Below are 72089 nucleotides of genomic sequence, written 5' to 3' on the forward strand. Positions count from 1 at the left end.
CTCTGCATTACATGTGGTCTATTGGACACAAACTAAAATCAGTTGATGCTTTTGACAGAAAGGAACTGCAGACATAAGTGTACGGTAGGAGGCTCTCTGAGTGTCGTGGGCTGGAGGGGATGGGTTAGGAGTAGGTGACTTCAGAGTGACCATGGGTAAAGATGTGAACACTTCCCTTCCCGTATGACCCTAAAAGATAGATGGAAGGCTGTTTGAATGTAGTCTAGCTTTGGATGATTTAAGATATACGATATATTAACAGTCACAAAAATATTGAACAATATTTTTGGACAATATTTTCAGAGAGTAGGGAACAGAAAAACATCTCCAGTTTAGTCTTCGTCTCACCCTCAAAGAGTTTCATGGCCATGACTACGAGATATTGTGGCAGTCAATGGCAGAAAGGGTTTGGGACATCTCAATACCATGGGGTTAAAGTCAGCTGTCAGCAGGTATCAGCAAAGTCAGTATTCAAAACAGCACTTTTTTTTAAACTAAAACAAATTAAAAATATGCATGCTTTCTTTCCCTTGAATAACACATTTGTAAAGAATTATTGGGCAGACCCTTTGAGGGAAGGGAACATCAAGCATTGCATTATCTCAGGGATTTGGGGAAAGATTAGTTCAGTCAGGTTGTTGGAGGTGTCAGCAGGGGAAGGAGGCTGACTTTCACTATCTCTGGTTCTTCTTGATGGATATGTCATCATGGACTCGGAGTGATTAATTGGAGTGATTTTCACCTCATATTTCTTTGACTCCTTGCACTTGGGCACAATTTTACTGATTACTCTTGGCTCTGTGACAGCCTAAGATAGTTTAACACATCAAAGGCACATCCATTGGAATGGAACCCTGTTATTTTTTAATAGGAAGGGGCCCTAGTCATTGTTTAGAGCTTTACCTTTACTTTAGACCTAAGACACATACAAGTTACTTGTTACAAGGATAGCAGGAACAGCTAACATTTATGGGCATTGTGATAAGCAAATAACATGGACAATTTCATGTAATCCTCACGACGATCCTGTGAGGTCCCCAAAGGATCATCGTCCTATAGTCCCCACTTTACAGCAAGAAAACTGAGGCACAGACAGGTTTAGAATCCTGACCAGAGTCACACAACTCAAAAGAGCAAAAGTGAAATTTGATCTAAGTAATCTGGCTGCAAAGGCAAAAGCTTAAATCTTACATCAATACTATACTGCCTTTTTATTTTATGCAAAATATTACATGGCAAATTAGTGCAGCTGCAACCCAGGTTGTCTGCCTCCCAGTCTTCTGCTATTAATCATTTGATTGAGCAATGGTAATAGCCTCCAGTTTTAAATATATTCATTCATCTATATTATATACACACACACACACACACACACGTATAATCAGCAGTCATTACTTCATTGTCTTGCCCCTTTCCTGTATCTTTCTTTCTTTTCCCAGCTTTACTGAGATATAAATAACAAATAAAACTGTGTGTATTTAAAGTGTACAACTTGGTGATTTATGTATATATTGAGAGATAAAGTTACCACAATCAGGTTAATTAACACGTCCATCACATCACATTGTTATGTTTTGTATGTGTGTGGGGTGAGAACACTTAAGGTCTACTCTCTTAGCAAATTTCAAATATACAGTACAACATTATTATAGTCACCATGCTGTACATTTTGTATTTTCCTAAAGACCTTTGCCATGAGTTTAATTTACTCACCCTTAAGAATTTTGTACAACTGTTAATGTAAGTAACTGTTTGCAAACTAGGAGCATCGTTTTGTCCTTCCCAACCCCAATTCCCATATGTGAATTCTTTTTCCATTTGTTCCCCTTTCAACAAAAGGCTGTTTCTCTTCTGTATATTCCCTTGTTGATCAATTACTCTCCTTCAGTCCAAACACAAAATCCCACACTCTTCCAAGTACCTCTAGCAATTGATTTTATTTTTTGTCTTACTTGTGAATTTATCATACAGAAAAGTGCATACACATAAGCTCCTTGACAGATTAATTACCATACAATGAAGCCACCCTGGTCAAGAAATCAAACAGTGCCAACACTCAAAATCCCTTTGTGGATGCTCCCTCATTACGCGCTCCCACCTCCCAAAAGGTAACCTCTATCCTCAATGCTGTGTTGATAATTTTTTTTAATATGTAGTTTTACCAGCCATGTACGCATACATTGAGTTTAATTCGACCAGTGTGATCCTCATTGTCTTCCTGTTTTCTTCATCTCCTTTAAGATGTCCTGTGTTCTTCTTCTTGTCACCTTCACATTTCCAGTACAGAAACTCTGTTTAATCTTTGCATCATGCATATTTGTTCCGCAGTTTAATCAAAGTTTTCCCTCTACCATTGCGGTGTACATTCATCTCTTGTGAATTCTCTGCTTGCCTTTTTTTTTTTTTTTCTTTTTTTCCATATTTGCTTATTTATTTATTTTTTATTTTATGGCTGTGTTGGGTCTTCGTTTCTGTGCGAGGGCTTTCTCTAGTTGCGGCAAGCGGGGGCCACGCTTCATCGCGGTGCGCGGGCCTCTCACTATCGTGGCCTCTCTTGTTGCGGAGCACAGGCTCCAGACGCACAGGCTCAGTAATTGTGGCCCACGGGCCCAGGTGCTCCGCGGCGTGCGGGATCCTCCCAGACCAGGGCTTTAACCCGCGTCCCCTGCAACGGCAGGCAGACCCCCAACCACTGCGCCACCAGGGAAGCCCCCTCTGCTTGCCTTTTTATTTTATTTATTGCTTCATTTTGTCATTACATCCCATCATTCCCTAACACCATGAAAAGAAAGCAGAAATTCAGAAATGTGTTAGGGAAGGAGAAGTGGCAGGGTATGGCACTTAACTGTTTCTTACCTTCAGAGATAAGGACTTGAGTGTGGATTCCACACTTGGTGAGCTCAGATCTCCAAAAGGCTGCATGTCAGCTGCTTGCACTCCTCCACAAAGAGCTGAATCAGTCCTTCCACACCACCCCACCCCATGAAAAATCCTAACGGAAAACGGAACACGTAATACATAGAACAAAACCTGGGAACTCTTTGTGCTTATTAGAAAAGGCCTATGATCTTTTCCAGCCAAAAACATTTCAACATTGGTCCATTTAAAGAAAATGACTATGCAGCCATCCCAAATCGTGTTTTGAAGAACATTTTATGACCTGGGGGAAATGCTCAAATTTCAAATTTTTTTACAGTCAGTAAAAGAGCAGGACCCCAGACTATATACAGAGCATAATCCCAATTTGGTGAAATAAATGCAAGGGGAAGAAATGTGGAGGAAAATACTACAAAATATTACCATGTTTATCTCTGGGTGGTGGTGGGATTCTGAATTATTTTTTACTTTGTTCTTTACATTTTTCTGGATGTACAGGCTTTTCTATAAGGAGCATGTTACTTTCAAACCTGAAAAAAAAATGTTATGTTAAAAAAAAAAGGAAAGAAAACTAATGATCTCGTCAGGTAGTTTTCTGCCTATTCTCTGACAAAAAGAAACAAACAAAAACAAATCCGGGGAGAGTTATACAAGCCTCAGTGTTTGTCTGAGTCAGAGCCCTGCTCTACAGTCATCATGGACCATCGCTCCCCCAGCAAGACAAAAGAGTGCCGCCCCGGAGAACAAAGTCCCAGAGTTGTCTGGGGTCTTGACCTGGAGGAGATTTTGTTTTGATTGCAGACATTTAGGCTGGCACTGCTTTGCCCTTTCTGTTCCCATTCCTCAGGTGCCTTGATCTGGGCACTTTGGGGTCGTACTCAGCCCCCGGACTTTTCACCTTACGTACCCCTAAGTGTTTCAGTAGGACCTGGGATCCGCGTTCCCCTGGTGAGTGAGGAGACCGGGAGAAGCAAACTGCTGCCTAATACTGCGGTCCTCGCCACCCCACACCTGCGTTCTCATGCCTGTAGGGGACACGCGGGACACCAGGGCATAGGGTGTGGCCGATTAAGGACATCCACTCTGTGGATTCCTTTCTTCCTGCTCTGAGCTCGCCCCTGCCCCCGGACCCCCAATCGCTGGAGACTGCAAAACGATGGGCAGCGCCAGGAAGCAGCTAGAAATGTTGGGTCTCCGTGAAAGTGGGAGTTTGGGTTGCAAAGTTAATTGCAGTTTTCATCAGGATAAAGATATCCAGATGTGAGAGAGAATTAAGTCCTTGACCGTGCCATGGAACAGATGACTGAGCTAAAAGAAACATTTATTCTATGAAGGAAGAAAATGAATACACCTGTATTATTTTCTGTCTATTCTCATGTTTCTCAAATTAAATTAAACCATCAAACAGGTTATACTCACTAAGGGAACAAATGCAATACTTTACTCAAGAGTGTTTGATGTAAATTTCTTAATGAAGGAAGGATAAAAATACATTTACGTGATATTTATGTATGTTGTAAGCATTGCAAGGGCTTACACAAAACTTCTTATTCCCAAACCTATCATATAAATGTGCTGAATCCATTCGGTACATTTTATCCATAGAACATTTGTGAGAAGTTATGAGAACAAGTTTCAGGTGCGGCTTGTATCTCATTACTTTAAAGTAGTACTTTATAAGATTTTTGACTGAATCGGAGATTCTGGAGTTGGATCTCAAGGTCGAGATCATGTAGTTAATTTTTTATATGAAAAAAAGAAACACCGAGGTCCAGAAATAAATATATATACATACCCATTACATACATATGACTTGAAACCTAAATTGAAGTTAATGGATTTTTCTTCACATTTTAAAATATCCTACAAGTTCAGTGCTCTGTTATATCAATATTAATATTTGTCAATTAACTATTTGGTAGATTTTTAACCATGGCAAAAAAATAATATTAAGCAAGAGAAGTAAAAGGAGCTAAAAGAAAAAAATATCTATCATGAAAGTGGAAACCATGGCTTGGCATATGAAGGAAATAATATGTTTTTATTGCTACTAGTTACACAGCATAATTTTTCGCAGTGTTCTCATCCCAGATGACAGAAATCACCATCACACACTAAATAAAAGCATGGGCTGTGGATTTAGAAAAGACAGAGGGATGAAATTTGGGCCAAGTCTACAGTGAAGAGGTTCAAATATCTTATAAAGGATCAGACCAAACTGGTCTTTCAGAATTTGGGACTGTTTACTTTTGGCAAAGTCCAGTTTCCTGTTCACAAGAGCAATGGCTTCAGATTATTTTTTGAACATCAAACAGGCTTTTTTTTCAGGGCCTCATTTTGATGAGTTCTGATGGGTAATCAGAAATACATGGATTAACTCTGCTTTCAAATAAACATGGGTTTAGCAATTAAAGAGAAGAAAGCTTGGCTCAGCGTGCTCTGAGTCCTGCCAAGCTCTAAACATGGGACTCGGGAGTTCAGGGTATGGGATGAGAACATGTGGTTGAATTAGGCCTCCTCCAGTATTATCTTAATAGCCTACAGGTCACCCTATTTTGCTCAGGTCTATCCTGGAGGATGAGCAAACTCTTGGTGCCAGAATATTGGGGACTGTCCATCAACAGCCAGCAACACTTGTGTGGCAGAGATTCGGGTGACTGATCCCGTGCCACCAATTCTTTGTGTTTAGATGTGTTCCCACAAACCTCATTAGCTTTCCCTTCACATGACAGTACAGCGTGGTGGGCGAGGGCATGGTTTCTGGAACCAGATTCCAGTCCCAGCTCATCCACTTCCTACTTGTGTGGCCTTGAGCATTTTACTTAACCTCTCTGTTTGCTTACCTATTAAATGGGAACGATAATACTGCCTGTTTTATAGGGTTGCTGTAATGATTTTATGAGGTAATAAACAAGTGCCCAGTAGATGTAAGCTGTTATCGGTATCTATTTAAATTCTGAGGATTTGACTAAAATTTTTCAAAAATTTTGTCTCAGGCTATTAAGAACAGACATGGATGGACCTAGAGATGATCATACTAAGTGAAGTAAGCCAGACAGAGAAATACAAATATCATGTGATATCACTTACATGTGGAATCTAAAAAAAAAATGATACAAATGAACTTATGTACAAAACAGAAATAGACCCACAGACATAGAAAAAAAAACTTCTGGTTACCAAAGGGGAAAGTTTGGGGGGAGGGATAAATTAGGAGTTTGGGATTAACATACACACGCTACTATATATAAAATAGATAACCAACAAGGACCTTCTGTATAACACAGTGAACTATATTCAATATTTTGTAATAACCTATAAGGGAAAAGTATCTGAAAAACTATATATATATATCTATATATCTATATATATCTCTATATATATTTATATATATATATTTATATTTATATTTATATAAAGCTGAATCACTTTGTTGTACACCTGAAACTAACACAACATTGTACATCAACTATACTTCAGCTAAAATATAAAATAAAAAGAATAGACAGCACTGTTAACTCTAATGATGTGATACTTCCAGAGAGAGCTGGATTAGAAAAGCGTTAGCACTTTGAAAGGTCACATTTGATAAGAGACAGATATGGGAATGCTGCTATTCTTAGCACGCCTGGGTAGGGATTTACATTCTTCAGGAAGAAATCAAATTAACTAGGTTTTACATTGTCAGCAAAAATATTGATAAAGTAATGAGTTTAATAGGAGGAAGATATGGATTTTTCTTAAAGGCTGGTCTACATTAATAAAGTAGATGCTTGATATGCATTTAGATAAACATTTCCCAAAGTTTGTCCTATGGAACACCAATACTATAAGATGCACCTTGCAAAAAGGGTTCTGTGGTCCAGTACATTTGGGAAATGATGATTTGCACTATGCCACTATTATCCCATCTTAAAAATTCGTAAGGTACCTTAGCTTATGAAAGTCTCTGGTTAGTTCTGCTGTAAAGAAACCTATTTAACTTTAACCCAACATTTCCCAAAGTTATCTGACTGCAGATCCCCGGGGAATTTTCCATGGACCACACTTTGAAACATGCTAATATATATATCACCTAAGGAAACAATCATGGTTTCATTGTGTAAACTCAGGTGTACTAGAAGATTGGATTTCTTCAAAATCTTGCAGATTGCTACCTCAACTGTAGGCTTTAAATTATTTAGTAGAGTGAACCTGCTTTGTTCCACCAGAAATCTGTGACTTAATCTGTCTTTCTTCATCTGAAGTTACAGAGAAACTGAAATTTCTGCAGGTAACTTCCCAATAGCTGCATTTCAGTACTTTTAGATTCACTTAGATAAACATTCTTTCTCCACTGTGTTTCCTTAGCCTTTGAAGTAATTTGGAGCAAGGAGTGGCACATTCAGACTTGTATGGACTGGACAGAGAGCTAGTGGGTGGAGATCCACTGGAATTATGAACCTAAGACCATGAATTGAATAACAAAGTGCCAGACCCTCAGTTACTGGGAAGAAAAGGCTCTCCCTCCATTTACCAACTGAGCAGATGGGATTCATCCCCGGATGAGACACTTTGAGGACCCCAGAGATGAGGGACAGTCGCATCTATCACATGGCAGAGATGCTCAGATTTTTTTTTTCCCCAGGCCCTTACAATCAGTGCCAGAGTCCTTGGGACAGGAAACAGCAATGAAGACCAAGTCAAATTCCAAGCCTCTCAGAATATCGGAATAAAGTGCCCTGTTTTTAGTCCTAATCTGTGGATTAACAGCTGGGTGCGGCATTGGTGGAGCACAGACACAGACCTTCCTCTTCACTCTGTTTAGAGATGGGGCTGTGGGATGGGAGAGGGAAACACCAGGCTATTCGCAGTGGAAGAGCAGCGCTTTACAGGTGCTCATGTCTTCTCCAAGCTGTGGCAGTAACAAGGGCAATGGTGTCTGGGGTCTCTAGGAAGTTCTTGTACTCAATCCACAAGGAGGTTGTATGGGGGATAGTGACCCGGCACCAGGAGCCCTGTGTGGAGGGACAGTACTTGAAATACCCTTGAGACTTTTTATTCTTGCTGCAGCACTGCTGACATTCTGCCTTCTACCCTACCTACATGTGAGTCTGTTTTCCCCACGAACTGCACGTGCCTTAAGATCAGACCTGGATTCTTTGTGTAATGCCTGCTTCTCTGCACACACTGCCCTTCACAGAGCAAGTACTCAAGCAGATACATATGGATTAAGTCCATATCTCAGATCTTTCTTTAGCTTATCCTGGATGAGGCAGCACAGCCACGAAGAGAGTAAGACCGGCACCAATACAACAGTAGACCCTTGCAAAGGAGCAAGAGAAAGGTGTGGCACTGAGTGAAATGTGGCGGGTGGATTCACATGTGGCAGGAACGGGGTGCCAGTCATGCTCGGCAGAAGGTGAGACCAGCTGCAGGAGGAAGAATGTGCAGGGGTCCTAAATCAAAGCCTCATCGTGAAATAATTCACCTTGCTTTTGTTTTGGGGTAATCTCTTTATTCCAGAGATTAATGGGAACAAAGTGAACTTCAAAGTTCCACGTGGGTGTGAAGGCCTGCTCTGCTACATATGAACTATGTTCAAGGCACTGCAGTGGATTCTGGGGCTCAGGCACAGTTCTTGCCCCTGAGGATCTCAGAGTTCAGGAGAGGGAAGCAAGACAAGTAAACAGTGGAGGCACGTAAGAAGGAGAGGGCAGGTCTGCTAGAGTGTACAAGGTAGAACAAGCCCTGTGAAACTCAGCTTTTGCTGAAATTGGAAAATTAGTGGCTAATCTAAATGATTACTAGGTAGAAAGGGCATGGTGGCTAGAGGGGACCTCATGAATGAAGAAAAGGAGGTGAACTACAACCGTGGGTGTTTGGTGGGGATGGCACATAGTTGAGAGGACCCAGAGCATGAGTGGAGGTGTTGGCACAAGGCTGCAAAAGTAAAACAGAGGCAGGTTCCTGGAGGTCCTTGTCTACCTCCCTCAGGGAGGAGTGGAAGCAGCTGACCACCTTTCACCTGGATCTGCAACGATTCATACGTGAATTTTTAAAAGACCACAGAGCTATAAAACATATAGAGGGCTAAGACTGCAAGACTAGAACAAAGAGATAGAAAAATCTGATAACTGCTATAAGAGAGAAGGGGGTCGTAAAAGGATAGCAAGAGGAAAAGCAAGGAGAACCGACATAGAAACATGAAGATGAAAACATCAGAATTTACCTTCCTATTGATGTCTTGACTCCAGAGTCTCTCTGATCAAATGCCATCTCTTCCAGGAGGACACCCTTTCCTTGACCACCCTTTCTAAGACAGTATCCTCTACCTCGGTCCCGTCACCTTCTGTCCCTTATCTTGCTGTATTTTCTTCACAGACCTCATCACTCCCTGGGGTAACATTTGTATCTTGTTTATTGCCCATGAGGGAGGGACTTTGCCTTTGTCTCTGTATTCTCAGCAAAGAGAATTGTGCCTGGTAAGGATAGATACATAATAAATATGTGAAAGAATGAATCGAGGACAATGGGGTCATTCATTGAGATTCCCGCTAGTAGAGGAGTAAGTTTTTAGGAGGAAATGAAAAGCTTAATGCTTGACATACTGAGTTTGAGAGGAATCATCAAATACATATTTGTAGGAACAATGGAAGTGAGACCTCCTTCCATGAGCTATGGAGTGGGGAGAGGGCCATCATAACAATAACAATCACGGCTAATGTTTATTGAGCGCTTGCTATGTGCCAGAATCTATTGTAAGCACATTGCTTATGCTAATTCACTTAATCTTCACAACAGCCCTAGGAAGGAGGTACCATTATTATTCCCACTTTATAGCTGAAAAAATAGAGGCTTAGAATGATTTCTGAAACTCCTCCAAGGTCACACAACTGAGAAGTGATATAATTGGATCTCTTAAGAACACAATTATTTAAGAGTTGGACAGCAGACTAGGAACTGGTGAAGAATACTGGAAGGAGGAGGCCAGAGACATTAGTGGACAAGAGAGTTTAAGAAGGAAAAAGATGACATTATTAAATGCTGCAAGATGACAAAGGAAAAGAGTTCTTTAGTTTGGAAGTTTCATTTACCTTTTTCAGAGCTTTTTCAGTGTTATTTTCATCTGGACAAACCAGGTGTCAGTGGTTTGAAGAGTGACTGGGAGGTGAGTAAGTTGGTCTATCAGATTATTCTTCTGAGGAGCTTGGCTGTAAAGGGCTGGAGAGAGATGGGGAAATAACCAGAAGTAGACACAAAGTATGGAAAGAATTTAAAAAATAGATAATATAGATATTATGGGCTGCGGGGGGGGGGGGGAGAAAACAGAGATGGAAAGAATGAAATTACAGGAGAGAAAACAAAGTGCTGGTTTTGAAAAATGTGCAAAGAGATGGGACAAAGAACACAGGTGTCAGAGAGACGACAATCAGGGGCTTGGAAAGTGTGGTTCAAGACATGGCAGAGGAAGCTGGCCAGGACCATGTAAAAGGACTGCAGGTTTCTGGACTTTCAAATCAATTTAGATGATACATTTCTCATGGACTCCATCTATACGTGTGTATGTTTGTGAGTACATGTGTGTGTTTACACAATAATACTTAGCATTCTGTGAGTGGAAACTAAAAGGTCACTAATGAGATTGAGCCAAAGTGGAAGGCAGAGTGGCAGAAGGATCCTGAGGGTTCTGGCTGAAGTGATGCAATGGGGCCTTTGAGAGTAGAGAAGGAAACAGCCATGGGGAGGGTTACGGTCAATGAAAAAAGAGAGGAGGAGGCTTTGAAGATCTGAGATTGAAGAGCAGTTGCATTGGAATCGAGGGGGTGAGATTGCTGGGGCCCAGGACTGTATTCAGGGGCCACTAGATGGAGCAACCCTAGGTGATGATGGGGCCCGGGAAGGGTTCATAAGGGTGGGTGGCTGGGGTGGAGTGCAGGTGAAGATTGTTGGTTTCAGGACGTGAGAAGCTCTGCGGTTGGGTGATGGAGGTGTCACCCACAAGATGATGGACGCTGTCCAGTGACGGCAGGACTTGGGGTGGAGAAGTGGACAGTGTATTCCAGGAATGGGTCTCAGGGGTGTGTGGGCTTGGGAGGTGTGTAGACGACATAACGGCGGCAAGATGAGTGGAATGGCTGGGTGACACAAGCTGCAAGGCAGAGAGGTCATTCTACGAAGGAAAAAGGTTAACGGCCTGAAGGTGGTAAATGGAGGAATAAGCAAATTCTGGAAGCCATTTCCCCATCCTAGCTATTGCTTCAAACCATCTTAGATACCTCTTGATTCTGCTCGTTTTAGGACGCTCTAAATACACCTAAAAGAACCAGCCTTACGCTGGTGCTCCCCCCCTCCCCCATCTACCTTCCGCCATATTCCACCCCCACCCCCATCTCCCCACCAGGGGTCACTTTCTTTGAGAAGGATAATGAATGCAGGTTTTCCAGTACAAGTGTCTCCAAAGAAGGCTAATATTTTAAGCTATCGTTGACTATGAACTGAGGCCTGATCACCTGTCCACTCAGCTAGGCAAGAACCTGAGAGTTGAGAAAATGAATGAGATTTGCCAGAGAGTCTCCAGCAAAGTTAGGTGCAGAGCACCTTCCTCTGGCCTGTGCCAGTGATCCAATCTGTAAATAGGAACCCTGACCCTGCAGCATGCATGGGCTATGTGAACGCCCGTGGGAAACTCAGGGGCACTGGACAAGCAGGTGACAAGTGGTGCTGCCCTGAGCCTGAGATGGATGCTCAGGGCCCTAATGGCAGGGCTGAGCAGAGACCTGGTTCCCTTATGAATATAATCTTTATGCTGTTTTTTATCCTTTCTCACTCTTTTAACTTTTTAAAAATAGGAACAGAGTTATCTTTGCAGATGAGGCAGCACAGATAAGGAGGGATTGGGAAGGTTTTGTTAAGTCCCTATTTCTGTGTGTCTTGTTTGATGGGAGACAGGGCTCTAGGCTAGTCTTGGTTCTCCACCTACGGCTTTCTCTGAGCAGAGATTCCTGACCCTGTGACTGGGCACTTCGGCAATGCCATATGCAGTGAGCCCAGAGAGGCAGTGTGCCAGCCTGGCAATCCAGTGGGCTCCAGCAAACAAACTATTCTCCTCCATCAGTAAACTGCTGTCTTGTCCTCCATCCCTGCTCCCAGACAGAAATGGGGAGAGTCAAACCCCAGTGCCAGTGTTTGCAAAGGTGCTATGCAGAGCTGCAGCTGGATTGTAATGGAGGAAAGAAACACACAGAGGTACTGAAGCACAAGTGCTCCTGGGAAAGAGTCCACCCAGAGACAGCAGAGAAAACTGCTCTCTAAACGTGCCATCATTATCCCAGGTATTTTAGTGGGTTATCTCAAAACAGGAGTAGGTAAACTGAGAGGTGGCAAAGCAAATACATAACTTCTGAGTGCCTGATTTTATTGGGTGACAAAATATGCTGGGTGGTGAAAAGTGCCTTGGGTGGTTTGAACACTGTAGACACATACCACAGATAGTTTGGTCCTAGTTTTTTCCCAGATGTACAGACTGATTGTTCACAGGGGGGAGAACTATGGATACCCAATAGTCAAGCACTGCCTGCCTTTTCAACTCTTGGAGACCTAGCCATTGGTTTTGACTGGGGTCTCCCTCATCATCTTGATGAACCGTGAAGTAGTTCAGCAGTCAGCCCTTCACATTTTAAAGAGAGCTCTCTCTACAACAGGTGGGTCCACATTTTCACAGGTCTTTCCGTTGCAGACAAAACAGGTCCAATTTCAAGTCTCAAGCCAGGAAAGGCCATTGTTATTGCTCTTACTGCAGGGGAATGGCGAAGGGAAAGGAAAAGCTAGGTAGAGGAGGCGAGCTGGCTGGCTGCAATCTCTTCTTTAAGGCTTCTCCTAGTCCTGCTAAATTTGCTTGATGTTTGTTCATTCTGAAGGTTTCATATTTTGTTCATATATGCATTTAGTCACAACGAAGACATTTTTCTCTTTCATATAATGTGGAACATTAAAAAAAAATAAGAGTCTGGTGATGCACTGGGGAGGTTTGCTTTTCCTAGTGTGTGGTTCTTGGCCCAGAGTGTATAATGGTTGGAAAAAAATCAACACAAGGCTGCTCTGTACAATATTATGTCTCTGGAAGAGAGTGGTTTGGAGGGTTTTATGGAGCACGGATCCTAAAGGTAAAAGTCTTTAACGAGTCGCAACTTAGAGACTGATGAAACCTTACATTCAAACCTTAGATAAATAAACTAAAAAATTTCCAAAGGAGAGCAAGTCACCAAGTGTTCATGTTTGATTTAGATATTGCATTTAAATATTTTCCAAGTTTGATATACTCCCCTTTTTTGGCAAGAAATTAGTAAAACAAACATACATACATGTTGGTAATGAATGTATCTTTTTTTTTTTTTAAACTTTAACTTTTAAATTTATTTAATTATTATATTTTATTTTTGGCTGTCTTGGGTCTTCATTTCTGTGCAAGGGCTTTCTCCAGTTGCAGCGAGCGGGGGCCACTCTTCATCGCGGTGCGCGGGCCTTTCAGTGTCGCCGCCTCTCTTGTTGCGGAACACAGGCTCCAGATGTGCAGGCTCAGTAGTTGTGGCTCACGGGCTTAGTTGCTCCGCGGCATGTGGGATCTTCCCAGACCAGGGCTCGAACCCGTGTCCCCTGCATTGGCAGGCAGATTCTTAACCACTGCACCACCAGGGAAGCCCGCATGTATCTTACTAATGTAATATCTTACTATTAGGATTTTACTATGTCCCTTCTAAAACGACTTGTCACTCTTCAGTTTTCCCCAAGAGAATTGGGGAAAGACCATCAGGTACAGTTTGCTAAAGACTCTTTGAGCAACCCTCTCCATTAAACTTCTCTGCCTTTTATATTTACTGGTCTTCACTGACCCCGTATCTTGGGTTTCTTTCTCCTTACATGACATCACTTATATTCAGAGAATTCCGTAAAGCCCATCACTAGTCTGAGGTAAGGAAGGCTTAGCATGCACATATGATTTTACATATACCCTCATATTTTAAAAAAGGACTGAGGCAGAAGTAACAGATTCCAGGGCTGTTGATGGCCCTCTGTAAGGGATCTTAGTGCAAGGGCGGGGATGTGGTGAAGAGGCTGCAGCACTTGATTCTGCGGCTAAATTGACAGAGTGCATGATTACGCCTGGCTTCCTTAAGTGCTGTCTCTGCAAAGACAGGGATTTATTGTAAGGAACTTAGGAGTCATCCCTGACTCCTCACTTTGTCATCATCCCCTAACATCCATTCATTTCCAAATACTGATTCGTCTAAAATATTCCTTGAGCCCAGGCCCTTTCATCCCCCCACTTTGCCACGCTGAACTGCTTCTAAGCTGGATTGGCTGCCTTTGGTTGCCTGCCCTTTCCAGTCCATTCTCTGCTCTGTCACAATGAAATCTAAGTCTGATCACATACCCTTCCTGAGGAAACACGTCCGTGGACCTCCCATTGCCTACTGAATGAAGAACAGAATCCTTACAGGGCCCACCAGGCCCCAAACGATCTGCACTGCACCCACCTATAGCCTCATCTTTAATTAGAAAAAAAAATAAACCTAATGAGAGAGAGAGAGAGATGTTTGGCTAACAACAAACGTGATATTTGCTTGACGTACAGTGCAGTCAAAGAAACAAATAGATGCAAACACAAGTAGACGTTTTAGCGTAAACCCATGTAGTTCCAGGAACAAGGCTAAATTTTTTTCCCTCCCAATCTGCCTTCTCCCTTCCTTTTACTTTCAGCTCCACCCTACAATCTCAGTTTGGGGTTCTTTCAGGGTCCATGTAAGGTCAGCAAACTGCACCATGAATGGCCAATAGAAATAAAATGTGAACCATATATGCGATCTTACATTTTCTAGGAGGCATATTTTAAAAAGTAAAAAGAAAGAAGTGAAATGAACATATTTCATTTAAATGTAATCATTTCAACATGTAATCAATATAAAAATGATTGAGATATTTTACATTGATTTTTTTTCATTCTAAGTCTTTAAACATCAGTGTGTGTTTTACACTTAGAGCTCATCTCAGCTTGTACCAATCTCATCTCAAATGCTCAATCAATAGTCACATGTCTCATGCCCACGCTATTGGGCAGAGCATGCCTAAGTCATTTATAGAGCATTGCAGGTTGGCCTGACATAAATTCCCATTCTTCACTTCTGTTTTTAAATATTCTGTGTTTTACATTCTGGGTATCTTTATAAGTTAAGACTATACCTCTGAGATTAAGGAATTAGGGTTGTTCCCCTAGAGGGCTCTGGAGCAGTATTCTTCCTTCTCTCCAACAAAATGGCCCCCAGATTCATTGTCCATAAGTCATTTATTTTGACAAGTCAGAGATTCCTAATATAGGGTCTGGAGTAATCACCCTAATCTTAGTTGCCCTCTGAACATCTGCACTCCAAAGTATCCAGGCACTGATGCTCATCCAGTGAGAGACTTAACGATGACTTGTCTACAAAAGGTATTCATGGTTCCTTATAAGAATCCTAAAATATGGAACTAGAAGGGATCATGATTATTATCTAATCCAATGCTGAGTTGTTAGGCAGCTTGATGAGGGAGATACAACCTAATAGTAGTAAGCACCCATCTAGAACTTAGATTCCTGGACTCCTGGACCAGTGTGTATCCTGTCTGTTACTTAGCATGAATATTGATGACTCTGAGACCCAATGAACTGTGTTCCCATCAAGGGCCATACTCCTTGACTTCCTCTGAGCACATGATCAGTGAATGCAAATGTCATCTGGGTTCAATAGCAAGGCTGTGGGCAACACAGTATTAAGCCAACTATGCCCAAAGCAGCATGTCTTTTGGTATAGCTGAGTCAGGTATGTAGCCAGTCGTAAACCAAAATGAGGCCTACAGATTGTTGCTTTTCTTGAGATAAAAATGCTCTTTTCTCACGCACTCTACTACAGTCTCTTTCTCCCACTTAGTTATTAGCGAAGAATGTCTATATACAATGACAGGATTCCTTTTGGTGAGACTAGCTGCTGCTCAACCCATGAACCACCGCCAATATCCTGGTCGGAGAGCGAGAACCACTCAGCTACTTACATTCAATTTTTGCTTTTGTTCCAAGCTGCTTTTCTCTGTTTGAAAAGCACCAGTCCCCTTATTTGTTCCACTTTGTAGTAATGTGTGAAAAGTGCCATCATTACTGGCAATAGCTTCCCGGGAGCTTTTCTTATCCTGGTTCAGCAGTTGCATGTTAACTAATCTGAAAATTATTTCCATGTTAAGTTCTCTTTTATGTTAAAAATAATAAACAATGCAGCCTGCCTAGGAACTATTTACTAATTTTTAAGCAGGCTTAGTGGACACAGGATCTTGAAAAGATGTGAAAAGTGCTCAGTCTATGCCTGACTTATTCTAAATCATGAAGTGTGGAGCGCGCACTTAAAGAACTCAGACCTGAGCTGTGAGTTAGACGTGTATCTCCCATACAACATAATTGTGGGGTCTGAAAGGCACGGGTTGCCTCTGTGGAAATACCTTGGAGAATCAAGCGGGAGGTTTCTGTAGCAGTGCTCTTTCCTGCAGCATGCCAGCGAGGCAAATGGCAAAGGAGGCCTGGGACATTAAACCATGAAAGAGTCATTAGCACTGTCCTCTAGGCCAGATGCTTTTCAAAGATTGCAATGAAGATTTCTCCCAAAGAAGATGGTCTGGTGCTTGACTATTTGGCCACTTGAATAATTGCAAACACATTTCCTTATGAGCATGGTTTCCTTTGGGTTGGCTCACTTGGAATACTAGGATGTCAGGATCCTACCATCGTTGATGGTAAGAGACGGACACGAGGTTTTGTGACTTGAAAAGGGTCACCCAGCTGGGACTAAAACCCAAATCTGTTCCTAATAGTTCCTCAAAACCAGAGGACCTGGTTTGTTGCAGTTTGTTTTATTAACTCATTAAGAGAGCTGCCTCCTGATGGAAATGTCAAAAGAGAATATACCAAATTCTTCTCTCTGGAAAACTATCTAAATACATAGTAGGCATTACTTCTAATATCTACAGTCTCCATTGAATGTAACAGAATACACGCTTAGAATTTATATTAATTCTGGTTTTAAGCCTTCCCATCTTAGAACATAGATAAGCCATGAGAACCAATGGTGAGAAAACAGGTTAGTCCCGGTCCAGCCACTCCAACCCAGGGGTAAACTAGATTTGAATAACAGTGACAGGGTAGAATTTCCTTACTCACTTCCTGTCTAAAAGAATGTGTGGGGACTTCAGCCTCTTTAAATTCCTCCCAGTTAGTTTAAGAAATCCATTGAGCTTATTTCCGTATGTGATCATGTAAACAATGCTGCTGGCCAGTAGGTGGCGTCTTCCATTTTCTCCGTTATACACTTAAGGATGCTGTTCTGGTACCTCCTCATAGTACCCCTTGCTTTCTCCCATCTGTCTGTTATAGTAATGTTGAGCTCTCTGAACCCATCTGATCCTCCTTGATGCATTGTGTCCTGTGGGACTCCTAATCAACTCCAGACGTAGACCAGACAGACTAGTCAGCCTTCTGTGCCCTCTCCTGCTTTGCATCTTGTGTTGGGTTCCCTAAGTCCTGGTTCGGCATCCTGCTGAAGTGAAGAAAAATTCTCTATCCTAACTCGTCATACACTATTCCATGGTCACAAGGCTGGGCTGCCTCATGCTGTCAACGTCATATAGTGAGCTTAGTGAAATTGCATATTTGCTCCTGCTGGTGTCCTCTGTCTTTCAGAGGCTTCATCGTGTGGGACTGTGGCACAAAGCTGAAGTGGAGGAAAGAGCTAGAGGGCAGTATATATCCCAGCTGTGCTCACACCATTGCCCTTGGTCCATACTTGGGTGAATCACATTTTTCTGTCCTTAGGATATGTTATCTCACATGGGGCTCTTCGTTTCCCCAGGCAGTCATTGTCTTTGAGGCCCAATGCACGATGCTCAGACAGATGTGGATTTATACGATGCACGTGGCTCAAGTCCCTAAGTTGAGGGTGTTTCCTTCTAGAACAACAGAAGAATGCATTTAATGTAAACGAGTTTCTGATTTCTACCAGAGTTCAAGACACAGAGAAACTTTTTGTCCTGTAGTTAATTTCTTTCGGTTCACAGTTATCCACAAAACTTGTAGTCAATAAGGTACTGTTCGCAGTACCACGTATGAGCCGTGGAACAGTGTAGTCACTGGTATGCTGGTACGTTATCAGCAGCTACCTCTGGAGAGGACAAAAACCCTGATTTGTAGCATTGGTTGATTTCCATGGAGGAAATACTCCCACCAGTGCCAGGTTTAAGCCACCAATGTAACATCACTGAAGGTGGAATTGGGAAGAGACATTCAGGACCACACCATTATATAGTATTTTCACCACACAGAGTCAATGGTTTTAAATAACCTCAAGGGCAGAGATATTAATAAAATGTAGTAAAATAATTAGGAAGTGGTGAATTTTGAGTATTTGTTACCTTTGCTTTGAATATAATTTATTTAATTGTAAGTTTATTTAACTTTTAAATAATGGCCATGTTGAATAAGTGCTCACAAAATTCTTGAAAATTTAACAATCGGTTCTTACAAGCCAGCACAGCCTGGCTCCAGCCCTCCGCTGGGTGTAATATAATGAGGCGAGTCTAATACTAATCTTCCAGAGCTGTGTAAGCTAGCACTGCAGATTGTCGTGAGGGAAAAATGAATGCCTATGAAATAAAAATGTCTAGCATAACGCCTGGCACATTGGGGCTCAATAAATTCTGGGAGAATCCAGAATAGTCTTGGATGGTAGAAGAGGCAGGAATTAGTTTGGTGCACTGAAGCAAGTCAGAGCTTTCACCTTAATAATTCTGAGACTGTGTGCATATTGTGCCCCGCTCAGGGTGGATCAAATCCTGCAGTTAGAGACCGAGAAGGAGAAAGAGAGAGACCAAATGACATCATCTCGCTTATGCCCCTCAAATGGTCCTCATTAAGTTGACTGCACAGACTATAAAGAAGGATTTTAAGAGCCTGGAAAAGTTGAAGGCAGACAGTCCCTTGTTCAGAGGATGAAATGGGGGTAAACCATAACATATGTACCAAATAATATAGTCTTTGTTTTATGTAAAATTTATTTCTTCCCTCCCCTTCCTGGACATGGAAGAGACCTAACTTGAGGTCAGTTCTCAGTACCCTTGAAAGCTGAAGAAAGGGCAGGACTGATTTGACGGCTTCTCTGGCAGGCACACGGCTGGAGTCCACTGCACAGTGGCAGCCTCGCCAGTTAAATTACGAGGGCTGCTTTGATGAGAGGAGGTTTCGTGCTTTATGAGGCTGATAGCATTCAGCGTTTAAACCGTTAAATTTGCATCTGGGAAAGCCTTGGTCAGGAAAAGGTAAAAAGGTCAAATTTTCATAATGGCTTTCAGAGCCAAAATGGTATCTTTCCTGAGGGGCTGGCTGGAAAACATTCAGCTTTTTGTTGTAATAGAGGTCTTGCTTAATTGAAAATCAGTGAGATAAAGAGATCTTTTAACAGGATGCTGGATACTTAATACTTAAACTCATTGACAGATATTTTCCTACTAATGATTGGGACTAGTGGCTAAATATAGGGCACTGCTGTAAACAGAATGAATCTCCACGTTTCAAGTTGTGAGGATCTATTCCCCTGAGTTCATCTTCGTTGATACTGTCAAATTAAGCAGATGACTGCCACACCTCCCATGAACTTAGTGCAGTGTAGAATCAGACTTAAAGTCAGGTTTTCCAAATTGTTTTAGATGGAACCCCAGAATTTAGTAGGGATTTTATAATTTCATTGAGCCAATGACAGCTTACTTTAAAATGATGTTTGCTGCCCTAATAGTTCTTAATTCTATTTCTCCCAAGAACAGTTAGTTCTGCTGTAATGTGACACGTGCATGCCTTAAAACCACATGCTATGCAAAATCATTTAACAGAAACCATAGAGCTTTGACACCAAAGCATGAACCACAAGAGGCAAAACTGACTGAACCTCATCAAAGTGAAGAACTTTTGATCTGTGAAAAGACCCTGTTAAGAACATGGAAAGACAAGCTACAGACTGGGGAAAAAATCTGCCATCCACATAGCTGACAAAGGACTAGTATCTAGGATATATAAAGAATTTTAAAATCTTAACAGTACAAAAGCAAACAAGCTAATCTAATTAGAAAATAAGGAAAAGACATGAAGAAACATTTTACTGAAGAGGATATACAGATGGTAAATACACACATGAAGAGACGTTCATCATTAGCCCTTAGAGAAATGCAAATTAAAATCACAATAAGATATCCCCAAACCTGTCAGAATGGATAAAATAAAAAATGGTGACAATATTAAATGCTGGCAAGAATGTGGATTAACTGGGTCACTCATACCTTGCTAGTGGGAATGTAAAATAGTACAGCCACTCTGGAAAACAGTTGGACAATTTCTTAATAAAGTAAGTATGAAAATTCCATACAGCCCAAAATTTATACTCCTGGGCATTTATGCCAGAGAAATAAAGACTTAGGTTCACACAAAAACATTTACATGAATGTTCATAGCAGTTTTATTTGTAGCAGCCCAAAACCGGGAACAACCCAGATGCTCTTCAACCCCCAGTAGTTAAACTGTGGTACATCTGTACCGTGGAAGGCTCCTCAGCAATAAAAAGGAAGGAACTACAGATATATACAACGTGAATCGCCAGGGAATTACACTGAGTGGAAAATTTCAATCCCCAGAAAGTGATATACTGTAGATTCCATTTATATAACATTCTTAATGTGACAAATCCATAGAAGTGGAGAACAGATTAGTAGTAGCCAGGGGTTAAAGATGAGGAGGGAGACCAAGAGGAAAATAGTAGTATTTATAAAAAGGCAACAGGAAGGATCCCTGTGGGGATGGAATCGTTCTCTAACCTGACTGTCTCAATAACAATATCTTGATTGTGATATTATACTATCGTTTTGCCGGATGTTATCAATGGGGGAACTAACTGGGTAAAGGATACACTGGATATGTCAATATTTCTTACAACTGCAAGTGAATCTACAATTATCTCTAAAGACAAATGTTTAATTAAAAAAATTACAAGGGTACTTTTAAATAATAATAACCTTATAAAACTGGTAGCACAGTTTTACACAGTATTTAAGAAATACATAAATACCACGCTAAACATGGCACTTTACCTTAACGAAGAGCTGAAGTTTGCGTGTGCAAGTAGGCATTGCAGGGCTTGCAGTTGTGAGTTACTGTGATGTGGTGGAAGGAGGGTTGTTACAAATGGGATGAAGAGTTATAACACCCGATGCACTGGTGTGGCTCATAACACGTGCAGTGAACTGAAGTAGCTGGTGATGTCTGAGAACGGAGATGTTGCACGTATGTGTTTTGTGTATTCCTGCTCGTCTCATCATTGAGCTACGTACAGTTTTCTGTGTTCACCTACTGTTTCTTCCAGTCAAAATTACACATAAACACAAAATCTGTGTTATCCTAAAATTGTTTCCTGTTATATCAGTTGCTTTGAAACAAATTTGCATTTTTCAAAACAAGAATTAGAGCAGAACTGATTGTACAATCAGTTAAACAAAAGTGATGGAATGCCCAGATAATTATTGGAAAGGGAAGAAAATCCCACTTCAAATAATAGATAATGTCATCAAAGATTTCAGAGACTTTGGGTCATGGTAATCCTACATGAATTCCTTTCTACAACTGGAAAGTATGTTAAAATTTTGGTAAGATTTGGTTCTCTGTGTTTCTCCAATGTAAATTGATTAAACTTAAAAATAAATAAAACCTTCTAGATTTTGACTTAAAGATAGCATTAGGGTGGCATCAGATATGAGCTAAAAGGAAATAACACAATTTGAGAAAAGAGATTGGGCATAAAATATTCTTTTTTTCTATTTTGTTTATCTTACCTTTACTCTGGTCTAACATGTAAGGGAGAGAAAAACATAGATGTGGTGAAAAATAATAGCTTTTTAAAAAGGAACTTGAAATTTATCATATTTTGTTATTAAGAAGTATTATACTTAATGAAGTAGATGGGAACATAAACAGATTGAATATTAGAGCACATTATTACAGAATAGGAAATTGAGCCCATGGTTGATTGGTTCACTTAAGTAGAAACAGAGTCCTAATAAAACAAAGGCCATAAGTTGGAGTCCTATGGCCAAGTTAACTGTTTATTTCTGTTGATACAGATGGCTCGCCTAACCAGACCTGCCATCTTGCAGTACATTCTATTGGTCACAGAAGAAATTTATGAAATTATACATTGTTCAAATCTGTTGAAACCCTATTGCTTATAGATCAATAGTATAAAGGAATTTTAACTTAGATACCTAGGCAATGAGGCTGCCCATGACATTACTATAATCATGGATTTATTTTTGTATAACTGGTCTCAGAGCTGAGACACTGAAATATTATGTGGTGATACACAAATTATGGGGAGAGAAGCACCAGATGATTTTCTTGTTCCCAACTTAAAGTTAATAACCCCCAGAGATAGTGGGATAAGAAGCGGTTGTGGAGAAAAAGTCTGAGCTGGATGTTGAAACATTAAAAAAGGTTCAGTTTTCTAGATGTGAGAAGATGATGGCAACAATGACAAAAAAAGGGAGATACATGTGGGTAGATTACACTCCAGAAGAGGAAGGCACCACGGGTAAAACACTCTTTCTCAAACCCAACTGTGAACAAAAAATTAGTGAAAAATTGAAGGGAAAAGCTCTCCATTTTTAATAAAACAGAAATAACCACAACCTCAAACCACAAATTATAAAGCAAACCTTCCAAATACTGAGAAATCTACACCAACAAAAACGAGAGGGAGCTGAGTGCCAGACAAACCTTTTCAGACATTCAGGCAGGAGACAAATTTCCTTAGAAGTCAGCGTTACGGTCCTGAAAGGCTCAGCCAATGATCCTTTAATTAAAGGGATAAGAGCTCCAGACTGTGGGCCAACCTAGGGGAAGTAAGATTATTCCTTATAGACAGCTAGCTCAAATAGCTCAGAATGGCCAGGAATTACGTCTGCTCTAGCCTCTTAGCCTAGGTAAGTGATGGGGCAAAGAGGAAACAATCTGGCATATGAGGGATTTTACTGTGAAGAACACTGGATTTTTGAATGCCAATCTTGAAGGAAGAGAAATATGTACCCAGATAAGAAGCGAAACAGACACAATGAGAAAGTGTCCAATATAAACCTGTGTTGTAGAGTTGTTCATCTGTTTATTCAAATAATATTGAGAACCTTCTTTGTGCCAGAACAACTGCTCTCTGTTGGAGAAACATCTCAACCTTCATAGAGTCACCTTCCAGTGATGAAGGTGCATTCATATTCCCAACTCAAGAACACTCTTCATGACACTATTCTTTTTTTTTTTTTTTAATTTATTTATTTATCTATTTTTGGCTGCATTGGGTCTTCGTTGCTCCATGCGGGCTTTCTCTAGTTGCGACGAGCAGGGCCTGTAGTAATCCTGTAGTCCTGCATTGGCAGGTGGATTCTTAACCACTGCGCCACCAGAGAAGCCCCATGACTCTATTCTTTAGCAAAAAGCTGGCTCCATTTAAAAATGAGTAATGATTAGGAAAAAATGAAAATGGATCATACACATGAAAAGTGAATAAAAATAAAGCAAGGAAAGAACTTAAGCAGCAGGTAAATGAAGAATATTATCTTTTTATTTTTATCACTATAAATGTTAATTTCACATCAATAAAATAAGAGTATGTTTTTAATTCCCAGGGACCAAAAATGAAGATGGAACTGAAAACCTCTTCTAATGCTAAGGCAGCCCTAAAGGTGTTTGCCAGCACCAGAAACACATGGCCATCGATTTTAACAGCTACGTACGGGACAGAAATAAGGCATTAGGTCTGTGCAAGGTGGGGATTAGAACTAAGAATGCTATAGGGTAGGCAATAAAAATTTATGCTTTTTTGAAAAGGGAGACAATCAATTTATTTGTCTTTACAGAGAAAAAAAAAAGAAATTCTCTCCTGAGAATTTGTAACTGGAGAACATTATGTGAGTTTGGAGTTTTAAATTTGGACTACCTGTGCAGTCCAGGAAACCTAAAATAGGAAATTAATTTAAAGTGATCATAAGTATTCCAGAGTCACTGGAAGAAACCAATGCAAAACTTCTCTGGAGGAATGTCTCTGCTGCTTAAACCTTCATGATTCCCACAAACATAGATCACCAAACTAGGAGCATACACTCAAATTATAAACAGCAAAACAAACCCCACAAATTAACAGAAACAAGTAAGGAATTAAAGCTCAAAGGACTTCAAATTTTGGAAGTATCATGTAAGAAACATAAAGTGATTATCTTTAAATATATAAAGAAACGAGTGAATCTAAGAGACTATGAGAGCAAATTAGAAATGAAATGAAGAGTTTAATGGACAGGTTAAATAGGAGACCAAATACAATTAAAGCAAGGAACAATAAACTGGAAGATAATTCTGAGAAAATCATGCGGAATATACATCAAAGAGAAAGTGAGGGAAAACATGAAAATGAGTTAAAGAAACATAGGGAGGGTGGTAAAATGAGAAAATCAAAATCTACCTAATTTGATTCTTAAAAAGAGAAAATGATAGGAGCCAATGTTAGAGATAACTGCCTAAGAAGTTTTTATAACTCAAGAGAAACATCAATCCAAAGATTCAGGAATCCCAACAAGTCTCAGGAAGAATACAGTAAAAAATACATATCTACACACATTGTTGTGAAACTACACAACACCCATACCAAACTAAAGATTTTGAAAGCACTTGGAGTGAAAAGAAACATTATCTATAAAGGAAAGAGACACTGATGGCTGACTTCTCAACATCAATAGAAGTCAGAAGATAGTGAAATAGTATCTTCAAAATGCTGCCAGAAGAGTATTGTTAACTTGGAATATTTTTCCTAAAGAGCAAAATAGTCCATTTTCAGACAAATCAAAATGAAAATTAGATTACTAATGGACTTTCACAACAAAACCTTCTATGAGATGTACTTCAAGAAAAAAGAAATTGAACCCAAAAGTCCTCAGAGTCAAGAGGGAAAGATGAAGAAAGACATTTTAAACATATGGGAAACGCCTCAAAAATATGAAGCATATAAAATAATAATGATTTCTTTAAAACAAGAGTTTAAATATAGAAACATAAATAACAGGATGGAAGATTAAATTGGACTTGTGGAATTTGTGTTCCAAGGTTTTTGTGTTGTATGAGAGGGAGGTAAAGATGATTAACTTAAAAAATCACTTCAACAGTGTTAGGGAGTACCAAACGTGAGAAGACTCTGGAGGGTGGAGAGAAGAAATCATGCCATCTAGGGACCTTGGGATCGTTCTTATTTATTTTTATTTTTCCTGCCTTTTCAATTGGCAGATTTCATGCTATTACTTGTTTGAATACTTTTTTCTTCCATTTGTTCTGTTCTTTTTTCTAAGAACAGCAATGTATACATTGGTATTCTTTTTTTCTGCTTTTCATCTTTTTTAGAATTACTTTTATATCTTTTTCTTTTCCATTTTATTTTTATATAATTTTATGAAACTTTTCTATCTCTTGTTTACTTTTTATTGTTTTTAATGTAGCTTTCATCTGTTGAGGTTTTCTTTTTTTCTTCGATTTCTTTCCTGGGCTTTAACTATTTGGTGGTCTTCTCCTGAAGTTTTATCATCTTTTCTTTAACCTTTTATATGATTTATTTGGGATCCTTTTTTTTCAAAGACCATGTTTCAATCTTTCAGAGATTATGAGAATGATATAGATGCTTTCTCTTTCATATAAGGTTTTCATGTCCCTTTCCTTTGAGGTGTGTGTGTGTGTGCATGTGTATGTTTCTGTGTTTGCTCCTTTCTCATCTTTGGACCCAAATAACTATATTAAAGTTAGTATTTGCTGATGAATAGTGTGAGGAGGGTTAGGACAGGGATCTAAGTCCGTATGAGGCTTCAATTCAGGTTTGTTGTCTCAAACATCTTTCAAAAATTTGTTATTCTCTGCCATGGAACTACATATTCAAATCACTAATCAACATATGAAAAATGTTCAACATCCTTCATTATCAGGCAAATGCAAGTTAAAATCACAATGTGATACACATCCACTCGAATGGCTATGACAAATTGACTGACATTATTAAGTGTTGGAGTGTCTGTGCAGCTACTAGACTATCATATACCATTGGTGGGAAGGATAAATTGATGCAAATGTTTTGGAAAATGGTTTGGCCACTGAAGTTAAATCTATATATTCCCTGGGCTATACCAGCATTGACCTGAGTGTTATTATAATGATGGAATAGAGAAAGTCAAGGTGAAGAGTAGATTTAACTGTTACACCAATCTTATTCTGAGCAGTAAAATATTCATACTTTATAGAGTAAAACACTAGTTTCTTATGTGAAAAATTTAGTATCAAGTTGATACAACAAAAGATACAGAAGTAATAAACTGTTGGGTAGATAATTTCTTTATTCATGGAGTCATTCTACAAATATTTGTTGAGATTTACAATGTATCCCCCAGTACAGTTGCCATTACCAGGAGCTAACATCTGGTAGTAGGAGGTAGCTATATAAATAAATACAGTGAAGTGTTGTATAGTTGGGATGGACATGTGCACACTTACAATGAGGGCACAAAGGAGGAAGTGGTTGGCTTTACCTGAGACAGTCAGAAAGGGCTTCATATAGAAGGTTATCTTAAGCTGAGTGTCTGTGTAATCATTGTTGTTATTGATATTATCATCATTATTAAAGCATATAATTTAGAAATTTATAAGCATGGCAAAAATTACAAATTAATAGTGATAAAACTTGTATTTTTGATCTGTAGAGCAGCATCATACAATGGTAAAGAGCAATAAAGAAAGCTTAGGAGAAAAAGAAAGAGATGGATCATTTTGGGGGGTACAAGCTTCTAATCATTACTTTTTAGCCTTGAGTTTGTGTTTGTTGACTGTGATTCCAGTGACTAGGCACTGAAACCTGACAGTTTTTCAGGACTGCCCCTCCACCCCTCTCCCCCTCCCCCCTACTCCTTTCGTCAAAGCATGAGTAGACCCAGTGTACACACCTGTGAGATCAACTTTCCAGTCTAAATATCTTACATAAAAATCTTTTGAAAGCAACAGGGTGCACTCACTTAAAGCTTGAGGAATGGGAGCCAATTTTTAATTTGTTCCTCCTGTTTGCTGAAAATATAGTATTTTTCTTTCAAAGACTTTATTAGAAGCCTGGTTTTCTTATGGGAACACAGACAAGCAATTTATGGTGATAAATTAGTGATGATGGTTAGAGTCAAGAGTTTTTTCAGTTATTAGAGGTTTGTACTATTTTTCAAAAGCATTAAGTTTGCACAAATATTTCAAATTTTAAAGGAGGCAATTCCAAAAAGAGAAATAAGAGCAGTTAATAATGACAGTCATGATGACAACAGGGACAATGATGGCTACTACCATACCGCACGATGTGCCAAGAACCATACAAAGCATTTTGCGTATAGTTTCTCTTTTAAGGGTAAGTGCAGGTGGGTGTCAGGGTCTTATTAGAATTATGTCAGGAAGTCTATTGTAAAAATGTTGATGGCAGAAGAAAAAACTTGCTTTGGGTTATTTTTTGAAGCCATAAAAGCAAAGGAAAAATAGGCCTGCTGCCCAAGGACAATGGTGCAATTTTGGAGATACAAAAAGCTGAACTCCACATTCTATTTTGCTTCTCTTTTCCATCAAGAAGAATCATCTTTAGATGGAAAATGGTGAGATGAATATGAATAAGGGGAAATAAGCCCATTAAACACAAAATGATTCTAAGAGTGGCCCTAACAGCTCTAAAGGAGTTTACCTAAAGACCAGAATAAATTCAACCACAAGGTACAAAAAGAACTTTCAAAGGAGAGCAGCAGCAATCTTGGAATACAGAGAACTGCTGAGAGACTAGGGATGTGTGTGTGTAGCTCTGCTATTTTACAACAGGAGAAAAGTATGCTCCATGAACTGCTTTGACAGGCTAGATTGTAAGAGAGATTATTATATTTTCTTGATTTTAAGTCACACTTTTCTTTTTTGCACATTAACATTTTGGAAAATGAGAGATATCTAGTAACCAAAGACAAAGTACAAGCCACCAGGCCCAATATAGATTTTTAATGCCTACAGATGCATTAGTGATGATTAGTTACCACGTGTTCTTCTGTTAAGTTATTTGCATTTAACATATATGGTAGATTTGAACTCAAATTTGGTTCCTTTTTTTGTCATATAAAATATCTTACAAACCATTTTGATCTATTGGAATGAAAAGCTCTGGGGCATACAGAATATGCATTACAAAGGAACGCAATGATGACTGGTAGGAATGGTCATGTTTTCTGGAATAGATCATAGAATTTTCAAAGTTCAAAGAGTTTGTTGTGATGAATCTATGTGATGTCCTCTACCTGCCAAAAACTTCAGAGTACATTTTTAAATTTTATCAACAGCCAAGCCTAAAAGTAACAAGAGATCATGACTATGAGTGTGGGTTGTGAAAGAAGAATATTATGGCAAAGCCAAAATTATTCAAAAGAATTCTTAGCTTCTGAATGTAAAGAAGGCTGAGATTTTTTGAAAGTAGTATATAATTATAGGGTAACTATGGGCTAGTTTTAATGAAAGACAAAAATAATGTAATTCCCCCCAAAATATACTATTAAATTGATGTAATTTCTTATCATTCTGTTATATTACAATTAGAAAATAATGGCATTAAAGATAAACCCTAACATTTATGGTTAAATGGTTTTAGACAAAGGGCCAAGAAAATTCAATGAGGAATTTTCATAAATGATGCTGGATGCTGGACAGCAAGGTATCTATATGCCAAAAAAAAAAGAAAAAAAAGAATTTAGACTCCTTGCACCTTACACAAAAATTACCTCAGAGTGGATCATCAACACCCGTATAAGAGTTAAACTATAAAACTGTCAGAAGAAAACACAGAAGTAAATCTTTATGATCTTATGTTAGTCAATGACTTCTTAGACATGAAACCAAAAACACAAGTGATAAAAGATTGATAAAAGAGACTTCATCAGGTTAAAAACTTTTGTGTTCCAAAGGATACCACCAAGAAAGTGAAAAGACAGCCAGCAGAATGTGGGAAAATATTTACAAATTATAGCTCTGTTAAGAGACTTGTAGTGAAGATATATAAGAGACTCAAAACTCAACAATAGGGCTTCCCTGGTGGCGCAGTGGTTGAGAATCTGCCTGCCAATGCAGGGGACACGGGTTCGAGCCCTGGTCTGGGAAGATCCCACATGCCGCGGAGCAACTAGGCCCGTGAGCCACAACTACTGAGCCTGCGCGCCTGGAGCCCGTGCTCCGCAACAAGAGAGGCGGTGATAGTGAGAGGCCCGTGCACCGCGATGAAGAGTGGCCCCCGCTCGCCGCAACTAGAGAAAGCCCTCGCACAAAAACGAAGACCCGACACAGCCAAAAATAAATAAATAAATAAATAAAATTTAAAAAAACAAAACTGAACAATAAAAAGGCAACCAAATTTTTTAAATGTACAAAGGATTTGAATAGACATTAATCCAAAGAAGATGACTAATTAGCAAATGAAAAGATGCTCAGCATCATTAGTCATTAGGGAAATGCTGATCAAAACCATGTGATACCACTTCACACCCACTAGAGTGGCTATAATAAAAAGTGTTGGTGAAGATGTTGAGAAACTGAAACTCTCATCCATTGCTGGTGGGAATGTAAGATGGTACAGCCACTTTGGAAAATAGTTTGGTCGTTCCTCAAAATGTTAACCATAGAGCTAAATATGACCCAGCAATTTCATTCCTAAGTATTTACCCAAGAGAAATGAAAACATATCCTCACACAAAAACTTGTACACAGGAGCATTATTCACAACAGCTAAAAAGTGGAAATAACCCAGATGTCTATTACTTGATAAGTGGATAAATAAAATGTGGTATATCCATAAAATGGACTCTTATGCAGCAATAAAAATGAAGTATTGATACATGTACAACATGGAAGAACCTCAAAAACATTATATAAAATGAAAAAAAGCCAGTCACAAAAGAACACATATTGTGTAATGCCATTTAAAGAGAGTGTCCAGAATAGGCAAATATATAGAGACAGAAGGTAGATTTGTGGTTGTCTGGGACTATGGAGAAGGTGGATGGAATGGGGCAGGGATGGGGAGTAACTGCTAATGGGCACAAGATTTCTTCTGGGAGTGATGAAAGTGTTCTAAAGTTACATTATGGTGATAGTAGTATAACTCTGTAAATATACTAAAAATCATTTAATTGTATACTTTTAAAGGGTGAACTTTGTTGTATATAAACATATCTCAATAAAGCTATGTTTTTAAAAGGCATTAAAAGTGAATAGTTTTCAAGCAAATCGAAAAGAAACCAGAGATCACAAGCGCCTGGACTGAGTTTACTAAAAGTAGGTCAAATTCCATTTTTCACAGATGGGGTTACTCATCTACTAGATTGAGAAATGCCATTAACCTAGTGTATCTGGATTTTATTAAGGTATATTAGCAAGGTCTCTCATAATGTCCCATTTGACAATTGAACAATTTTGGGAAATCAGACTTGAAATCATGGAGAGTTTGATGGATTCATAACAGAACATATGTACAAAAAAGGGCTGATTAATGAATATATATCATTGTTAGAGGGATACTTTGTTGTGAGTTGCAGTATTATGTATCAAATATTCTGATTAGCATTTTTATCAATGACTTGGTATGTGAATGATCGATGAGAATAATCATTTATTGAATTCTAGCAGCAAAATGCTATCACTGACAAAAGATCTCAATACATTTGCTAATATTTATCTGGATACACCTAGTAAAAGAAGCAAGAGGAAAATGAAACAAAAGGCAAGAAATATTTCCTGGGATGAAATTTTTACAGCTTATCATGTATTCATATGTTCCAAGTAACTTTATAAGTGTTAAAATTTAGAAAAATGGGGTCTCAAGTTAGCTAGTTCTTTTTCTCCAAAGTTCCCCCCAAATTTCAATTCTGCACTGAGTAGCTAAAGCCACTGGACGGTACACACATACTGAACAACATTGCTAGTCTTGGCCAGCACAGTCCCCCAGGGACTAGAGCTGCAAGCCGGCCATAAAGAGTAGTGCTGGGTTATGTTTCCAGACACAGAATCCACTTGCTAAAGCAAGGAAAGGCTAAGAGACTCTTGGGGAATTAACATCCTCAAAGAACCCATCAAGTCAACCCTCTGCTCTTCCAGCCAGTTTGAAACAGAACTGATGATTCTGTGCACATTTTGTCCTTCTGGATTGCATGTTGGCTGCTCCATCATATTTACTAAAAGTGGAAACGCCAAGTACAACATGTTTTGGAAACTAAATACCTGGTGTTCTGACATACTTTCTGGATGAGCCGTGAGTTAGTGGGTTCCTCACAAACACTGGTCTGTTCACTCATTGTTTACTGGGAAAGATGTTTTCTCCGCTCTCTCTCTCTCTCATTTTAAAATTGTTTGGTTAGAATAGATTTTTTCTTTGGACCTTTTGAATGAAGTTGGAAGTTATGGTTCTGCCAAAATGCAGGTTGCAAAACACCTCTAAGTGACCTAAACTACTACACCAAGCATGAATCACATGCTTTCAACACTTTAGCAAGGGTCTTTCAAATACCAGTGTCTGTCCTATTCTCCAATGAAATAGATACTTGATGCTTTTCTCCCGGGACTTGTGTCAGCAGCCTACTTCCACAAACAATGCAAAGCAGAAGAGTGGTAGCATTTAACAGGATGAATGCTGAGGATTACATTTCTTCTCTAAATAACATATACTATGTGAGGGCTTTAATAATTAATTTAAAGTATTCATAACACAGTCATTTCCACCTAGAATTCTCTGATAACATCTCTTTCCTCAGCCATAAAATGTAATTTAGGTCAAACCACATGATTGCTTTGATTTGGATATGGGATTACTTTGCCTTGATTCTAGAGTTTTCAAGGATTCTAGTAAGCCTAACAATACATACCATTTATGGAGAAAAGTGCCAGGCAGTTACGCCAAATATATGCCGTGTAACATGTCCAGACCTTTTAGCGTTTCTGGAAGATAATTATTACTGTTCTCATTTTCTATATGAAGGTGTTGACACTCAGAGTAATTAACTCATGCAGACTCAAAGCTAGTAAGTGGCAGAGTCAAGATTTGAACCCCTGTTTGTCGGACTCCAGTCTATTACCCCCTCTTCTGAGTTGGGTAAGCCAGTCCCACATTCCTTTTCTTTCAGATTTGCAAGGCTTTGTTGTTGCTGAAGTGGGAATATGTAGATGATTATGTAGAGTAATGAATATTAGGTGAGAAAAGAATATTCCACTCAAGGGTGTTAACTATATGTGCTTTTAAACCTTCATTTTATAAAAGTTGTGATTATCCCATCTGTTTCTTCATAGCACAGATTATTTTCTTAGTCTAAACCCCTACCATTTTTCTACCTATATTAAGTCCTGAGTCTTACTTTTTGATTTGATATTTTATTATCTTTTCTCCTTACTTATTCTAAACTATACATTTTTTAAAAATTTATTTCTCTCACTTATTTATTTGTTATCTCCAATTTCACATTTTCTCAGACAATTCACACATGAGAAGAATATTGTGGACCACTAATATCAGAAAAGATAAGACTACCAAAAAAAGAAAAAAACCCAATCCCTCCCCAAACCTCTATATTCCTATTCATTTGTCCTGTCTTTTTTTTTGTCTAGCAAGAACCATAGCAGAGATATTACTTCTGTCCTATTTGTGTCTTATAATCAAAGATTTAAGAAGCGCTAGAGCTGCAGTATTTTGTAAGTAAGAAACAAAAAAACACAAAAACTTGATATAGAGGAGGGGAGTAATAAGACCAATTTATGTTTTAAGAAGCATATTCTGGAGATATGGAGCATATTTAGGAGATCATTGTAATAGTTTAGACAAAAGCCAGTGAGGTTTGAACAAAAATAGAGGGGATAGGTGATAGAGGTATCAGATATGGAAGCTGTTAAGGAGATACTATCTACTGAACTGGACGAATGATTGAATGACAGGTATGAGAAAGAGGAAAGGTTCTAAAGTGTCTTTCAAAATGAAGAAGAGTAGGTTTGGGAGGAACGGTGACACAAATAGATTTTTTAATCTATTTGCTTATCACTCTGCCATTAGACTGTAAGAGTCAGTAGGACACGGACTTAATTTTGTTTAATGCCTGACGTTTAATATGCACTCAATATCGGGTAAGTTTAGTTTTGGTTATGTTGAGTTTAAGGCGTTCATGGGTCATATAATTAGAGATGTAAAGAGACTAAAAAGAAACGATTAAAATACACTTGTAAATCACTCTGGTTGTTAGAATTATGATAATTTTCAATTTATCATTTTATTCTGAGTACCCCAAGTTTATTTTAGTATTTTATTTTGAATACCCCAGATAACTACAGTGAATATACATTTTTATTTTAAGAAAAAGGTAAAGCTTATTTATTGTTTCAAAAAAGAATAAGACTGGACAGACAAATATGAAACCATCAAGGCAGCCTATAGGGACAAATAATATATATCAAAGAAATAGCTAGAAATTTGAACAGCAAGTTTATACTAATTTATATTCCAATCCAAATTTTGATAGTGCCTGTGTCACCACACAATAGAGCACAGATGTCATAGCTTATTTTCAATTTCATATACTCCTTTATTATTTATTAGGAGAATCAGAGTTCAGAGCTAAATCACTTGGTCCTAAAGACTAAAAAAGCAAATAGCTGGTAACATTCCTTACCCATCAGCTCCACTCTTAACATTATCCACTTATCCCTTTGTTTTGAGTTTCTGAAGTCTTTTAAGGCAAAAGAGGTCACTATATTTGCCTATAACTGCTGCTAGTTGTCTTTCAAACCAACCTTTTACAGAAAAAATTTTTATAGCAGGCAGACTATTTTACAACAAAACTAAATATGAGGGAAATGAATTAAAAGCCACACATATAAATTAGATGTACACAAAACAGTTCTTTGTTTTTGTCTTTCCAGCCAGTGAAACTTTCAATTGAGTTTCTCCAAAACAGAAAGGGTAAGACCTAACTTAATATAAGTCAGTAAGGCTGCTTTCCATGGCAGCGTAAAGAAAGAAAAGAAAAAAGGCCGAAGAGATTTCTTTCAAGAACCATAGGAAACAAAGAATTAAAGGATGTTTAGTACCACAGAAGAATGGAAGAACTGTGATGCATTTGAGGAAACAGAAAAAAAAAAAAAAAAAAAAGATTTAGCAAGGAAGAAAGTAGGTACAAACAGAGCAGACATATTTCCTCCTGATTAAAACATAAAACATTAAGTATTCATTGCAGACAGCAATGAGAGCAAAGTGAAGAGATGGAGAAGGAAAAAAAGAACAAAGGCTGTCAAATGTCGTATCGTGTTTCCTGTCATTAGCTTGTAGGATTGTAAACTCTAACCAAGTGCATGATACTCTATATGTGTCTGTAATGTGGACACATACATTTGATATTTCTGGAAAACTTGGCTTTTACTATCGACACTCTTCCTCTGCAAGAGGTTTCTTAGATGCAGACGTATTTTTAGTGAGATATGACAGATGAATGATGTACCAAGAACTGAGAATAAAAGATCTAAAAGGTTTCCAATGTCCCAAGAAGAGAAGAGGAAAAAAGATTACTTTGGGGGGAAAGCACCAAATTCAAAACTATCCTCATATTTCAACATTCAGAAAGAAGTTCAAAGACGTTATCAAGTGCCCCCTTCAGGATTTTACTGTGGGCATCTTCATTATAAAGTCACTAGGAATGTCATAAATGCCAAGTGTGAAAGAACATGATGTAAGGTTTAGAGACTGGGGAAATTCTTGACTTACTTTTGAAAACCCATGTAGAGGGAAATAGTAAAAACTGCTGGCTGGAATATGTCATGAGGTCAAGGATGTATATCATTCATGTATTTATGAGCAAAGGTGTTGCTAGCTAGGTCATCATGCACAAGAGACATGACGATGTTACAAAAGTCAGCTGTGGACCAGTTTCTAGGCAGATTTGAAGTATTTATAGAAGAATATAAATATAAGCAATAATTGTGACCAGGAGAGACTAGTATAAACCATCAATCACAGCTCTTTTTCATAACAGTGAAAACCTACAGAAGATATATTTGCCCTTAGATACTCATCATAAATTTGGGTTTTACATGCACTTAATTTGACTTGTGCAAAATTTAAACATTTCAGTTGTAGTCAACAGTGGCACACTATAACACGGAGAAAAATGTATATATTAGATTATTTGCTTGATAATAGAGTTTATATTTATTCCAGAAGGAAAGGAAAAATGAAAACAGTAATTCGGGTGAGACGAACTGTGAGAGAAATTGACAAATGCAGGAAAGGTGGTACAAGATGGCATTCAAGGGCAAAGTATGCATACATTAATGTATTATGATGCATGAAAGTTACTGGCCTAGGTTGTGAATTATATTATTAATAGCTTGGTAGACTCAGTGGCGATGATCTATTTACATGTACATGGGTGTGGTAAACTGATATCATTAATGGTCTCAGGTCTTCACCCTTCCCTAGGTCCCTGTCCTTTGCCGTGTGACTTTGCATGTGGAGGTGAAGTATAGGTCCTTGCTTCTTGATTCAGGCCCTCAGCTATGTAACTCACTTTGGCTGGTAGGATTTAGAAGATATGACCAAGCAGAGACTTGAAAAGGTGTTGGCACATTTCTGCTTGTGCTTTCGTCCTCTGCCATCACCATGACGACAACACGTCTGAGCTAACCAGGATGATAAAATCCATGTGGAGTAGAACTGAGTCATCTAAGTCACTCTAGCCACAGCCATTAGATCAGCCTTTAGCTAGCCAACCCTACATGTGCAAATGAACCCTGCCTGAATTACAGAGATGCTTAGCCGCAGGCCCTAGATATGTGAGCAATTGATGCTAATTGTTGTATGCCACTGAGGATTTGTGATTGGTCATTATAGGGCATCTTTGTGACCATAGAAAGACAATTCAATGGGCAAGATGATTATACTTGTAATATCCAGGGCAGCCAAATGATTTCTTATGGATAGACAGAGTGGATCATATACTTTTGGTTATCGGTCACTCCTAAGATTTGTTTTGAATAGTGGGAAATGATCAACTTTTCAAAGACTTTTGTAAACGTCTTCCCTTGTAGAAATCAAATATTTAAAATATTTTATTAAATGTATTAAGAACCTAATGTTAACCATCTGGCCCTCTATTTTGAAGGATGAATTATAAAAAATAGAAAAGACCCCATAGAAATTTTCAATTTCTATGTAGAGCCAAAATTAAACATAATTTTTATCCGTATCTATTTTCCAAAGGTTTGTGTGGTTTACAATAGTTAACACTGTTAAGTGCTTACTGTGTGCAATATTTTAAGAGAGGTACTAATACTGTAATTTACAGTGAGAAAACTGAGACCCAGAGAGGTTAAGAAACTTCTTCAGAATCGCTGAGCTAGGAAGTGATTGAACTAGGACATAATAAACCTCCACACTTAACCACCACACTTCACTAGCCTGAAAAATAGGGAATAATTAAGTGCTGGATTTGGCAATACACTTGTGGTTTTATTTTTATTTTTAAGGCAGTATTTCAGTGTAAATGTATTTTAATCATTTATAAGTGCCCAATATTTGTAATTGCTTTTCTATTCAATAAAGTGAAAAGAAAGAAATGTGGAATTAGGCATTTGGACACCTGCTGCTAGTTCTATCGCCTTTATTTTTAGATATTTTTAGACATTTTTATAAAGATTAACCACTTTTGTCTTCATTTCCATCATATACGTAGCTGGGGCAATAGCATTTAATTCATTAAAAAAAATAGTGCTTTGCATTTCCTACATTAAAATACAGAATAATTATCATTGTTATTTGTTGCATTAATACTTAAGAGATGGTAGTGATGGCAGTCACATGATGTCTAATCACATGATGTCTAATCACATGATTCTGCAATGTATTGATAGAATCCTGATCTATTGATGGTACCACAACCATCAGTACAGATGCCAAGACACTTTGTACATAGTGTCCCCAATCCCAGGCTGATAATAACCAAGCTTTGCCACTTCTAGGCAGTCAGGATTAATACCATTTAGCTTGCAAAAGAGCTATGCCTAATGCAGGCAGAGTATACCACTAATTTTTTTTGGAAAAAAAAGGTTTTTATTGGAACTCATCTTAACATCAGATATATCTGGTGTTGGTTAGAAAGAACCATTTGTACATTTGATATTGACGGTGCCAAAACCAAACAGTGACTGGACATGACGAGGAAAGATGTTGAGAACAAAAACCTGATTTTGGAGAGGAAAATAAAAGCCAGTCAGATTCATTGAGGATGCCAAACCTGGTACAAAAAAATCCTTTTACAAAATATAAATTTATTATGAAAACCTGGAAGGATAATCTGAGAAAGGGAAAGAAAGATAAAACGAAGCCAGCAGGAAGGAGGCAGCAGGAGGGAGAGAGGAAAAAAGAGAAGACAAAGGGGAAACGAGAAGAAAAAGAAAATATAGCTGAGCATGACAGAGGTGCAGAAACTTACCTGCCCAAATGGCATTAAAGCCTTGCTATGTAATCTCATCATAAAACAAAGCATGCTGGAGTACAGTGCTCTAACTCCCATCCATTACACCACTTTTAATTAGTTACTTTGACTAACATTAAACCCATAAAACTTGTGTTGGCTGCACCTCCAACTACTGCGGAGAAAGGTTGTAACATGGGCCATGCTTGTCTTGGGTGGATCCTGGCATTGTAGAGACCTAGAAGAAAAAGGTGGAAACATCTTACCCTGTTCTTAGGCAATAGCTGAAGAAAATGAATGATACAGGCCATGAATTTTTACTTCTCTTTCGAGCAGAGTTTTCCTAAATGTGTTCCTGTTATTCTTAAACAATGTGAAAGATCACATAGTGGAAAAAGCATAGGTCTGAAGCAGAGGTTCTCAACTTTCATTATAAGTCTATGGTATTCTGTTCTGACAACCCAAGCTGACTAACACATTGATAGTCACAGGAACTATGAATACCACAGAAATGTGTTGCATACATTTAAAATGGAAAGAAATGTTTAGTTACGAATTATAAAATAAAGATATAAATTGGTTTTCCTATACAAGTTCATGGATCTCCTGAATCAGAGTTGTAAATCTAGGTTTCAATAAGGGCTCTATCACTTACTGACTGTGCAAACTTTGTCATTTTAACTTTCCAAGCTGGGATTTTTTAAATCTGTAGAATGAAGGCATGAATATATACTTTATAGTGTTGTTTCATAATCAAATGAGATAATAAAGATGGAAAAGCTTTGTAAACTATAAAGTGATAAACAAATGTTAGCTAAATTTATTTTGTTTTTTTATACTTGCATCCTTAAAGCAATTTTAAATTTGGTTTGGATTCAAACCAAATTCAATAAGGTTGGAATCCAATTTGTTCTCTCCTGAAGTCAAATGATTCCTCAATCTCCCATCACCTTCTATGTAAACACAGGAATAAAAAAAAAAGATGTGAGAAAAAGAGATGAAAGAAGCTAAATAAAGTAGAGCAGGATATAGTGAAAGGAGACTAACTGAAGCTAGTTCTCTCCTCTCTTCATTTTTTAAATGAAGTCAAACATTCATATAGTCAAGTGCACAAAATGCATGAATTTTAGGATTATACACCTTAATGACGCTTTACTTATGTACAGACTTGGGTAACTACTACCTAGAGCAAGTTAAAAACATTTCCAGACATTCACAGAAAGAGAGACAAGATGAAGAGGCAGAGGGCTATGTACCAGATGAAGGAACAAGATAAAACCACAGAAAAACAACTAAATGAAGTGGAGGTAGGCAACCTTCCAGAAAAAGAATTCAGAATAATGATAGTGAAGATGATCCAGGACCTCGGAAAAAGAATGGAGGCAAAGATTGAGAAGATGCAAGAAATGTTTAACAAAGACCTAGAAGAATTAAAGAACAAACAAACAGAGATGACCAATACAATAACTGAAACGAAAACTACACTAGAAGAAATCAATAGCAGAATAACTGAGGCTGAAGAATGGATAAGTGACCTGAAAGACAGAATGGTGGAATTCACAGCTACGGAACAGAATATAGAAAAAAGAATGAAAAGAAATGAAGACAGCCTAAGAGACCTCTGGGACAACATTAAACACAACAACATTCGCATTATAGGGGTCCCAGAAGGAGAAGAGAAAGAGAAAGGACCAGAGAAAATATTTGAAGAGATTATAGTCGAAAGTTTCCCTAACATGGGAAAGGAAATAGCCACCCAAGTCCAGGAAGCACAGAGAGTCCCATACAGGAAAAACCCAAGGAGAAACATGCTGAGACACATAGTAATCAAATTGGCAAAAATTAAAGACAAAGAAAAATTATTGAAAGCAGCAAGGGAAAAACGACAAATAACATACAAGGGAACTCCCGTAAGGTTAACAGCTGATTTCTCAGCAGAAACTCTACAAGCCAGAAGGGAGTGGCATGATATACTTCAAGTGATGAAAGGGAAGAACCTACAACCAAGATTACTCTACCCGGCAAGGATCTCATTCAGATTCGACGGAGAAATCAAAAGCTTTACAGACAAGCAAAAGCTAAGAGAATTCAGCATTACCAAACCAGCTCTACAACAAATGCTAAAGGAACTTCTCTAAGTGGGAAACACAAGAGAAGAAAAGGCCCTACAAAAACAAACCAGAAACAATTAAGAAAATGGTAATAGGAACATACATATCGATAATTACCTTAAACGTGAATGGATTAAATGCTCCAACCAAAAGACACAGACTTGCTGAATGGATACAAAAACAAGACCCATATATATGCTGTCTACAAGAGACCCACTTCAGACCTAGGGACACATTCAGACTGAAAGTGAGGGGATGGAAAAAGATATTCCATGCAAATGGAAATCAAAAGAAAGCTGGAGTAGCAATACTCATATCAGATAAAATAGACTTTAAAGTAAAGAATGTTACAAGAGACAAGGAAGGACACTACATAATGATCAAGGGATCAATCCAAGAAGAAGATATAACAATTATAAATATATATGCACCCAACATAGGAGCACCTCAATACATAAGGCAACTGCTAACAGCTATAAAAGAGGAAATCGACAGTAACACAATAATAGTGGGGCACTTTATCACCTCACTTACACCAATGGACAGATCATCAAAAATGAAAATAAATAAGGAAACAGAAACTTTGAATGACACAATAGACCAGATAGATTTAATTGATATTTATAGGACAATCCATCCAAAAACAACAGATTACACTTTCTTCTCAAGTGCACATGGAACATTCTCCGGGATAGATCACATCTTGGGTCACAAATCAAGCCTCAGTAAATTTAAGAAAATTGACATCATATCAAGCATCTTTTCTGACCACGACGCTATGAGATTAGAAATCAATTACAGGGAAAAAAACGTAAAAAACACAAAAACATGGAGGGTAAAAAATACGTTATCAAATAACCAAGACATCACTGAAAAAATCAAAGAGGAAATAAAAAAAAAAACCTAGAGACAAATGACAATGAAAACGCGACGATCCAAAACCTATGGGATGCAGCAAAAGCAGTTCTAAGAGGGAAGTTTATAGCTATACAAGCCTACCTCAAGAAACAAGAAAAATCTCAAATAAACAATATAACCTTACACCTAAAGGGACTAGAGAAAGAAGAACAAACAAAACCCAAAGTTAGCAGAAGGAAAGAAATCATAAAGATCAGAGCAGAAATAAATGAAATAGAAACAAAGAAAACAACAGCAAAGATCCATAAAACTAAAAGCTGGTTCTTTGAGAAGATAAACAACATTGATAAACCATTAGCCAGACTCATCAAGAAAAAGAGGGAGAGGACTCAAATCAATAAAATTAGAAATGAAAAAGGAGAAGTTACAACAGACACCGCAGAAATACAAAGCATCCTAAGAGACTACAACAAGCAACTCTATGCCAATAAAATGGACAACCTGGAAGAAATGGACAAATTCTTAGAAAGGTATAACCTTCCAAGACTGAACCAGGAAGAAATAGAAAATATGAACAGACCAATCACAAGTAATGAAATTGAAACTGTGATTAAAAATCTTCCAACAAACAAAAGTCCAGGACCAGATGGCTTCACAGGTGAATTCTATCAAACATTTAGAGAAGAGCTAACACCCATCCTTCTCAAACTCTTCCAAAAAATTGCAGAGGAAGGAACACTCCCAAACTCATTCTATGAGGCCACCATCACCCTGATACCAAAACCAGACAAAGATACTACAAAAAAAGAAAATTACAGAGCAATATCACTGATGAATATAGATGCAAAAATCCTCAACAAAATACTAGCAAACAGAATCCAACAACACATTAAAAGGATCATACACCACGATCAAGTGGGATTTATCCCAGGGATGCAAGGATTCTTCAATATACACAAATCAATCAATGTGATACACCATATTAACAAACTGAAGAATAAAAACAATATGATCATCTCAATAGATGAAGAAAAAGCTTTTGACAAAATTCAACACCCATTTATGATAAAAACTCTCCAGAAAGTGGGCATAAAGGGAACCTACCTCAACATAATAAAGGCCATATATGACAAACTCACAGCAAACATCATTCTCAATGGTGAAAGACTGAAAGCCTTTCCTCTAAGATCAGGAGCAAGACAAGGATGTCCACTCTCGCCACTATTATTCAACATAGTTTTGGAAATCCTAGCCATGGCAATCAGAGAAGAAAAAGAAATAAAAGGAATACAAATTGGAAAAGAAGAAGTAAAACTGTCACTATTTGCAGATGACATGATACTATACATAGAGAATCCTAAAGATGCCACCAGAAAACTACTAGAGCTAATCAATGAATTTGGTAAAGTTGCAGGATACAAAATTAATGCACAGAAATCTCTTGCATTCCTATACACTAATGATGAAAAATCTGAAAGAGAAATTAAGGAAACACCCATTTACCACCACAACAAAAAGAATAAAATACCTAGGAATAAACCTACCTAGGGAGACAAAAGACCTATATGCAGAAAACTATAAGACACTGATGAAAGAAATTAAAGATGATTCCAACAGATGGAGAGATATACCATGTTCTTGGATTGGAAGAATCAATATTGTGAAAATGACTATACTACCCAAAGCAATCTACAGATTCAATGCAATCTCTATCAAATTACCAATGGCATTTTTTACAGAGCTAGAAAAAAAATCTTAAAATTTGTATGGAGACACAAAAGACCCCGAAAAACCAAAGCAGTCTTGAGGGAAAAAAACGGAGCTGGAGGAGTCAGACTCCCTGACTTCAGACTCTACTACAAAGCTACAGTAATCAAGACAATATGGTACTGGCACAAAAACAGAAACATAGATCAATGGAACAAGATAGAAAGCCCAGAGATAAACCCACACACCTATGGTCAACTAATCTATGATAAAGGAGGCAAGGATATACAATGGAGAAAAGACAGTCTCTTCAATAAGTGGTGCTGGGAAAACTGGACAGCTACATGTAAAAGAATGAAATTAGAACACTCCCTAACACCATACACAAAAATAAACTCAAAATGGATTCGAGACCTAAATGTAAGACCGGACAGTATAAAACTCTTAGAGGAAAACATAGGAAGAACACTCTTTGACATAAATCACAGCAAGATCCTTTTTGTCCCACCTCCTAGAGAAATGGAAATAAAAACAAAAATAAACAAATGGGACCTAATGAAACTTAAAAGCTTTTGCACAGCAAAGGAAACTGTAAACAAGATGAAAAGGCAACCCTCAGAATGGGGAAAACATTTGCAAACGAATCAATGGACAAAGGATTAATCTCCAAAATATATAAACAGCTCATGCCGCTCAATATTAAAACAACAAACAACCCAATCCAAAAATGGGCAGAAGACCTAAATAGACATTTCTCCAAAGAAGACATACAGATGGCCAAGAAGCACATGAAAACCTTCTCAACATCACTAATAGAGAAATGCAAATCAAAACTACAATGAGGTATCACCTCACACCGGTTAGAATGGGCATCATCAGAAAATCTACAAACAACCAATGCCGGAGAGGGTGTGGAGAAAAGAGGACCCTGTTGCACTGTTGGTGGGAATGTAAACTGATACAGCCACTATGGAGAACAGTATGGAGGTTCCTTAAAAAACTGAAAATAGAATTACCATATGACCCAGCAATCCCACTACAGGGCATATACCCAGAGAAAACCATAATTCAAAAAGACACATGCACCCCAATGTTCATTGCAGCACTATTTACAATAGCCAGGTAATGGAAACAACCTAAATGCCCATCGACAGATGAATGGATAAAGAAGATGTGGTACATATATACAATGGAATATTACTCAGCCATAAAGATGAACGAAATTTGGTCATTTGTTGAGACGTGGATGGATCTAGAGACTGTCATACAGAGTGAAGTAAGTCAGAAAGAGAAAAACAAATATCGCATATTAACGCATATATATGTGGAACCTATTAAAATGGTACAGATGAACTGGTTTGCAGGGCAGAAGTTGAGACACAGATGTAGAGAACAAACGTATGGACACCAAGGGGGGAAAGCGGCGGGGGGTGGGGGTGGTGGTGTGATGAATTGGGCAATTGGGATTGACATGTATACACTGATGTGTGTAAAACTGATGACTAATAAGAACCTGCTGTATAAAAAAACAAATTAAATAAAATTTAAAAATTAAAAAAAAAAAAATTTCCATATGCCAGATGTTTCCTTCATGCCCTTCCTAGGCATGTCCAACCCTTACCCTTGAGATAACCACTATTCTGACTTGAACACCATAGATGATTTTGCCTATTCCTGAACTTCATATAATGAATCATATAGTATGTAGGCTTTTATGTCTAGCCTCTTTGCTCAGTATCTGTGAGCTTCATCCCTTTTGTTGCATGTTATCCATAGTTCATTGTTTTTATTTCTGTGTAGAGTCCCTTCACTTTCAGCACTGGTTTCATCTTGCTCAGAATCCTACTAATTCAAATAATAATCTGTGCCTCCACTTTAGAGATGGTACAAATATGGTGACCAGTTGCCCTCTTAGAAGAAATAGTTTCCAAAGACAGCTCATAATTCCCAGATCTTTCCAATTCGGGAAGAAAACTCTTCCATTTCTTGTGGGTATCCTTTCTTTCTCTAGGTCTGGAATGCATGAAAATGTAAATAATCTATAGTGTGAAACAAGATAATATGAACATTTTTGTGGTCTTTTCTGCCACCATCTTTGAGCAGTTTCCCAATAGACCAAATCAACATTGAATCAATAATGACCATTGTTATAAATTAAAGGAAAAAAAAATCCAGATCTAACATTAACAATAGAAGAGCAGAAAATCATCTGAGACTCTAATACAAACCTCTTCGGGAATTTGTGAGTATAACTCTGGTTCCATCATATTAAAGATTGTTATGCTTACAGAAAAACTGAGACACTGGGATCTGTTTGCAATTACCAAATCAGAATGCAATTAACTAGTCACTGGGAACAAACCATGGTGTCTTTAAATGCCCTTTTGGAAATGTAGAATTGGTAACGGGGATCAGGTTCCCAAGGTTCGGATGTTTTCACTTATGAGTCTTCCTATAAAATATAGGTATGAGGGCCACTGTGGTAGTTTGTCTTAGGGGAGAGAGAGAGAGAGATGGAAAACACAAAGCAAATGTCACTTCCATCTGTGTATTGGAGGTTCTCTTATTCTCAGAACACTTCAAAGGAAACTTTCCCTCCATTCCCTGAGTCATTTTATTCTGACCTCACTTATGTATAAATACATTTCAAACTAAGGATTGAGTTTTGCTGGCACATGATCTTTTTTCCTTATAAAATTATTATAGGAAGTGTCTCTGATATGGCTGAGATGGGTAATTCAGGTTGAAAAAAACTTTGCTGCTTATGGAAGTAAGAATATTTCATTTTTCTTTCTATAGCAGCATAGCTGACAAGATAGAAATGTTCATTTTCCCCCTTCTCTTTTGCAAAAGCATTTCTCTAGAGTATGATTTCCTAAACATTCATTTGACGTGTGTTAGCTATTTGATATTTCTCCCCAAATCGGTCTTTAGTCAGCTTTGGGCTCTAGCTTTTAACGGAGAGCAAAAGCATTGAAATAGATATGTAATGGTAGCAATAATAAAAACAAAATAATAACATTTTCATACTTCCAATACTTGCCCATTACAAGGGACATTAACTCAGTGAAATTAATATCCATTTTCTTTATATTTCTCCTGATACTGTACTGATAGAGGTAGAAAAGTGTAGTACAATGGTTTAAAGTTGAGCAGGAGAAGAAGCAGTGAAGAGCCTGGATGATCCATGAGCTGTTTCTCAGACTCAAGTTTGGTTCACTAATGGCCCCATAATGATGATCTCAGAGAGGAACACGGGAGCTGTGAAGGATTCCCCTGAATTCAGTTGACTTCTGAGGCTCATGTTCCACTCACTCAAGAACAGTGGGTTAGCTGACTCTAAGCACTTTATGCAAAAAAGTAGAAAAAACAATTATCTCTAAAGCGTACTTCCTCAGCAAGAAGAAAGAAAGCAAGAAATCACTCCTAGTGATTGCAGGCCTGGGGGGAGAGTACAAATAGAGTATCTATACTGTTTGTCTAAATACTTAAGCATGATACATCAAGAGAAAATACTCAAATAAAATATCCTAGCCTCCTACCTTAACAAATGTACCTTGATAACAAGCTGGAAAACCAGGTTAGAACTTGACAACTCAAGACTCCTCAGAGTTCCCAGCTGGCATGTGGAGGTATAAGGGAAGCTGGTCCAGGCTCTGCCCACCTCTCCCCACAACCCAGTACCACTTCTCCTTCAAGCCCAGCTCCCTCCGAAATCTCAAGGTTTCTCATGGGTTCACAGGCAGACTAGCCCTCTGGTCCAAGTTCCATCCACAACCCCTGCAAACAGTCATCCCATAGCCAGCCTCCAGGCCTAGGGGTGTGTACATTATTGGCTCAGAGGGCCTCCCAGGAGATCAGACCTGCAGAAAGTTTGGCTCAGGTCCTTCAAAAAGCATTTGGGGCCATTTGTGCAGTGAATTCCAGGGTCCTTGTATCTACAGCATAGTCTAGAAACAAGGGGAGGGCCCTGGGTGTGTATGCCCCTCAGCCCCAAAGAAGCCTCACCCCACTGGGAGAGGCATGACTGCAGGAGGCCAGGGCAGAGCCCTTTACAGAAGGGGCCCCCCTTGCTTGGGTCTAAGACAGTACTGAATAGCTGCTCTTGATTATATGTTAAAGGATGTCAGACACTCCCCAAAGTCTGCCCCTTAATGTACCAGGGACTGTGCCAGATACTGCAGATTCAGAGATGAATCAGTTACCACCCTTGAATGAATTATCCTCTTGTGAAAAGGCTACTGTGAAATGCAAACATTAACACAGGCAGAGAGGGGAGTTCCTTCCTTTCCCAGAACCACTGTAATGTGACTTTGCCCCTAAGATGGGCTAATTGTTCTATTTAATGGGTAGTACTGAAAGCCAGGCCCTGGTCAGCACGGCCACTGGTTCACATTTTCTGAGAGATATACAAGGTCAGGTAAACAGCTCTTGACCTAGTTCCTGCTTCAGTCCTGGCCCACTGCCTGCTCCCCACCCCTTTCCTCTGACTGCAATTTCCTAATCACAAACTCAAGGAAAGGGACACTCCCCTGCCAGCCAGTGCCCAGACTAACCCATCCGTGATTTAGAATCTTCCTGAACAGTAGACGCACACACCAGGGCTCTCTCCTGGCCTAAACCAGAAACCAGGGGAGGAGGCGTCTGGGTCTTTTGATTTTTTCCCATCCCCCCGACCCCCAGCTAGATTATCTGAGTAACCAGACAAACCTAGAAGGTGAGACACTTTGCTGGACTACTTGCCCTGTCCCGTCAACAAATTGAAGCCATAATAAAAAGATTGTGCTTGAATAAGAGACCTAAGGAACCTAATAACCAGATGAAATGAATCTTCTTGGATCCTAGATTTGACAAACCAGCTGTAAAAGTGTTTTAGAAACAACTGGGTAAATGTGAATGTGGTCTCAGTATTGACTGAAATGAAAATTTATTAAAAGGGAAAGATGGAGACTAGTGATTGGGAAAAAATCAAGTTGGCAAAAAAATAAAAAATAGAAAAGAACAACACTTGCAGAAATATCTGTAAAGATATGCTTAAGAATTTACAGTAGTAATCACTGGGTGGTGGCAATGTGAAGTTTTTATTTTTTTCTAATTATCTACAATGTCTGCATACTTCTATAATAAAAGTATTATTTAAAAATAATTGGAAGTTGTAATATTATATTTTTCTTTTTTTAGAGAATTACTACATACTTCTCAACCTATTCTTTCAGACTAGCTCAGACCTGATGCAGACCCCAGAGCAAGTTGTGATCTAAAAATCATGCGTTCCCACAGGTATTCACAGGCAGAACCACATTAATCTTTTACCCTAAGTTTATTGAGTTAAGGTTAATGTTATTGCTTTAGCTTCCACAGAAATGAAATGGAAACATCCATTTGAAGAATGATTTAAAAAACTATAATAGAAGTCATTTTCTGTTATTTCATGTGGTATCTCTTCAGTAAGTACCTAATTTATGAATTCTTTCTGGAGTTCAGTGCCTGGAAAAGAATATTTTTCCTTTTATTAATTCTTTTTCTGGACAAGAGAATTCTATAATCTATCAGGTTTTCCTGTTATCTTGGCTGCTGGGGAACTCAGATGTAAATTTAGCATGTAATTGCATTAGCTAACTAATTACCTCAGAACTCTAAAGAGTCATCTATTTTCTCATTACATTTCATTATTATTTCATATAAATCTATTTTTAAAACAATTCTAATTGCCCTTTTCTGCTCATATGATCATTTTCTACACCATTTGAAATTCATTTTGGGAGAAGGTAGAGTATAAATAAATAATAGGACTGCCCTACAGATCTCTGTAGAGCCTGCAGGCAATTTAAAAAAAAAAAACAAGTAGTAAATAGATAGTGTTTTATAGTGTCTTCCCAGCCTGACACTCGCCTCACTTTCTCTGAGTTGTGAGGCCCGCGGGGATGGACCTCCCCCACCCCAGCTGCAATTGTATAACTGGATTGGATGGACACATGACCAGATCCAAGCGTGAGAGACTCTATTCTGGGCATTTGGAATTGATAAAGTGAGTCTCTCTGGTCTTGCTTCCTTACTCAGGGTGCTGTGAGGCATAAATAAGCTAACAATTAAAACAGTGTGTAGTTGTCTCTTTTTGTCTTTGAAAAGAAATGTAACTTAAACAAATCATGTTGAATCATCTTATTTTGCTTTTTTCTAAAAGATGTTGGAATTAAGAGAATATTCTAAGTTCTGGAACCAAAGACAAACATAACAGTACGCTGTGCAGTGTTTCATGAAGCACCCTTAGTGAGGTGGGCAGGGCAGGAGTGAGGTGACCATCATCATCACTTGGGCAGTGAGGACCAACAGCACGTTTCATTCCTGCGTCCCCCACTTCCCTGTAGACAAGGCAGATTTCAGGAAAGTTTGTTTTTTAAAGGCTACTGATAATTCTCAGGCCTACCTATATCCCTACTTCTTCCAGGAATGAATAAAGAAAGGATTTGTGTCCTTTTTAGTGATGACTATCCCACTGAACATCATTGCAAAGATAATGGTGTATGAGCAGTACAACAAAGTCCCTGCCAGGGAAGTGTACTTACTTCCCTACATATTATGATCATTTTCAATCAACTCCACCTTTGTAGTTTCATACAGCAATTTTTGTTGTTGCTGGTGTACTCTGTGGCATTTAATGCACTGTATCTCCAAGTTTCAGTTTATTATGAGCACCAGAGTTGTTCCCCCAAAACTAGGAATTACACCAAATCCATGTTTTGTCTCATCAATTTGGTCTCTCTAACTAAGTGGGTTAGAATAAGAATTCTCTCTTTTCCCACCAGAACTGATTAGGTTAGTTTTCAATAAATGGTCACTGATTTCAATTGAATTAAAATTAAGGTCACACTATTTTAAGTGGCATGAGATTGCAGCTTGTTAAATAAGTTCCTTCTGGTTTGGAAGGGTCAATGAGTTTCTCAGATGAGACAGGCTCAGTGCTCTTACAACTAAAATGCCCTGAATAGAGCAGTGAGAGGTGGCTGGAATAGTTAAACCTCCACCAGATCAAGGACCTACTGTGAATCCACTGTACTATCCCCCCCAAACCCCAGACTCAAATTCTCTGCACAGATTTCTGATCCCTCTATTTTCTGATTTTCACATGTCTGTTTAAAAAAAAAAAGTGATGTATTCTCAAAACAGAAACAGATGTGAGATCCAATTTCTTATTGGAAGTGACAAAACATATAAAGATTTGGCAAGATATGTGTTACACATATTTCAAGATTTCAAAAATAGTCATCAAACAAATGCAAGAAGAGTTAGATAACAGGGTGGTCTTTCTCTGGTTTCTTTGTTCCTTTTTCTAAGATTCCCATGATGGCCTATTGTCAATAAGATATGGAAAATACAGAAATGTCTCATATATAACAGAAAATACATACTATTAAAGTAATGATTCAAGAGAAAAAACAGTAAATGTTCTCCTAGTTTTAAATAACTGAATATAATCATTTCTACATTTTAACGTGACCGTAAACTTTCATCAAATCACTTTTAACCAAATGAGCTTTTTCTATCAAAAAGAGAAAAAGCTCAGAAATGAATAATTTTGCTCATTAAGTTCTAAGGGCAGTTGCTATACAGAGCCAAGAAGCAGGTGTAATAGCCTTTAAGAAAGAAAGGTGTGAGGAGGCACACCCTGATGAGCACGTGTGATTGTGATAAGTGACTAAGCTTGCATTTATACAGCACCATTTCTCAGCATTTATACAGCACCATTTCTCAGCATTTATACAGCACCATTTCTCAAGGGAGGCAATCGATAATATATTCGCTACAGTGCAGGGCTCTGATGTAAAACCCATACTAAAGAGAAATGATGTGGCTCTTTTTAAAATAAAGGCATTTGGGTCTGATGAACACTTATCTAGTTCTTACAATGTACCAGGCATCGGGCTAGATAGGGAATTCTTGCTGTGATTTAACTTTCACAATAACTCTCTTTGCTATCACTACCTCCATTTTCGCAAATGGGGAAACTGAGGGTCCAGAAAAATGACTCAGTCAGTCACATATTTGGTGAATTGCAGAGCCAGGATGAGAATGCAGAACTTTCTGGGTCTAAAACTGTTTTCACTCTACCCCAGTTAAATCAAGGGAAAATGCTACAAATTTTCAGGGGTTCTTATACTTGAAAAGCACTTAAAGTTTGCAAATTAGTAGGATGCTATGGTAGAGATGAAGAAGGGTTTGCAGCGTTTCAGGGATGTGCCAAGTCTGCACGGCTTGGCCGCTTTGGGGGACTTGGTTTAGTGCCTGACACTCTAGTCAAACTCAACCATAGAAATGTTACTGCATGTGTCGCATGAAAAATCTGTTCTCCTTAGAATAGTTGTCTTCCAACTGTGTCTTGAGGAGCCTGAAGACCTCTTCGGAGAGTCTCAGGTGGGCGCCTGGGAGAGAAAGGAAACAGCAGCTAAAGAACAAAGAACTGGGGTGGAATCCATGCAAACAGGGCTGTAAGCAACCTCTCCCCTTTAACTGAGGAGGCTTGATTTAATTTGCTTTGTATATTTGTCTCCCTCATAAGACTTGGCTTAAAGAAAAGGGTTCTGTGGCCTTAAAGTGTTTGAAAACTAGATATTGCATCATTTTAAAGGTTTTGTACATTTTGTATCCAATGCATTTAAGGAACCCAGTTAAAACCAGTGATTAAGAAATAGACAAGAAAGGAAGGTGGTGCAGTGTTTAAGAGTGCAAACGGTTATGCGCTATTCTTCATGGATGTCACAGTCGATACTTACCAGCTGGTTAATGTTTACCAGTAAGCAGAAAACTAACCAACTCTGTCCATGTTGAGGCTTCTGACATCAAACTTAATAGATGTTCTTAACGGGAGCCTTGTTAGTGTCCCAACAGCTGTCTGTGGAGCCTGAGGAAGTGAGCACGACACTGGTGGTTAGACTTCCAATATTTAGAGTCACTGTGGGTCTTAAAAGTGAGTTGTGCTAAGATTTCTTCCAGAAGGAGACAAATAAATAGATCTCATTGTAGGCACTCTTTCCCAAATTATCAACCACTTGGGGATATTCACACACACACACACACACACACACACCCGTGTTCTTCTTACGTCGCTTCTGAGTCTATGCTCTAAAGAATTTTGTGCATACAGTTAGTGTAGCCCCTACTATACAGCTAGTGGTGTCTGTGTCTGTTTCTCCCACTGGCCTGTCTGTTTCTCATAAAGAGCAAATATTACTCATCATTGTAATCCCTGGAGCTGGCACTGAGCATGGCACACAGATGCTTAATGACAATTTGTTGAGTATTAAAGACTATATTAGAAAAAAAAAGAACAGAAACATATCAACTCTCATTTGATCCTTGTTAATACAAAGAGAAAGAAGGTTTATCTTCAGGTCTTGAAAAGCAGTATGCTGCCTTACAACTTGACTATTATACATAATTATTCCAATTTCAAAAGTATCTACAATTAGGAAATTTGGTAATGGAGTTAGAAAAATGCCAATTTCTTTTTTTGCAAGACATTTTGCGTTAGTAAATATAAGTCTCAGAAGACTAGGTGGAAAGAATGTGTATAATCTGACTATGTACCTTCCAAAGTCAGTTTGCATAATGGATGCCTTTTTATAACAAGGGTGTTGACTGTTCTTTGCAGGAAGAAGAGCATTGGATGAACTTCCAAGCTTCCTTAATATCAAAATCAAAAACTATCCTGACTGTTGTACACTGGTTTTCTGTCAAATTTCTTTTACTTTTTCGCAACTTTAATTGGGTTGAAGTAAAATGGTGTGGTTTCTGTCTTGTGTGACTCAGAGTTTCCCCATTGACAATCCAGGCCAGTCTGAGCTCAGGGATGGGACCTTATTCCAGGGGAGAGCTTTCCTTCTATGGCACCCAGAAAGGCTAGTTGAGTCCGCTGAGAACAAGGGCCCTGGGACATGATCCTGAACCTTCCAAAGTTCTTACTCCTGAAAGGGGCCTCTCAGCTGCTACAGGGGCCATTGTGACCATTGCTCTATTCTGCTCCAGCTGCCCTTGGCACCTGCTTTATTCCCATGTTTAAATGTCCTTCCCCACTTTCCTCTGGGAGTTGAAGGAAAACATGAATACGTCTACTTCTGAGTAAGCTGAAAGGAAAGATGAGAGACACCCTATTTCAAGATATGTGTACCTCTCTGTGTCTTAACTACTCTTTCTTCTTCCTTTTTAATATTTACAATTGCATCAACTTGGCTCTGGTAGTTCAGAGTTCACCTTCCACACTGTTCTCAGGAATGCTTCTATTTTTTTTTAGTTGAAGGTACCTGAGGCAAATGAGGTGGCTTGAATCATGAAGCACCTTGTAACTCCCCAGTTGGGTGGCTGGGACATGATAAGGGAGGTTTTAACAGCATATTCTGGAGCAGAAGTTCTCAAGCTCGGTGGCCCATGAGAGTGCCCCCTGCACATCCACCCAATTCTCTACAAATCTCTGAGCGTGGAACCAAGGCATCAGAGTTTCTTAAAAGTTCTCCAGGGGATTCAAAAGCATGGTCAAGCAGCCACTGCTATAGAGAGAGCTATGATCTTTCAAAAATGGTGATTGGGGGTAATCCATTAAACACATTTTATGGTTTGTTTCTTGCTGCTGTCATAGGCATCTTTCCATATCCTGAATGCAGAAGTCCATCCTTTCCAAATCTAAGTCACCACAAGAAGATTTGACTAAGCCAGATTGTTTTCTTTCAAATTTAGATACATCGTGTAAACAGCACAAAATTGAAACACTGTCTCTCAGATGAACTCAGAGACAGATAATACATCTTTATGAGACAGGAGTACTACAATTTAACATTTAGAATTCATTTTCACTGCCATTCAAAATAAATTGCTCAATCACTGATAATTCTAAATTTCTTGACTCATACTAGATGATTGAAAACAAACGTGGGTGTCTGGTTCCCAAAAGCTTTCTCTTATAACCCAGTTTCTTCATTCTTTCCCCTCCTGTCAAAATTTGGTGTGAGGGATGAAGATTTATAAAGAAGTGGGTCTAGAAAATCTAATGTCAGTCCAAGAGCCATAGATGTTTTGAAATATCAGTGTCTTCTGTCATGGTTTTTAGTTTTAAATTCTCAGTCAATGTTTTAAAAGGCATAACTCATTTAAATGGCCAAATGTTTCTCTTTTCAACCAAGCCCAGAAATATTTCTTTTACTTTTTGGAAACAAACAGGGTAGGGATGCTTGCTGCTTTGAACGCTTCTTGCTGGTAGAAAGGGAAGGCCTCTGTGTTTAGAAGGAAGCGAAGAAAGATCTCGGAGACATGATGTCATAGAGCAGTAAATTAGGGGAAAAAAGGAAAAAAATATTTTCAGACATCATTTAAAAAAGAGAAATAGGCTAAATTTGCTTTGTCAGATTTGATGGACATGCCATAAGTGGAAAGCCAGATTTGTTTTCCTAGAGAATAAGGATTAGTCTCTGGTTGGTAGCTACATTCTGTGAAATACCTTTCTCTTTCTTTAAAGTGTTTAAGATTGGGTGTATGGCCTATAGTCTGGGCAGGGCATTGGGAGGGCTGCCTCACTGATTGCAAAGGCTCCATCAGTATCTACCCAGTGACTTTATCTTTAGAGTGGTGGGAAAGGACACTGCTTTCTCTCCTTTAGAAGCTGTGTGAGTTAATTAATTAGTCTGATAAACCCATGTTACTCTTATTTTCCACAAGAGGAAGGAGGGATAAATCTAGAAATAGCCTCAAAACTGGGCTGAGGAAGCTTCTTTCCTCCATACACAGACAAAACGAAACGAAGGGAAGTGAGCCTTTCTCTAGTTCAAAGAAATGGAATATGTTCCCTTTTATAACATGAGACATTTTTATTCCTTCCTTTCTGGAGAAGTTGGAAATCAAAATTAAGGTCCCGGGACCTCTCTGTTTCTGGTGTTGATTATGAACATAATCAAGATCTAATGCCACTGAGAGAAAATCCTTCTGTTAAATTCAGGAGGGCTCTGCGTAGAAGGAACCTCTCTTTGCTCACTCATCTTTAGACACCTCTCTCTATCACGTCAGCCCTTACAGAGAACTTTGTGACGTGACGGGGAATCTCTGCATTCCTGTTACCATTATTTAAAGTACTTTCATTTATAAAATGACATGGTTTGACTTATTTCTTTCAATTTGATTACTAACCTTCAGAGTTTAGCAAAACTGTAAGTAGCAGATTACTTACTAAATTAAATAAGTCTTACCAATTTTAAGGAAAATCTGATTGCAAGTATAGATATTTAATATATATAATTAGCGCTTTCCTATAGGTATTTGACTAGGCTCTCAAAAGATGTTTGTTGGTTAGTGGTTGATTGATAATAGGTTACCAGTTGAAATAAGACAAGGACAATTCTCTCTAAATACTCAGTGAGATACTTTTGAGTCTATCTGAACAGCATACGTACAAAAGGAATGAAGAATGAGCCAGAATAAGATTTTTGCACCTGAGCTGAACTCCAAGAACTATAGCCCATTCCTGGACTTTAGGTGTATTGATGATGAGAAACAAGCCTTGAACAGAGAGTTGAAGAAATTCAAGTTCAAGTGCTAGAGAAGATAGATGGTGACCTAATCGGGGTCAGGGGTCCAGCTTGGGGTCTGAGATAGCCTTCCTCATGGGTGCACCACACCAGCCAACTAGCTGCTAGGTGCAGGGAGCATGGGAGCAGTCACATGTAATACTTTCTTTCATTTCTCTATTGAAGGAACAAAACAACAGCAAAGTTATTGTTGTTTTCTGAAGTTAGTTTGGGGAGGATGGGAAAAAACATAAAACTAATGCATGCTTTTTGTAATAATTCCAACAATACAGACATGTTGTATAAAGAAAATGTTAATGTCTCACCAAAGCTACTCCATTCCAGTAAACAATGTTACCAGTCCAGTGTGATGATGTCTTATCCACCTTTTCCTATGCTCTTTATAAATATATACAAACATATTCTCACATAAGTCTTCTCCTCTATTATTTTTTTACAAGCATAGGACTGTAACATATATATTGCTTTGCAAACATTCTTTTTAGTAATTACATGATAAATTACAGTATGAATGTCCCACAGTTAGAAGGGGGTGGTGGTCCTTTTTTTTCATGGAGGATAGGGGCACAGAAGTTGCATTATTGGGACAAAGAATTATTATGTTTAATAGATACTTTTCAAATATGATTTTTATATGCGTTACATATATTACAATTAGCACAATGAAATAGAGTGTCTCCATTTCTCATCCAATAAGGTAAGGAAGTACATAAAGTGTGTAAGTTCTCAAGGTCTTTATCTCTACTAAAGACCTCAAAAGATGATGATGATGATGAGTGTGTGTGTGTGTGTGTGTGTGTGTGTGTGTGTGTTATATGTTAAAACAAGTCTGGCTTAATAGAGCTTGACCTGGGAAGTTATGGAATTCCTGTAGTCATTTTGTCAGTCAAGGTTCAATCAAAGAAGTAGAACCACTTGAGTATATTAATAGATAGATCTATTGATATTTTATCTCTCTATCTATAGCTATATCATCTATAATTATAGATATCAATGATATAGATATTAATACAGACTTTTAGAGTGATCTGGTCTTACACAATCATGAGAGCTGGTTGAGCAGTCTCTATAATGCCATTGTCCTTGCATCTGATGCTAAAGCCTGAAGTCTGCAGGGCAGGCAACAGGAAGGGAAATGGGGAAGAGCAAGAGCAAGGTGGAAGTCACAAGCACAAGTTGGAATATATGAGGACACACACATGTCAGTTTTCATTGTCTCTGACCTTGCTGGTGTGTGTCCCACAGAAGCTGGGGATCCTTTGTCTTGAAACTAAACATAGACACTGGCCCAAGAATCAGAGAAGCTGAAGGAGTTCCAGGGAAGGGGGAGCAGTTGCAGTCTCCAAATCCCACAGAAGACTCTCTCATGGGGTCCACCGTAATGGGAAATGGACAGGAAAGGCAATTCTGGGAAACGTATTTCAGCCTAGCCAAGTTAACACTGTGGTTATTATGCAAAAGGCTATAATAACCGCTCTAACCAGTCCTCAGTATTCCAGCAACATTCTCATTTGGTTTTCTGGCTAGCCCCCAAGAAATTTTCTAGTGATCTAAACTAGAAAAACAACATTCCCAGAAAGATGAGATTGTTGTGACACAAACTGGCACATGTGCACACACACACACACATACACACATTCTTTGATTATGATTACTGCCAAGGTTCCTGTTTCAATGTCTAATTCATCTAAGTTTCTACTTTCACCATACACCCTGATTTCTATTATTCTACGACACCTATAAACTCCTGAATAATATAATTTCTGTGTCATCTGAAAGTTAAAATAAGGTCATCATTTATTTTTATGCTTAAAATATGGTAAAATGGGCTTGAGGGCAATTTTTGGCTTTTGTCCAAAATATGCTAACAGTAACTGCTTGCTGTTTGTGTTGTGTTGTGGTGTATTCATACCCTGTTGGACAAACTGTATGTCTCCAATCCATCAGCATTTTGGATAGAAGAGGATCAATCTTGTCTTATGACGTCAATAATGTCTTATTGATGGCAACATTGTTTCACTTCAGTGAGTCTTGATTCAAATGATTCTTCTGTCTTTTACAATTAATATTACTTTTAGCCAAATGTATCTTTGTTTTTGGATCACTAACATAGGACATGCATAAGTGGTTTTGAAGATGCAGGAAGCTAAAATCATAGAAATTCTTAGGTGTTCCCTTTGGATGTTAGCAGAAGTATTATTGAACCCATACCAAGTGTGGTTGTGTTTATGAATGTCAAAGGGATTTTCTTTTGTATTGAATTAATGGTCTTTTTGCCTTCCTGTCTTCTCATCCTCTATTGCCCACACTATACATTTCAGCTGAGATCACTTAAAAACATACATAAACTCTTTCCCACCCTGTGTTCTGGGACCGATACTTTTCTTAGTCCTAATAGACTAGCTCAGGTGAGGTGGCATCTAGTCAACCTTACCAAGTCTTGTTTAGACCTCATGCTCTTTTTTTCATTTTTACATAATATATAGTTATTATTAAAAATGTAAGACAAAAATGACAGCTTATTCCAGCAGAGAGAGCATAAGTGTACATTGGGAAAGATTTGGTGAATATCTCAGTCCAACTGCATAGGAGAAAGGCAATGATGGAACAAGATATTAAAAGAAAAATAGACCTTCTGCTCTCAGAGCTCTCACTCCTAGGCCATGTGTGGGAGAAGCTTCCTTTTTACCAAAACGGCTGGTAGAAAAAAGGTCCCAAAATACGGTATCAGAATCATATGGTAAACTTTATAAATTTTCAGATCTCCAAGTCCCATTCCAAAAGTTCTTATTACCAGGTCTAGGATAGGACCCAGGAAATAGTAAAGAAAATTTTCTCAGCTCTTTGAATGAAGAGCTGGGTAGAGAGACAACTGACATGTTCTGTTGGTAAAGCTGCATTTCTGTAGCCTCTGTTTTCTTTAGAGACTTACTTTCCAAGTAGAGAAAGTATCATTCTGGACCAGTACACTGTTGCGTTCTCCTGTTTTGATCAGGATCAGTCTTATTGGTAGAGAGTCAATTTTGTGCCTCTGTGTTGTGATTTTCTCCCATTAACTTGGAACCTTTACTAAAGTCTTATTATACTTTACAGACTAAGTTTAGATATGCAGGGGGGGACAAGCCTTGCATTTTCCAGGACTTCCAGGGTTGCAAGTGACAGAAAACAACTCTTATTCACCTAGAGGTCATGAATTGGCTCCCAAAACTAGGAAGTCAAGGAGGGAGCTGGCTTAATTCATTGCTAGAACTAGAAATGTAGATGGTGTTGCTGGGGCCCTCTCTCTATCCATCCTTTGGCTCTGCTGCTTTTTGCCATGATGGTTGGATTGTCCCCCTCCTGCTGTAGTGCTCCCTATGGGGGCAGATGACATCTACTGGCACCTTGAGCCCCAATCTCTCCCCAGTCCTTATTTATCTTTTGTATTGACAACCAAGCATTTGAATCCCAGTTTTAGAAAAAAGAATCTTTTCATATTCTACGTTCTTTATGCTTTGGATGGGAAGAAAAAGGGGAAAAAAATGAGACTTCTGAATTTAAGAAGAAAGATCATGAATATGACAAACTGCCTTCTTTATGAATTAGACAAAATAAATCTACTTCTTTTGCAATCTAGGTAAGAAGACTGAAAATGTTATCAAATATATTATCACTGAACATTGCAGTATCAACTTCTGAGAATAAAATTAAAAATCATTGTTATTAATTTTTAGGTAATTAGAGCAAGAAAGGGATTGTAGTCGGGACCTATGTTTTCTTAGAAAAACAAATTAGCGAGATGAAAATGTAGTATGTTTAGGCCATGAAAAGAGGTAAATCTACTTTACATCCACAAAGTGGCATTTCTCTTTCCCTTTCAAAAGTGAGTCTTTTTCAGCTGCAAAGACCCTCTTCCCTCTGCAAACTGTGATGATAAATGGGAATATGAAATCACTACAGAAGTAGAATTATTATTCCTGTTGTGGGATCTACTTTTCTCTAAGGCATCATAACTCCACGTGGAGGAATTTAGGATGAACACCACTGGCCTCTCTCTGCCCCTCCCTTACTCCTGCCCAGGGGAGGAGGAGAGACTGCACAGGGCCTCAGAGCTTCTGGGTTGGCTCATCAGATCACCTGGTCCGTGCTCCGCCGTGTTCTCTGGAGCCTTCACTTCACGGGAGACCCGCAGCTGCTTGGCTCTGTCGGAAACTTTTGGAGGTGTAAATGCTGAAATATAAAATCGCAAGCCATCTTGGCTGCAAATCAAAAGTCACATCGTCCAGTTTATCAGTAACAAAAGTAATACTTTGATCTCCATCTGTCTGACTCTTGGTTCTGTCTCTCAATTCTGCTTCGGAGTTCAGGTAGCAAAGAGAAGGGTGCTAGATACTGATCCCCTAAAATCCCAACAATATTGTTTTCATAAGCCACAGTAAAATTCATAAAATAAAGGACCGTGTCTTCTAAAGTTGTTTTTCACAGTAGCAAGTGCATGAACACATACATACAAATGGTGTTTGAAAGTGCAGTTTCCAACACCGAATTGGAACAGATGCCAAATAGATTTCCTCCCTATGGAGCCAAAAGAGGAGAGTAACTCGGGCTAAAATCCAACGTACATTTCCAGTCTCATGTGGGACTGAGACAACCAGAAACTGCCACTCACTTTCTGCTTTGCTAATATAATGTAACATATGTTACATCTTTATTTTTCTGAATAATCAGCTTATAATTTGACCAATCTTAAAAAAATCAGAAACATTTTTCTTTTTGTTTTATTCTAAATTCCTACTTCAATATATAAACTCCAATTTGTCCTTAAAAGGAGACAGAATGTATTCCATTTTACAAATTGCACCACTCCCTCCTCCCTTACCTATCTCCCTTCCCGATTCCTTGTAATTCAGTTTGCTTTGCAATTGAAAAGAAAATACCAGATCCTCTAGATTTTTGGGTGTGATCCAAAATTGCTCTCAAGGATCCCGCTGGTTCTTTTGGCGAAGGGAAATCTCAGTAGATTACGTGACTGAAATAACAGGACCCCAAGAGAATTGGGCACTAAGCAGTGGTGCTTAGCTGCTGAAGTGAACTGGTTTAGTTACTTAGGGAACAATGCCGAATTTAAAAGTAATAATTACACATAAGAACCACTCCTCCCATTTGTTTTAGATTGCTTTTCTTTGTTTTTCTAAGATACTTAGATTTGGTCCACTTCCAAGTCCATTTAGAATTCTAGACTCTGGTAACGGAAAAGCCTTTTAATTCATCACCTCCATCCCTTGGATGCCTCCTCATGTGTCGACTCAGACAGTTTAGCTGTACAACTAACACAGCATCACATACAAAGCTAACCAGAAAACAAACCCACCCATGAGCTTCCTTTTTAGTATTACTTGTTGATTTTCTCACTAACACTTGGCCGCGAGAATTCATAAGAAAATCTTTGAGAAGTCAGAGGTTTTTGTTTGGTCATCAATTTCAGCATGAAAGAATAGTATAGAGAAAGCAGCAGAATCTGGGTAAATTTCCTTCTTCTTGATTCATAGTACCTGAATAAAATGCATACAAGTTTACTTCTAGAAAGAACTCAGCCAGCACAATTCAGTTGACCAAAGAAAGCAGCTTTAATACGCAAGGATTGCCTCCAGCGTTTCACACCCCTCATCTCTTCCATCCCATTAATTCTTTGCCTCTGGATGTTTTTCTTCTCTGAGGAGAGTTTCTGACAGCTGAGGAGTGGGGAAGAGGGAAAGTTCTCTCATCCAGTCTTGGGAATTGAAGAGCTACTGGTGAGTCCTGAGTGCCTTTGGGACGCAATGGCCTCACTTAGCCAGCTTGTTATAGCTGTATTTATTCCTTCTTATTCATTGTACTTGCTTGGCCATCCTTTTAGCCTTTTAGTGTCTCCTTCTCCTTTGTGCTTGTTAACATCCTGCACAGCACACACATGGATAGAGATGATTAGACAGCACAGTCTAGGCTGACGGTAATGGAAAAGCAACACTATCTAAATTCCAAGTCCCAGCTGCATCTCCAAAATCCAGTCGTGTTGACTATCTTTTGTGGTTTTGCTAATTTAGATTGATTTTAGAAAGGGACTTGGCCAAAGAACCACTGTTACTCAAGAACTTCTTAATACGTGATGTGAACCATTTTGAAAATCCTAGGTTTCTGGGACTTGGCTTCTAGGTTGCAACCTCTGAGATGTGCTGTAATTACAGAACTTTCCACTATCAACTAGAGTTGTCCCTTCAGACTGCACAAACCCCCTCCAATGTTTCACATAGAAATTCCTGGCCAGAGGTAAAAACAGCAAACAAATACAGTCCTTATCTTCTGATACTGGTTAGTTTGCTTCCACTCCTCCTGTCCTATGAGAACCTCTGCCTTTCTCCCACTTCTTGTGATTAATCACACACACACACACACACACACACACACATACATACATACCTCCCTGGAAACACAGTCGTGCTGTTTTCCTTTCTCTGAGGCTAGTCAGTGATAAGAACCATATTTGAAAGCCAAATAGTACAAAGTTAACCTCCCTTATGGCTAAAACACAAGATGCTATTTAGAAAAACGTTGATCCAATCACCTCTGGCTCTGTTAAATAAGGGATTCCTAATGTGGCCCGTGATCAAACTCACTTCCTCGTTAAGACAGGAGCATAAGGAGAGACAGAGCCTCCTTTGTTTAACAGAGGCTGTGTGAACTCTGCCACGAGTCCCCAGACACCCCTAAGTCCTCTGTTCTGAACGTGTAATTAATTCTTAAGAAACCAGGTACCACAGCAGTCGTGGTTTGACTGTAGATTCATTCAGCACCAGCCAGATGTGAAGGGCTTTCAAAGGGACCAAAAGGCGAGCCTATTGCCCGGGGAAGCTGGAGATGGTAATCTCTGGTTTGCAGCCTTGCCATCACCTGGTAATGCCATTTCTAATGTATTTCAATTCACTCTTAACAGTCACAGATGTTTTTGCAAAACCAAACGTTATTGATTAACCCAGAATGGGTAGGAGGTCCCTATCTGAGTTCTTATATTTTCAGCCTAAGATAACTTAAAAACCACTCAGTAGGAAATCCTGACATTAATCATATATTACTATTTTTTGTGCTCTTTTTCAACGATGGTAACTAGTTATTTTCAGGGATTAAAGGAAAGACACTTTCTTTTAAAAATTGTAGGTTCTTTAGAGAATTTGCTTTATGGAGAGGAGTCATAACTTTCCTCTGGGAAAACTCCATCAGAGTGTCACTAGATTCAGTTCTATTCAACCTCTATCAGCAATTAGGAAGCTATAGCAATTTTCTTTTTTTTTTTTTTTTTGGCAATTCGAAATGACACAAATACTGTGAAATACTTAATGCAATAAGCTAATTTGGGGTGAAAAATTATCTTGACATTAGAATCAATAAAACAGACTTTATCAGCAATAAATATGAACACTTACATTCAGGATTTAAAAATCAATTATGCAAGAACAGGATAAAGGAGGCTGGGTTTCTTAGAATTCATATGAGTAAAAATCGGGGGATTTTACTTTTATCAGAGTAAAATTCACTAAGAATTGGCCATATGGTTTGGCTATGAAAAAAATCTAACATAATTTTGGACTACATTAATAAAAGGTCATTTGTACATTAGTCACGTTGTATTCTGCCCTAGCCAGAGAATATCTGCAGTATTATACAAAACTTTGGACATTGCATTTTTAGAGTGACCCGGCTTGTCCCGAAGGTGCAAATGGCAAGGAATTTGGAAACTTTGTCAGATTGTGTTAAATAAACTGAGTAGACATCTTCTAATACAGCCTCCTAACCATGCCCAATTGTCATTTATCTTTGGCTGTAATATGTTTAGTTATAAGGAGCTCATTACATTGTTGGGCAGCTTCCATTTTTAAAGTCTTTTCTAACTCTGCCTTCTCTATTGCACTCTTAAATCCTAGATTATTAGTAATCTATTTCTCCTGACAAGCCATTATAGATTTTGAAAGCCTATTATGACTTTTTCAGAGAATTTAAAGAAATTATTTCTTTCCCTCAGAAAAATGAACTTGTGAGAAATCTTATCAATACAGTAATGAACAAAGATATCTATCAAGTATTTAAAACACCATGATAGGTAAAGATTGTAATTCTCAGAGGTTATTATAATGTTTGATAGATAATCAAGCTTTTTAAAGACTTCTTCACCTATTCTTGTGTTTTGTCCTTTGAGACCCTGGCCTGATCTTTAAACATTGTTAGCAAATTTATCTGATGTAGTGACCTTGAAATACTACAGCATTCTCCTCAGAGGTCATCCCTCTAGTCAATTTCATGATGCAAGTGAGCCACAGCTGGTAGTTTGGGAATGAGTTGATTTTTGTCTTTAGGAATATTTTGGAATATGACCGATGAAAGTAATAATTTACTGTTTTAAGTTGGCCCTAACTACTCTACTCTTTACTCCACTAAAGACTTACCATGAAATGGTGAAGAAAAACTATCGAAGATAATAGGTTTTCATGTTACACTTGTTCTTAATTATTTAAGGTCTGTTGAGAGAGAGAGAGATTGGTTGATTCAGACAGTCTAATATCAAGTCACATAAAGAAGGAAGAATGGGCAAGAGACAGGAGCTAAAGGATTCCAAATTTGAAGCAGCACTAATAACCCTAAGTATTAATACCAAGCTTGTTTACAAAACCTCACATATCAGCCCTTCTCTGTTAAGTTTTACATCTGCCTCTGACAAAGACAATGATCTAGAGGGCAGTCTGGAATCTTTGGACTTATCTCCCCAAAGGTGATTTTTATCCAACACTCCTTCACGCTCTTTACACAGCATCTGGTTGCTCCAGGTAGGATTCTCTTCAGTCCATTTCTGCAAGAGCAGAAAATATGTCTTTGGCTTCCAAACTCAAGGAGACTAGTACGGAGGAATTCTGTTTGCTTTCATTTTTGCTAAATCTTAGTGGTAAGAGGCAAATTTCAGGGTCCCCTGAAGTCCATTTGAGAACTGAGGATGTCCCCATGTGAAATGTCCCCATGCACAAAAAAGGCTCTGGGTGATAAAGAGAAAAAAAAGGAAGAGAGAAAAGGAACCACACAGGGACTTGATGCCACTTGGGCGGGAGCGCTGACAGGCAGTAGCTGAGGGGGAGATCGTGATTATTGCCCTGTTAACAGGTCCCTCTGTAAATCCATCATTAGAGGCGACTCCTGAAACAAGGTGTGGGAACTGAGAAAAGGAAAAACAGGAAATACACACCAACAATAAAGAGTAGGCTTTTTAATGAAAAACATATCTATAACGTCCAAAGTTTCAGCGATGAGAGATGCAAAATTCATGGAAATATTTATTAGTGAAGTGAGTGAGTTCAGGTTCCTTAGGATGATCTCGTTCCTCTCTTCAAAGGGAAGAATAAGGAGAAAATGCACAGAATGAAAATTTTATCCATAAATATATAATCCTATGAAGTATATCTCAAAGCATTGTACAGAATTAATATCCTTGCTACTTCCAATGCTGCAGTTAATTAGCTCAGCCTATGTGAAAAGATGAAAAATGAGAGAACAATGAAGTAAAGCAGGTGCCAAAGGATCCTGGAATGAGAACAAAGACAAGGAAATGAGACAATTAGCAGCCATAGAGCAGTAATCCACAGGCAAATTTCCAGGAGACCTTTATGGTGGGTAATTCAGAAATATTTATTCAGCATTTATTTGTTTAAGACTGTCCTAAGTACTGAAAAAAAAAAAAAAACCTATCTAAAAATATGTACAAATAGGTAAGAAACTAAAGAACAAAATAAGGCCATTTGTTTCCAGCAATGAATGTGCACACGAATGAAAAAATTGTGTGGGTGAATTTGGCGTAGACATGGAGGGATCTAGAAATGATATAAACGTTCAAGGTTCTGAATTGCATTTCAGAGACCCTGATAGTAGAAATCATCCAGAAATGAAAGAGATTCTATCCTTGTACTTTCTTTTCAATCTGCGTGTGAAGAACAGGGAGCCTTTGTTAAATTGCCTCATATACTCAGCACGTAGATGGGGAGCATCCTGGGTGACTTAGGATGAAACAAACAACCTCTGGGGTCACCAGCCACTCCTCTACAAAATGACACTTAGAATGCTGTCACCTTAAGTATGGCCTTTGCGCTCTGATGGTTATTACAGTGGTTCTAAGGGAGCCATTAATGGTTTTTTAAGCTTTACATATACATTAAATAATTCTTGAACAACCTCAGGTTTAGGTTCTTTGCCCCCATTTATATCTCACAAATCTAAAGGAAAGCGACAGAAAAGTTTTCCCCATATTGGGAGTGCCAGAGTGACTAGAGGAAATGAGTCATCAAGATAATTTATGATCTTCCCCATAAGTTGCGATGCACGAACATAGTAATCCTTTGTTATCCATCCCCTCGGTGACCAGACTCCCGGACCTTGATGGAACATAATTAAAATAGGATTTCTGTAGACTCAGGCTATGCTGCATATCCCAAAATGGTTTTACCTCATTGAAATATACACATTTAATAATATTTACTTTTTTACTTTCCTACTATATGATCACATTAAGCTAGCCTCAGTAAGAAATTGTTTTTTAGATGAATAAAATAAATTTCATGGTTTCTTGGAGCTTATGATCTATAGGAGAAAAAGAGAAGCCCCCCTGAGAACCGAAATACTCAGTAAAGTGTGCTAGGAGTTACAGGAGAGGCTCAAAGTATTGGAGGAGAGAGAGAATTTACATTCAAACCAGGGGTGTTTGTTCAGTTGTGGTTTTTTAAGATTTGAAGCTTCTAATGAGGTGTGGGTTTTAAAACTCTGGTTATTTTTGAGACTCTCTGGATAGGGAAGCCAAAAGGATGGTCTTCAACTCATTTCCAGGAGGTAAAATGTTTAAGAAATCTAAGAGATGGTTAAAGTCCTATATTTTAAATAATAGTTTTATATTTTCATATATTTGTAAAATTTCACTTTGAGTGTATTTCTAGGTTTATCACACATTACCTTAAATTTTCCCCCACCCCTGAAATGTGATTTAGCCTGATTGGGTGTTGAGGGGTATCCTCCAGGCCCAGAGCAAGGATAGCCTTTCACATCCTGTCTTCTTATAAACACCCTATCATAAAGCACTTATCCTTAACACCTTGGAAAATTGGGTAAGGCCAAGCCTTTTGTCTGCCACGTTATTTATCATGTAGATGTAAACCATTGACAATTCCAGACACCACACCACACACCACACCACAGAAAGAAATTTCTAAAGTAACACATCAACCTCCCTCTTGAACATCAAACTCCATTCTGTGTGGGAATATTTGCTGAGTCAAACTCTGGTTTGGTAAAAATATTTTCTTGGGTGGATCCAACTCAGCCCTTAAAAAAGTCATCTGACTCATGAAGAACACATTGCACATTGTTTAATCCTGGCTATGCCAGCCCATTACCTACCCTCCTGGAGACATTAGACCACATATCTGCACATGTGCACATGCGTGGTCCATGAGGTCAGCTCGCAATTGCTCATTGAAATACTAGGTGCATTTTCCTAAAGTTTGGGTATTAACTAAATTATGTAAAAACCATAAAGATTTAAAATATTTTCTTCCATTTCTAGACAATGCAGTCCAATTTTTGGTTTAGAGAATATGGTCACCAAGTATATACAGTGATGCTGCTGACGAACCTTCGGTATGGCATATACGTTTTTGCAGTTCCCTAGTGATAATCTTGCCAACTTAAATGTCTGAATAATAAATTAATTTGTGAGATGCCTGGCTAGATTTTGCAACATTTGCTTACAAAAATGGGTTGGAACCAAGTTATGGCCGTTTTAGGGAATAATCCGGGCAAAGAGGAGTATATGCTTTCTGAAGATGATGAGCTGAATAATAGGGAGAGAGTAAGATGCACAATAAATCCCATGTAGAACAGAGATTCTAGAAAAAAAATAAGTGCAATCACAATACTATACCTCCACTTCTCCATCTCTCAGATGTTTCTAATCTCTCTTCTGTAAAGGCTTTTCTAAAATGTGATTCACTTGAGGCACACAATTTGTGCTTCTATGTGCTGCTTCCCACGTTTGGCACTTCTATTTAGAAAGATTTCTGCAACATGTGGGATTGATTTTTAAGTTGTATACAGGTATAAAAAGAATTGTTAATTAGCCAGGGTGTTTAATAAACATAGAAACACCTAGACCTGATAATTCCAGTCTTAAATCTAATGCTACATTAGTCAAATCAACAAATAATCAATAATTATTTCCTTCCTTAAAGGGTGATGTGGGGTAGAGGAAGCAGAATTAATCTTTTTAACAGTCTACTATAAGTTATGCAGTTTACACACAGTAAGTGACTTCTGCTTCATGATAAATGCTATTCTTAGCATTATTTTACTAATGAGAGAAATGGAGACTCAAATTAATAACTAGCCCGAGGTCACAGAGCTAGTAGTCAGCAGAGATAGAACTTGAATTGTGGTAGGCTGCAAAATCCAGGCTCTTTTTAAAACACTAAGCGGCCTCCTTATTATTCCAGTTGAATTGATATTGCCTAAATGAAGAATGGTAAACCAAAAACATAAAACCAAGGAAAGATGGGAAGTGGGAATGTCCCTGTATGATCCAAATTTATTGTTTCTTCCTGGCAGCTATAACCATAGAATCCCTGGTGATCCTAAGCACTCAAAGATGAATGCATAAGGTATGAAAAGTCCTTGCATTGAAGAGCTAACTGATCAACTAATCATTCCAATATGTAGTCTATGGCAGCCTGCAGTGCACTGTGTGCCCAGGGAAAATGAGATATAAAAGAAAGTACCACGGTTCCTTTTGTTGGAGGAGGTTAAGCAATAACACATATGAACATTCATTTGCAATTACCTCTCTTCTAACTTAATGTAGGGCCTTGGGTCATTTGATAAACTAGCAGTTTGGGCAATTCAAGGCATAATAACTTCCTCTCTTTTCATAGATCAGAGTCAGAGAATAACTCTCCCAAATCGTGCATTCCTAGAAGTCTCTACAATAAGCTTTTGGTGCTAACCAGTCTGGGGTTTTTAGCCTTCTAAGTGACCTTCTAACACTTTTCCTTCAAAGCCTCATGCTTGTGGTTTGCTAAATCTTTCATGGGTCTTTTCATTAGGAACTGCTTCCTTTTCCTTATTTTGCATTGCTTCCCCTTGTTAATGGCAGTATTAAATTTACCAGTTGGGAATCTTCTTAAAGACAACGTGGAAATCAGGTATTGGGAATTGAAATGAATTTCCAAAATGTTTATGTATCCAGATGAGTCCAAAAAGCCCAGTTAACAAATAATCTCTCTGAGCTGTGGAACTGAATGAAGTACCATCCAACCTATCTCTAGTCATCATCTACAGCATTGTTAATATCAGGGAAAAAAATGTATTCCCAGTTCTATATTTATTTACTTAGTTATTTAGTTAGTTATATAAGAAATACTCATAAATGCCTTCTAAGGGCCAGGTTAAATGGTAAGTGAATACCATGAGCTGCTCATGGAGCATTCAGTCTAGTCAATTAAACACATTAACATGCAAACACAAGTGTGATAAGGGAAAGTACGGGATGCTGCTGAATACAAGGCAGGGGCATGTAACAGCCCAAAAGATGAACAGGAATAAGCAGGTGAAGGTGACAAAGAGGAGGAGACAGGTCACAGGAAGAGGGAAAATGTGTGGAAGATGAAACAGGAGAGAAGTGCTTAAAAAGCTGAGCAAACTGGAGCTCAATCTAAGAGGGGGTTAGTGACCGCATGAAGCTGGACAGATGGATGTGGGTTGGGCCTCAAGGGGTTTAGGAACAAGTGAAAGAGTTTAGACCTTGTCCCAGGGAAAAGGGAAGAGTTAAAGTAAGGCAATAACTTTGTCGTATCTTCTTTTTAAGAGATGCTTCTCAAACTTGGGAGTGCATAAAAATCATCTAGAGAACTTTTAAAAATATAGTTTCTGAGTCACTACTTACAGAGAGTATGAATAGTGGTCCTGAATGGAGCTTGAGATTGCTGGTCCAGGGACCACACTTTGAGTGGTCCTGTTTTATCACGTTCACTCTGACACTCTGCAGAATGTGTGGGAAAAGGGCGAGACTGGGAATAAAGAGCCATCAAGAAATTCAATCTGTCATTTATTCGTTGGTTCATTCACTCATTAAACAAGTGTTTATTTTGGAACAGTCCATGCCAAATTGTAAACACAGGTGATACAGAAGTGAAGGAAACAAAATCTCTTTTCTCATAGAGCTTACATTCTAATCAAGGAAACAGACTCCCCTGCAAAACATCTGATAAATAGATAAACTATATGAGTTGGTGATTAGTGCTATGAAGAAAACTAAAACAGGATAAAGGGAATAGGGAATGGTGGTAGGGGGGGTGATGCTATTTTAAGTAGTGTAGTCAAAAAAGGTCTCCCCGAAAATGTGACATTTGAGTGGCAATCTGAGTGAAGTAAAGAAGCAAGTCGCAGACGAAAGGAAAAGCTTTTCAGGCAGAGGGTTAGCGTGTGCAAAGGTCCTAAGTGGGAAGGTCTGGGGGGAGGTGTTTTGGGGGAGGAATAGCAAGAATGTCAGCAGGAGTCAAAGAGGGAAAGATGGGCATCAGAAGGTATCAGCCAAGTCTGGGAGGGAGGAGACTGTGGTAGAGATTTTGGATTTTCTTTTGAGAGAATTTAGAGGTGATTGAAGGGGTATAGGTGTAGAGAGTTTATTGTTCAATGTTTGAACAGAAGGAAAATTGCTAGTAGCGGTCACTGTGAAGAATGGGGAAAGCTGAGACAAGGGAAACATAGCAGGGCTGCTGGGCGTGCTTGAGGATGCTGTAGTGAGTTTAAGGTGCCCATCGACCTGGTTGTATAATTTTTCTCCAGCTGCTCCAGGTACAGGTGAAGAGAAGGGTGGCAGATAGATTAAGTATTTTGCAAGGAAGATGATATAATTTAAAAATGAGAATCTACAACAATAAATAAACTGAGCCCATCTCACCATGGAATATGACAATTTGTGACTTGTGTATTTTATAGATATACTTTTCTAGATCAGCATATTATTCAATGACTCCAATCTTCTGAGTGCTAATATTCACTAAACATATTCACTAAGTGCTAATATGAACACTTAAAGGCTTTTCCTAAACAGCACATCATCCAAAAGTAACTTAGTTTTGGATATCACTGGAGTTGTATCCTTGCTGACATTTGAGTGTAGGGTCTCCATGTTAAGCCCACCTATCAAGCAAAATAATGAACATACTTTTTAAGGATGGACTATGTGGAAGATGGAAAGAATACTGTGTCTTTACTCTATCCTCCTGCTTGGCTGATCTTTTAGTTCTGATTACATTGAAAAACTGATGCAAGCACCCCCAAAAGCTGATGATCTCTAAGCTTGCTTTTAAACACCATCCAATCAGCAGAAAGATAATGGTTTTGGTTTAAAAGAAAGCAGTATCCAATTTCCAAAAAGCTGGAGTAAACAATGATCTCAGCCTCACAATATTGAGGGGCGTGTGTCAGGAAGCACGGTGGTGGGATGCGGTAGTAGTGGCTTGGGAATCACATAAACTGTGTCTTTGCTACTTAAATCTGTGCCACACTGGGCAAGCCACAGTGGCTTGTCTAGATCTTGACTTTCTCATCTGTTAAAATCAGGGTGGTTGCACCGAGATTATAATGTGGTTACAAAAAACAACATGTAAAAAGCCTAAAGCTAACAGAGTGCCTAGTTCATGGTAAAGCTGCATACATTTTTAGCTCCCATTATTTTTGTTGTTTTGATTAACGAAGAGCTTAAAAGATGATGAAAAAATGAGTAGGAATGTGAATGGAAGATTTGTGAGAAATAGCCTATATTGAAGGCAATTGAGAGATGGATGAATGAGGACATTTACATTATCAAAATTGTGAAAAAAACACATTCAGAACTTATTTAACATTGTTGCACTTTGAATACTATAATCAATGAATATTGATTCTACTGGGAAATAGGCATTTGATGTACTTTTAAGTAAAAATTTAAATTAAAAATTAGGATACAATTAATAAATACAGTAGAAACTTTGGGTTACGTTGCAGTAAATGCAATAAAGGAAATCACTCATAATCCCAGTGTCCAAAGAAGATGATCAAAGTTTTGGTGTATATCCTTTAAGCCTCTTACAAAATATACATCAATAATGTGGTTTATAAATAATATAGCATTATCTTAAAATTAATCATGGTAATGATAGTGGTTTTATAGTAATGAGAGGTTCAATATTGTATCCAAGACAAAAGCCCATTCCATTGATTTCTTTTCTTACTATTCCTACTCAGTCAGAACTTCCTAACTCACACTTATTAAGAATGGCACTAAATGTTTGATGATTTTCTCAGATAACTCTGGATATTCAGATGAAACAATGACCCAGAAACCATGGTGCCAAGAGATTCCAGACAATAGTCCATTATCAAAGTGATAAAAGCTTGCGAGATGAGAATGGCACCAGCATTGTTGAAAAGTTCAGTGGTGATTATCCCCAGCACACATAGTAGGTTATACTGTTAAACAACTGGGCTCCCTGATAGCAATGTGGGTTAGAAGATACTAAAATATTAGAGGTCATGTAGAGACTTAACTACCAGAAACAAGGTGTGTGCAAGTACAGCAATGAAAGGCAAGGTTAGAGGGGGTTATGGAGATAAAGAGAAGTTAACATCCCTAGCAGCAAAGTGAATGGAAAGGCAACAAGGATATTAATCTATACAATAAAAAGAAATGAAAGATAGATAGGATTAGATGGCCTGAGGGCAGCTGTCCAATAAAAAGTTAAGGTCCATTTCCCAGTTTTAGAAACTGAGCTGTTTTTAGGCTCAGAGCTCACTGACCATAGGATAAGGTAGGTCCCCAAGAGGAAGGACTGTGCAACATAACAGTAAATACATAGAGTAACAATCCCCCAAGACCCTTCTCAAAGGAGGCCATTTACTCATGTAACTGTATTGTGAGAAAAGGAGAATACTCAGATGTTTTGAGGTCTGCTCTAACAGGGTCCAGGTTGACACCAACACCAAGGCACATAAAGCATCAAGACAGAAGGTGGCCCTATTCAAGGGCTTACAGAGTGTTTGATCCACTGGCATGGCATCCTAAGTATCATCCCATCAGACCAAGGATCCCAATTTAAAATAGAAAAGGGGAGGCAGTGGGCACATGCCTAGGAGATTCACTGATCCTACCATATACTGTAGCACCCAGAAGTTGCCAGCCTGATAAAACAATGGAATGTCCTTAAGTTGGTGTAGGTGAGATCTAGTTTGGAGATGACACCTATTA

The sequence above is a fragment of the Eubalaena glacialis genome, chromosome 4 (assembly GCF_028564815.1).
Source record: "Eubalaena glacialis isolate mEubGla1 chromosome 4, mEubGla1.1.hap2.+ XY, whole genome shotgun sequence".
Taxonomy (NCBI): Eukaryota; Metazoa; Chordata; class Mammalia; order Artiodactyla; family Balaenidae; genus Eubalaena; species Eubalaena glacialis.